This window comes from Mustela nigripes, chromosome 1, assembly GCF_022355385.1.
Source record: "Mustela nigripes isolate SB6536 chromosome 1, MUSNIG.SB6536, whole genome shotgun sequence".
Classification (NCBI taxonomy): Eukaryota; Metazoa; Chordata; class Mammalia; order Carnivora; family Mustelidae; genus Mustela; species Mustela nigripes.
In genome coordinates, this window is record NC_081557.1 from 200,307,987 (window position 1) to 200,380,075 (window position 72,089).

General features: G+C 38.4%; 1 protein-coding gene and 1 pseudogene across 3 annotated transcripts; one reads left to right on the forward strand and one right to left on the reverse strand.

The window, feature by feature from the left end:
• Positions 1–15,096: 15,096 nt before the first annotated feature.
• Positions 15,097–37,156, forward strand: ZNF330 (zinc finger protein 330). 3 transcript variants are annotated; one of them, XM_059395559.1, is made up of 10 exons: positions 15,097–15,161; positions 17,417–17,549; positions 19,492–19,511; positions 19,613–19,683; positions 22,305–22,384; positions 28,826–28,952; positions 29,237–29,341; positions 33,793–33,839; positions 34,910–35,027; positions 36,172–37,156. In XM_059395559.1, exons 2-10 carry the CDS (start codon positions 17,430–17,432, stop codon positions 36,444–36,446), a joined length of 963 nt encoding a protein of 320 aa, XP_059251542.1. In that variant the 5' UTR covers positions 15,097–15,161; positions 17,417–17,429; the 3' UTR covers positions 36,447–37,156. The 3 variants fall into 3 exon arrangements, with proteins under 3 accessions (XP_059251542.1, XP_059251534.1, XP_059251547.1); XM_059395551.1 differs by having other exon boundaries at positions 15,114–15,308; XM_059395564.1 differs by lacking the exons at positions 15,097–15,161; positions 19,492–19,511 and having other exon boundaries at positions 17,457–17,549.
• A 5,974-nt stretch (positions 37,157–43,130) lies between these two features.
• On the reverse strand, positions 43,131–44,669 carry LOC132014871 (lanosterol 14-alpha demethylase-like; annotated as a pseudogene).
• Positions 44,670–72,089: the final 27,420 nt, after the last annotated feature.

Consider the following 72,089-nt stretch of genomic DNA (forward strand, 5'->3'; position numbering starts at 1 on the left):
CACAGAGCAGATTTGCATTGTAGCCAAAAAGTACTGGGCTTGTAGAATTTATTCTACAAGGGATTTTCAAAGAATACTGTTTACCATGTAAATAAAGCCATCGCATGTGGAAGCAGGCCTGCTTTTTGTCCAGTGAAACGTGTTACTTCAGTCTTCAAGGTTGCTCACTGCAAACATAACCCCAGAGATGGCCCTGCTAAAGGGCCTTGCACTCTTGGCACACCAGCAAAAAATGCGCAGCTGAGGCTCCAAGGCCTCTCTCAATACCCACTCTCTAGGAAGTACTGACAGGATGCACAAGCAATTATTCACACTTATGATTTAAAGTACATAATATTTACAACATCCAAAAAATATATGCAAAATATATGTAAGCACTGTTTCTGAAATCAGGCATGATTCTGCACATTGTTGCAGTTTGTTCATTTTCACTACCGTTAAAACATTGCATTGGGTGAATATGTGACAATTTACAGACGTGTCCAACTGTTGATAAACATGTGAGCTGGTCTGCGATATTTTGCTCTTATGCCGCTATTAATATTTTTGCATATATTTTCTGGTGTTTATGTACAGAACTTTCTTTAGAGTATTTGATTAGGTGTGAAATGACCTGATTATTAATAAGGCTAGGAATAGCTGTGTATGTTTATTCACAGTTTGTGTTTTCCTGTCTGTGCATTCTCAGTTCATATCTTTTACCTACTTTTCTATTGGGTAGCTTGTCTTTTTAAGTTTATTTTTAAAAGTCTATGATTTCATCACTGATTCCTGGTTCCCACAAAATCTCTTAGCACTAGAAAGGAACATTCATACTCCTCTCTCTGCTGCCAAAAAATTCTTTTTAAAGGTTGTCTGTTAAAACCTGTAATTTCAAACATCATTTTAATGGCAATATTATAAAAGCATTCTCTTTAAAATCAGAAACCAGATAAGAATGCTTCTATCATGGCTTCCATTTAACATTGTATTGGACATTCTCCCCAGCTCACTAAGGCACGAAAAGGAACTAAAAGATATAAGGTGCTGGAGTGGTAGAAAGAAAAAGGTCACTTACCGTAAGTTATATAATTGTCTTATAAAAGCCAAAATTATTCACAAAAAGTTATTAGGCATGGACAGAGAACGTACAGGCTGTATGGGTATGTTAAGAATCACAAATGAATGAGGAGTGAAATGTTTTTCTACAAACACTGAGACGACAATGTACTTTTTTGTCTTTAAAGAGTTAATGGGTTGAATCCTTTGTAGATTTTGTGTATGCGTGGGTGGCCCTTCGGCCACTTCTGTGTGTATTTGTTTGTCTTCCCTTGATGTCATGTTTGGTTGATTTTGCTCTGTGGACAACCTGGAGGCCTAAATTGGCCATTCTTTCCTCCAACTAATGTGTACGTTGGTTTCTTGTTGAAGGTGGGGACACACTATTGACCTGGGGCCATTTCAGCGGCCTTCAAGGACCTGTGAGTAAGCTCCCAGAACTGGTTGCACACTGAGTTTCACACGTGCTGTGCTGATGCTGGCTTTGGCCTGGAGACAAACACCCCTTCCACATTAGTTTACTTTGTAACACCCTGGTTGCAGTTCCAGCTTTTGTTTTGTAGGGAAAGGGTGGTGTTTGTGTTAGAGAGTTCCCTTACTTCCCATGAGCTCAACGATACATTCAGAATTATGCTGCAAGAGGGATCTAGTTGTTTTCTGGGATTTTGAAGGGATTTCCAAAGAATACTGTTTACCATATTGAAAAGATTCTGTCCCACTTCCCCCCCTCCCCAATCCATCCTTAGAGTTTTCAAATTTCCTGTCTTGTGGAATATCAAATACCAAGTTGTGGCTAAAACTGCTAGTTTCCGACTTAATATTTATTATCCATTTTCCCCTTAATAGCAGAACCTCAATTTTATTTAAGGTTGTAATGTGTCCAGATGAGAAAATTGCCTGGCTTTCTGCCACCTGGGATGTTCGTGTGATTCACTTCTGGTCGATTATCCAAATCCAGAGTCATTTGGTTGGGCTTTCAGGAAAGCCACCGACAGGGGGTGGCTTAGCTGTTTGGGTCCTTTTGCCTTTTTCCCCTTCTTCGATTTTTCCTGCCTAACCCGTTCCTTGATGGTGATTACCCTTAAGAGTTTGGCCAAAAGAATCCCAAAGACTTTGGAAGTATAGTTCTTCAGACACTGTATCAGTTATGGACTTCCTGTAACAGGAGAGGAAAAAAAAAAAAACCTATCTTGTTGAATCTATTATTATTTGAGTTTTCTGTTACATGCAGCTGAATACAGTTCACAACTAATGTATTTCATATCTAGTTTTGATGTAATTTTTAATTGTTGACTTAACATCTTTAAGTAGCAGACTTTAAAAAAAAACACAGTAACAAATCGTATTTTTTAATGTATGTTTGGTAATTTAAAGTGTTTTGCTTTATCACGTTTAATTATGGAAGCAGCTGGGGATTAGATGTATCTATGCTTGTTATTTCAAGAAATCCTTATTGAAGTTATAATTTGATTTTAGTCAAAGAAAAATGAAACGATAATTTAAGTCAATACTATTTGATGTTAGACATCTATTATGATTAACATACTTTCTACTCCTAGTTAGGAAATTATCTGATTCTGTTATTATAATGCCTTGCTATTTCCTCCAGGTATTTAACTTACTGTACTTCAACTTTGATCATATTGAGCCTGTTTTATTATTTTTTTATACTGAGTCTGTTTTAAAGGCTTTGAAGTTGATCTACACATTGTTCTTTCACTAGTTCCCAAGTAGAGAAGTAATAGAATCACTAACTGTTTTCATTTATTTTATTTTATTTTATTTTTAAATTTCATTTATTTATTTGACAGGCAGGGATCACAAGTAGGCAGAGAGGGAAGCAGAGAGAGAGAGAGGAGGAAACAGGCCTCCCGCTGAGCAGAGAGCCCGATGCGGGGCTGGATCCCAGGATCCTGAGATCATGACCCTAGGCAAAGGCAGAGGCTTAACCCACTGAGCCACACAGGTGCCCCTGTTTTCGTTTATTTTAATATTTCAATATTTTTTCGGACATGTGGTAACTATTGTCATTCAGATGACTATACTGGATAAAAATCACATTGTATGCTCAAAATTAACAGTAATTGACATCTCTGGTTTGGAAGATAGGGCAGTTTCACTTGGCTGTATAATCTTCATTGCCAATACTTTAATCAATTTTTAAAAGGTTATTCCATCTGAAACTCCCTACTCAGGCAGAGTTGTAATAATGATCATTCCTAAAGTGAAGGGAAGTAATTAATAAGAGAGGAAACTAGAAAAAAAAATGCTTTTCCCATTTGAGTAGAGTCATTATAACCTGTAACTACCTTGTCAGATTTTTTGTTTTCTTTTCCCCTTTATTTGCTTATTTAATTTCAGTACAATTAGTGCACAGTATTATATTATTAGTTTCAGGTGTACAATATAGTGATTCCACAATTCTATACATTGCTCAGCGTTAATCATGATAAATGCACTCTTAATCCCCTTCAACTGTTTCACTGTCCCCCACCCATCTCTCTTGTCATAACTACCAGTTTGTTCTCTATAGTTAAGAGTCTGGTTTTTTTTTTTTTTTTAAAGATTTTATTTATTTATTTGACACACAGAGAGAGATCACAAGTAGGCTGAGAGGCAGGCTCCCCACTGAGCAGAGAGCCCGATGCGGGGCTCGATCCTGGGACCCTGAGATCATGACCTGAGCTGAAGGCAGAGGCTTTAACCCGCTGAGCCACCCAGGTGCCCCCAAGAGTCTGGTTTTTTAAATCTCTTCTTTTCTTTGCTCATTTGTTGTGTTACTTAAATTCCATATATGAGTGAAACCATATGGTATTTGTCTTTTTCTGAACTGACTTATTGCACTTAGTCTTATACTCTGTAGATATATTCATTTTGCAAATGATAAGATTTCATTCTTTTTTATGGTTGAGTAGTAGTCCAGTGTGTGCTCTGTGTGTGTGTGTGTGTTTGTGTGTGTGTGTTTACCACCTCTTCTTTGTCCAGTCACCTATCAGTGGACACAGGGCTGTTTCCATGTTTTGACTATTGTAAATCATGCTGCAGTAAACATAGGGGTGCATATACCTCTTTGGTATATATCTCTAGACTACCCTCTCTGATTTCTGTGTCTCACATCAGTGCTCCCAGAGTCCCAAGTGCTACAAAGACAGTATTTTACTGAATACTCCGGATGACCCTGTAGGGACCACAGGAGGCCTGCTGTCTAAAGCAGCATGGGACAGGACTAATAGGTGAGCTGTGGCTAAATGAAGTGGGGGTTGTGGGTCCCTTAGAGCCGAGTACCCAAGGAAGAAGGAGCTTCATACTATCTCCCACATGCTAGTCACTGAGCTGTGAGTTTCACACCGAGCATGTAGTTCATCCCTTCTAGTGTGCCTGTGTGGAAGGGCCTTTGTTACCGCAGACCAGAGATGTCTCAACTTGTGAATATTGTGGAGCCTCTAACTTCCTTGCATTTGCTATCTCTATTTCACTATAGAATACAGTGGGAAAAGCCTTAAGATCAAACTTCACAAATCCTCGAATGTGGGCTTGTCATTAGGAATTCTGTGGTGTTTTTTATGTTTATCTTTTCCTACCCTACTAACAGACAAAGTTGACACACAGAATAATCCTTATCACCTTCCTCCATGTGGCAAGAGGTTTTTGTTTTTATTTCTCTAAACATTGTTTTTGCACTGAAGGTGCTGTCCTTTGCAGGTCGCATCTTCATTTTCGAGTCTTCATACAACATCCTACTCTTTCAGGCCACAGGGCATTTTTTCAGTGCACGTGGTCCTCACCAGCATCCAAGTTCTAGGTCACTGGGTTGTCAGATGGTCTCAGCCAAATGTCAGCTCAGAAGCTTGCATACTGTTTGGACTCCTGCTTTCTTAGTCCCGTGAGTTTCCATGAACTTCTACTACTTTGCTGTCAGCTTAGCTACACTCTGGAAAAAGTGGTTTTTGTTTGTTTGTTTGTTTTTGTTTTGTTTTATTCATTTTGTGTTCTCTGTTCTTAGAGAGTTTCTCCAGACATCTTGCCAGAAATAGATATCTTGACCTTATTGAGAGAATGAGCTTGACAGATAATTTGGAGGTCATATTACTCAGGCTTAATTATAAGAGTAATGGGTAGGAGAGATGAGAGGGTTTGGGTTGACTCTCAGATTTCTGGCTTAAACAGTTGGATCAGTGCCTTGTGTTCACTGAGTTAAGACTCCAAGGAGCCATCAGTTTTTGTGGGAAGATGTGGAATTTGATTTTGAACAGTTATCATTCGTTATGATAGATACAACTAATTTACAGCTTTCTTATTTATAAAGTGGAGATAATAATAATGAATGTGAAAATCTTAATAAACTGTAAAGAGCTATACAGGCATTAGATACTTAGAAACCCTGCCTCTCTCCACAAAGCTAATTGGTCAGATAAAGGAGGTAATTAGAGCCTCCCTTACAAAAAAAAAAAAAAAAAAAAAGGGCCAGTGGGTAATAGGGTGTGATAACCAGTGAAAAAAGGAGAAATGAATCGCTTCTGAACACTATAAGTCATTCTGAACACTATAAGTCTTCTCTAAAACACACAAACCATTTATTAAGGATCCTTTATTAGCCTAACTAAAGAATGTGATGCTTTAAAAGAACTGAGGGGGAATTGGTCAGGCAATTATTCTGCAAACCACATTATTTCCCTTCTGATTCTTAATGATAGTGAAATACACAGAAGACAGACAACATTAGTTGTCTGGATTTGGAAAGTGATTTTCTGAGCTAGAAAATGTATTTTTGTTTGCATAATTAAAATTAAAGAAAGCCAAACTGAAAAACCCTTGAATGGGTAGGGTAAGAACTGCTGTGGTTCAGAGGTACCCAACACTATCTACCCCAGCACACTTGTGTGCTATAAATGAGTTGTAAGTGTCCTTAACCCGGGCCCTTGAGTTGGGGCCAGAAACAAAAAAAGTCCATCTCCTTCTAGAAACAATGAATTTAAAAGGTACTATTATGAAAATGCAAAGAATATTTCTTTCAGGAAGATAGATGAATAGAAATTTACCTTTGCACTAAAAAAGGTGGGGGGGGGTGAAGTAAAACACACACACACACACATGCACACGTACACGCACACACATACAAAAGTGAAGGGAAGGAAAAGGTCTCTACCCATCGAGGTCTACCAGCTGGACTAAGAATTAAATTTACATGAGACAGATTAATAGGAGAAAAAGCCAAAGGTTTATTACATGTCCATGAAAGCCCAATTATGAAATTGAGACCTAAAGAAATGACCAGGGCATTTATATTTTTTAAAGAAGACACCATAGATCTTCAAGGAATTGACACAACAGAGAAAACTTAACTTTGGGAGCTCCAATCAACAAGGAATTCTAAACAGAATTTGGACTCAGATAGTAAATTAGAAATTAGTAAATTAGTAAAAAGTAACAAGGGTTGTTTATAAAGCCTTCCCTGCACTAAATTTCCCAACTCTGGTCATAAGGATGGCTCTATACCCCCTGATACAGGGAGGTTATCTTTTATAGTGGAGTTTTTTTTTCTCCTGCTTCTGGGAGACAGAAGAGGGTCTGGATGTCCCTGGATAGGCAGTCTCCTAACTAACTCTTATTTAAAATAATCAATATGCCAAAGTGGCCCATCTTGGGGCTGCCTGCCCTTGACCCCTACGGGAGTTACCTCTGGCAACAAATAGACCTGTCCTGTTTACCCTTGTGTGCCCTGTAAGTTTTATTTTTTATTTATGCCACAGTAAGGAAGTATTGGAAGAACTGTTGTAGATGGCTTCTTTTAAAATTTTCATCCAGGTGCGTCTGGGTGGCTCAGTTGGTTAAAGTCTCTGCCTTCGGCTCAGGTCATGATCCCAGGGTCCTGGGATGGAGCCCCGAGTTGGGCTCTCTGCTCAGCAAGGAGCCTGCCTCCCTCTCTCTCTCTCTGCCTGCCTCTCTGTCTACTTGTGATCTCTGTCTGTCAAATAAATAAATAAAATCTTTAAAAAACATTTTTCATCCAGATTCTCTGCTGCTATTTTTAATTGGTATTCCTTTAAAACACTTGTAATAAAACACTGCATGTGTATGACATGAATCATAAATTTACAGATGACTGTTCACAGTTGGCACGTAGTTGTAAATAGAATATTTCCAGTACTCCCATTTATGACTCTTTCCAGTCACTACCTTTTCCTGCAAGTGTTAAAAAGAAACAACAGGCCCCAAATGAAGTCACATCTTAACATACATCCCACTGTGACTTAATACCTAACCTAACTGTAGTTTCAGCCACTCCCAGAAGTGTAGTTTTAAATCAATCAGTCTGGAAGCCCTGCTCCTCCCCCCAAGATGACCTTGCCTGAACCAATCCTCTCTCTCTCGCTCGCGCTCTCTCTCTCTCTCTCTCTTTTTTTTTTTTTCTTTTTTGCTAATAACTCCCTTATCCAGCCATTTCTGCCTATAGAAGCCTCCCATTTTGTATGGCTTCTCGGAGCTGGAAGCTGTCCTATTCATGAATCACTGAATAAAGCTGATCTGATCTCTAGCTTTACTCGGTTGAATTCTTGTTCTGTAAGAAAGATAATCACTATAGACTTCTAAACACATAGGTTTAGACAATTCATTAACTTTACATAAACAGAATTATCATGTAATTCTTTTTTCACTGATGACTTCTTTTCTTTGCTAGCTTCATTTGCTAGTACAACTAGTACTCCCTTCAGGATCTGCCCCTAGCCTCCCTCCCAAAATTATTTTTGTGAAATTTATCCATATTGTTATATGAAGTTGTAGTTTGCCCATTTTTAAAATTATGTTATGTTAGTCACCATACAGTACATTTATCTGATTTAAAAAAAAATACTTTATTTATTTGAGAGACAGAGTGCAGGAGCGGGGGGTGGGGTGGGGAAGGGCATGGAGGTTGGTAAGAAGAAGGAGAGCGAGAAGCAGACTCCCCCGCTGAACAGGGAGCCTCATGGGGGTAAGATCGCAGGATCCTAAGAGCAGGACTTAAGCCCAAGGCAGATGCTTAACTGACTGAGCCACCCAGGTTCCCCCAGGTCATCCATTCTTGTTAGCGTACAGCATTTTGTTGTATGAATAAATCATGATTCATTTACCTGTTAAAGGACAATTGGGTCTTTTCTAGTTTTAGGGTTAATTACAAATAGTGCTGCAATAAACATCTTTATTTTAATATTTAGTAAATCAGGTATAGACTTAATATATAATATTAAATAATTTACAAAGAGGTAGCCCAAATTCACACTCTCCCAAATAGAATGAAATTTCTGGATCCTCCACAGTGTTTTTTTTTTTTTTTTAGAATCTCCCCCTACCCTTTTTTAAACTAGGCCCCATGCCCAGTGTGGAGCCCAACATGGGTCTTGAACTCATGACCCTGAGATCAAGACCCGAGCTAGAATCAAGAGTCATATACTTAACCAACTGAGTACCCAGGCTCCCCCTGTTGCTCCACATTTTTATCTACACTTGGACTTGTCAGTCTTTTTAATTTAAGCCATTCTGGTAAATGTGGCATTGTTATCCAAAATTGGTCTTACCTGTTGGTGGATGTCGAACCAAAAGACACAACCAAGTCAAAGAATAGGAAAAGAAAGGGTTTTACTTGCAACAAGTAAAGGAGAACAGTGGGAATATTTCTCAAACTGTGAACAACAAACTGGGGAAGTTTCAAACTAAAGGTACATGTCTACTCACAATGGGGCTTGCAAATGGGGAATTTCACATAAAGTAGGGGCAAAAGTCATCTTAAGGTGACAGAATCCAGGTTGGAGTCACAATAGCCTCATCAGCAAGGGTCAGCAGAAAATTTCTGGCTTTAGTTGGTTGGGAACCTGAGTGCTCAAAGGGCTTTCGATGCTGGAAAGATAACTTAAGAATGTGCATCGGGTCAGTCTTCACTTTTGAACCAGCCCTGGGGGTTGTACTTATACAGTAGGCAGGTAACAGATATGAACAGGGAACAAGTGCTTTCAAATTGATAAAAAGGCTGAGGCCCAGGGTACCTGGCTGGCTTAGTTGGTAGAGCATGTGATTCTTGATCCTGGGGTAGTAGGTTCAAGCCCCATGTTGGGTGTAGAGATTGCTTAAAAATAAAGTAAAATTTTAAAAAGGGCTGAAGCCAAGTTCCAAAAAGTCTGTTCAGACCCCAGGGGATGCACCCTATGACCACTGCCCTACAGTAACCTATAGCTTTATTATACATTTATATTGTGATTTTAATGCCTCCCCTCCCCAGAGAGAATGGCTGCCATAACAGTTTCTGACAAGGGACATAGAAGGCCAAAAACTCCCCACCACAACCAGTAGGGGGAGTCCTTTAGATGACTGGCCACAGTCTTAGACACTGCCCTAGCTATCACCTATCCACACAGAACCCCTGGTTCATCTGCCACCTCTGGCCTGCCCACTCTCATATCTCAACAGTGTACTTTTGCTCAAACTGATATTAAACTTGAGAGTTTGGCCCTGAACTCTTTCTTAGACTAACTCAAGGACCAAGGCTGGGGAATGGGACTCACCATGGCCATGCCACTGATTTAATGTCCCTGGTGTGGTTAGGCTATTTCCTGACCTGATAGTGGCTGTTGGCTCTTACATTCTCTTGTTCCTTTAAAATTATTATCTATTGGGGACTTTCCTTCTGTAATTTCAATATATCCTAGGAAGTTCTGCAAGAAATGTGCTTTGGGCAGGTAGTGCCAGTCAGGGGCCTAAAATGACCTTTCCTATGTCTCATCTTTCTTTTTCCGGGGGCCCCTAACTGTTTCTGCTTACAGTATTACTTACGTTTTTTGACTAGTATAGTTCTGATGAAAGGATAGCTAATGCCTCACAACTATCTGTTCTCTTTTTCCTCACCAGAGATAATCACGATCTGAAATTAGTATCATTTCTGTGAATGTTTCGATACTTTTAGTAGGTATATATTCCTCCATAAATAATGTATACAATTGTTTCTTTTTTCGATTTTATTAAATAATATTTCAATTAGATTTTGCTTTAACATAATGCTTTGGGATTACCCATGTTGATGCTTATAGATTAAGTTCATGAATTTTAACTACTACATAAACAGCATATAATTTATTACTTTCCCTAATAAAATATAGGTAGTTTAAATTTTTTTGCTATTAAATTGCTATTAAAACATGCTATGGGTTTAAAATTTATGCTACCACCAGAATTGCTTAAAATATGCTTCTCCACCTTTCCTCAATTTTTAGACTTTCCAGGATCTTTAATTTTGGCCCATCTGATGAGTGTGAGATGATATTCTATTGTGGTATTGAATTGGATATTTTCAATGCTATTTAGATCTCTTTTTCTATAAAATCTCCTGTTTTTATCTTTTGCCTATTACTCTTTTGGGTTGTTTGTATCTTTTTTCACTGAATGGTGGTTCTTAATTTATTCTACATATAAATCTTTTGTCAGTTAGATGGGTGCCAAACTTATTTCTCAATTTTTGGTTTGCCTTTTCACTTTGGTGACTTCATTTATGCTGAAGTTTTAATCTTTAATTTAGTTACATCCATTATTTATTTTCTTTAATTTTTTACTTTTTTATATCTTATTTAAGAAATCATATATACCTCAATATCATAAAGGCTATCTCTTACACTTATAAGAGTTTTACATTTTTTGCTTTGTATGTTTAGGTCTTTAATCCACCTGGACTGTGTTTGTATATATACTGTTAAATGGGGATCTAATTTGGTTTCCTCCATATGGATAGCCAATAGTCTCCACACCATTTATTGAATAACATGCCTCTCACTGATACTAATGAAACAATACCACTTATCAAGTATCCAAATTTACGTGTCTCTATCTGCTATTTCTTTTCAGTAATATTTGTCTAGTTCTCAATATCTGACTCTATACAACACTGTTTCAATGACTAGAACTTTATAATAAAGGTATCCTTTTTTTGCTGGTGTTTAAAATGGGTTTGGATGTTCATGGTTCTTTACTCGCCCACACGAATTTTAGGATCAGTTAATCAAATTCCATGAAAAAGTCCCTGTCAGGATTTGTTTGAATTGCATTTAATATATTTTTATTTTTTTAGATTTATTTATTTTAGCAAGACAAGGTGTGTGCGGGGAGTGGCAGACAGAGAGGGAGAGAAAGAGGGAGAGAGGGAAAGAGAGAATCTTCAGGCAGACTCCTCACTGATCAGGGAGCCCAACATGGGGCTCCATCTCATGACCCTGATATGATGACCTGAGCCAAAATCAAGACTGGGATGTTTAACTGACTGAGCCACCCAGGCACTTCTGAATTGCATTGAATTTAGAGACAATTTCAGTTCCTTATAGTTTTCATATTCAAAATTGTTTATTACAGTTCTGTTGTTTTATACAGATGTTTTAGATTTACCCTATATGTTAAATGAATCGATTACACACTATTGCTTTGGGCATCACCCCCTCCTGAATTTTATTTTTGTTTTCCTGAAGTAGACTCTCTGGAATTCTTTCCATGAGGGTTTGCAAATGGTAAAGATTCTTTGTCTTTGTCAGAATATTTCTTTATTTTGTCATCACTTTTTATAGTGAATATTGGGAGGCATCACCCATATTTCTCTTCAGAAACATAGGAGTTATTCTCTGAGCTGCTGGGAGTTCAATGAGCTAACAAATTTGAGCTGTCAGCCTTCAGTAGTAATCTAGTCCAGGGTTATACTCATTTTCCTTGCCAACTCACATCTGATGACTGTCACAGGTATAGAAGGACCGAGTCCTCTTGCCTCAAGTCTGAAGGGACATCCCAGATTCAAAGTTGAGGTCTTTACTGAGACTAAAGTATAGGCCAGCTCTTTTCTCTGTCCAGTCCTACTACCATCCATTCCTCAGCTGTTGTTCCTAAAGCACCCCCCTAGGAACTCTCCATACTTCCCCCTGACTCGGAGTATGCTGCCAGAGAAACCAATCAAAGATAGTTAATGTTAGGGATGATTCAAGAAAGTTGAAGCTAATCTGAGATTTTTGATTTGAATCAGTGGCCACCTGACCATCAGTGAGGATCTTCTCCTTGGTGAGAAATAAAGGACAGACGTACCTCGGCACAAGGTAACAGAACAATAGGTAAACTTTCATCATTAGTGAACTGGGATGCGTTCTAATGAAAGATAATATACTAGTGGGTACATTTAAGTAATATGAAGGAAACTGTCATCTTAAGGACAGAGGAATTGGCTGTTGCTAAGCAAAATCGTTTCTTTGGAAAAACCCAAACACTGGGATGGTTAAGGGCTATTAAAAATCTAAGAGTAAAATTCACAAATCTTCTCTGGTTGCAAATAAAGAGGTTTTCATCTCCTGCAGTGGGAGGGCAGAAAAAGCTGAGGAACAGGCCCAGCACTAAATCATAAGTGTGGCAGAGTTCCAAAGGAGATTAACAACCATGCAGCTCCTCTAGGTCGGCTATGCCAAGGTCAGAATGCTGGATTGTAAAGAAAGAGGCTCTGATGCAGTGGGCTGGGTTGTGACAACCTGAAAATCTTGAATGCCCAGATTCTCCTGACCCCTCTGTTTCTAAACATGGTCCCATATTCCTGATTAGCGGGTGGCATCCCCGCCACCTATACCTTGTTTAAATACCATGCAGAGGCTTCTTCCTCATAGTACAACTAGTAATCCCTTCAGGAGCCATCCCCAGCCTCCCTCCTGGGGGAGAGAGAGAGAGGTGGGGGACATGGCAGAGGGAGTGAGAGAATCTCAAGCAAACTCCATACCCAGTCAGAGGCTGAGCTCCATCTCATGACCCTGAGATCACAACCTGAGTGATAATCAAGAGTCAGACGCTTAACTGAGCCATCCAGGTTCCTCCTGGCACAATTGTTATAATCACCAGCAAGGGCAGAGTGGCAGCAAGGGAGAGCACTCTGACCCTCAGCAGATCAGGGAGATGGTTAAAAGAATACAGTGCCCCAGGCAGCAGACAAGAATCCTGCCCAGTGCATATGATCAAAATAAATCAAGGGAGTGCACAAACAGGGAGTGTATGAGCAAGCCCAATAGGAACAGGCTCTCAGTATGAGCTTGAGAACAATACTCCAATAATGAGTCATGATTCTTTACTCAAATTTTAAGTCTGAGCCAGTTTTGGGATCTCAAAACCACTGACAGCAAAAAAGGCAGATCCCCAGGAGGAAAAACGCAAACTTCATAATGGTGCACACTGTAATGGTTCCCCCAGTCCTTTCCCAGAGGGTTCTTTACAATTTCTGTGGCTAATTGTATATTGGGAAAATGAGAACATAAAAAAAAATTTCTCAGTGGAATGGTCTTAAGTCGAAGATGAGAAAAAGAATTTACCTACCTTCTATCAAGCTTTGCACTAAAGACATTTGCAACACTATAAAGCAGTGCCATTTTTGTATATTTTTTGCTTGGGAAAATATAACTTTTTTTGAAAAAATATTTATACTAAGAGGTAAGAGATGTATTACTTTTAATGAATTAATAAATTTTTTCTCTTTAATTTTTTCACTGGTAAATACCAATAGATATAGCCCACCTAAACAAGTTGCTAGAGTCTTCAGTTTTTTAAGAGTTTTTTAGGGGTCTTGAGACCAAAAGTTTTAAGAATTGCTGCAACAGGCAATGCCCCAAGCCAAACCACCTGTGTAAACTTGGGGCAAGTTTCACAGTCTTTCTGCTTGTTTCCTCATGTGTAAACTTAGGAGTTAGTACTATGTATGTAAAGCAATTAGAACGTCAGGAGCATTCAATGAAATATAATGAAATATACAAAATATATGAAATATAATCAATAAAATTGATGGAAACAGTGATGGAAGGTGGAGGAAAGGGGAGAAGATTGAATAAAATAATTTAGACGATGGGAATGATAGATCTGATTAGGAAAATATACGAGGATTGAAAGGCAATTTTGAGAGCCTTGTGGAGGTTTGTAACTTCCGTATTTGGAGTAAAATCATGGTTGTGTAAATTTTGTGTAAAAATGTTTCCCCTTAACAACACTAAGTTATGTGTGAAAAGGAAAAGGCAAGCTGTTGAATTAACAGAACTGGGAATGTTCCAGTTGGTTTGCTAAGAAAGAAAATAAGGCAAATTGTGATTGGTAAGATGAACTGTGTTTGATAAACTGGGGGAAAAGAGGAGGGAAGAAAACAGATAATCACTAGAGAGCAAATAGAAGAGTTAAGAGATTTGAAATCTTCATCGGAAGGGAAAATTGAGAGAACTGGTAAAGTAGGACGTTAGATAGTTTGAATTTTGGATTTCAGTGGTTAAGTAGATGACAAAACCTGGCATGTGGTCATGAGAGAGAATGTCTGTAGTGTAGTGGAGGTGATGACTAGTGGAGTTGAAATCAAGAACCCAAAAGAATGAATGGGTTTGGATGTTAGTGTGATTCTGGGTGATAGCAGAAGTTGGAAGTCAGGTTCCAAAGTTTTCCACCAATAAGGAGAGGGTAAAAAATAGCAATAACGAAGGAAAAAAAGTGGTATGGCTATAAAGAAAGGAAGAATAATTATCTGAGTGAGGTACAGGGGAACAAGAGGACTGACCATACCTTCTAACCAAGAGATGAAGTGTGCAAAAATGAGCACCTTTCACTTCATAGAGGTTTAAAGCAAGTTGTCTTTGTAAGGGAGAGGATGTTAGGTTTCAGTTAAGGACAAGGCAGAACACACACTAGAGACCCTTAATGTGGGAAAATTTGTTCACAAAAGAATGGAGTTCACAGTTTGCACAGTAAATATGAAAAGTAGGTTATGAGGCACAAAAGATGTAGGTAACAGAAAGTTCCAAAGAATTAGGCAACAATTTTCTATTTCAGTCAATGCATGTGAATTCATTTCCCTCTTCCTTTAGATTTCTCCTTTTCTGAAAAAATAAAATTTCCTGGGCTTTCCCGTGCCCTGTCTTCCTCTTCCTTCTTTGCTGTTTATTCAGGTAGCCTCTTCCTGCTGGGTCAAATCCCCCATCCAGGAGTGGGAGCCCCGCCCCCCGCGGGAGTGGGCGGGACCAGGGCGGAGCAAATAGAAGTGGGCGGGTCCTTTCCTGTCGACGCGCCGGCGTAAAGACGCTACTGACGCAAGAGGACATCCGGTCCGGCTCCTAGTGTCGGTAATTGGCTCTGTCTACCCTCCTTCGGTTTTAGTAGCTTCTTCCTTGGAATCGCGGCCCGCAAGTTGGAGTTGCTGCTGCCGCGGGCTGGTCTCACGCTGTTCCCTGCCCCTCTGCCCCCGGAGTGAGCCCGGCCTCCCCGCAAGGGTGAGCGAGGTCGGCCCGGAGCGCGCGTGAGGGAGGGCGTCCCGCGGGCGGGTGGTGGTTGTCAGTTCGCCGAACCGCGTGGCACCTCCGCCGTCGCCTCTGGACGCCCCCATCACCCCGCTGGGTCCTCCAGAGCTGCGCTGACCCTGTGCCTTCTTCCTCATTAGGTGACACAGGTCACCTCTTAAATCGAAGCGTTATTAGGGAAGGGCTTAAACCTGTATCAGACGAGAAAAAGAATTACTCTTTTAACTTTCCAAAAACAAATTGGAGAAAAAAAAAAAATCGAGGCTCAGCCTGAGCCTTTTCACCCCTGGGGACGCAAAAATCCCCACGGGAATGATCACTCCGTGATTGTTTTCCAAGTTCCTTTGGCAGGGGACTACACAATATTTTTTTTTTCACCCTGTAGATTTTTGAAATTTTAAATACTGAAAGGGTGATCTCGTGGGCGTGGAGTTACTTGGCTGACCACCTGCTAAACTTCCTGGCCTGATTGGTCCATATTTTTAAGTCTCCTCTTCCCACCACTTGGCTTTTACTCGGACATTTTAACGTTGAGAGTAGACACCCAACTAGGAAAACTTAGATGAGCAAGCTGGTGCACGACTTTACCCTATTGTAATAGGGCCTTTTAAATGAGAAATGTGGGAAAAAAAAAAAAAAGAGAGAGAAATGTGTATTCAAAGTGTGATTTCTTAGAAATCTCTCCATGTATCATGGACTTGTTTTGGTTTCTTTGAAGAGAATGTTTGTGCCTTCAGGGAGATTGTGTCATAGTCACCAGTGAAACTTAATCCTGTCCTTGGAAGTTTAGAATTTGTAGATCTTGAACAAGGCCTAGATGTATAATTCTGTATTTTTTAGGAATTTCTACAGTTGATTTTTGAGAATCAATCTTAGAAAATACTTAAAAAACATGTATTTTGAAGACTATGAAGAAACTTGAGATTCATATTTTGAAGCAAGTACATAGACCCATCTATTCGTGTGTCTCTTCATTTACTGATCTCTTAATATGTGCCAGGCAGGGCGTGGAGATAAACATTGTCAAGAAAGACAGGGCTGAAATCCTCAGGGAACTTGTAGTGTGGATTGGATTGGATGAATGGTCAAATAAAAATGTGTTATTTAGTACAAAATCATATTTTTCTAAATGTGGTAGTAGTTCTTTCAACTAAGTAAGGAAATATGAAAGCCAGTTTGAAAGACCTTATTTATACAGGACTTTACATACATACTCATTTATAATACATACTCCTGAACATAAATAGAACTCTGTTAAAATTATATGCTCAGTTACATGTAGAGAGAGGGACAGCTTCCAGAGTCAAAGCAACTATAATACCTTTAATATCTTTTTAGAGAGGTTTGGCTTTGTATTTAATGTTGTCATTTAACTTGACTTGTTACATGATTTGTTGAGTTATTACACATGAGAAATAAGACTTGTTACACTTCTAATCTTATGAACTTGAATGTGTGATATAAACTGATATAAAAATGATACAAACTGAGTAAATAATACAGTTTTAAATATTTCTTATTAATGTTATATGCTTACGTTTTTAAAATGTAGTAATTTTTATTTATTTATTTATTTTAAAGATTTACTTATCCAGGAGCAAGCAAGTGTGGGAGTATGAGGAGGGGGAGGGGCAGAGGGAGAGAGAATCCTCAAGCTGACTCCCTGCTGATAGTAGCACCCTAGGGTGGAATGGGAGAGGTTGGGGACTTGATCTCAGTAGCCAGCCACCTCACCTAGGCAATATGCAGAGTAATTTTTAAAGAAAACTTAACATGAGAGAAACTTTTTCTTTTTTCTTGGTGGGAAAAGAAAAATTTGGCTTCTAGGATATAAATTTTCTTGATGTGTACATTCTTTAGAATTGTAGTGCAAATAAGTGCCTTATTTTAAAAATCATCTATTTTATTTGGGATAATGTATATTTGATATTTCATAAAGGCTTAAAATGTGCTTACCAGTCAAAGTGCTAGGTTTGAGTTTAAAATTTAATGAGTAAAAACACTTCATTCTGCTATTTCTTAGTTTATTTAAAATAGCAAATGCAACCTGGCAATTACATCTTCTCTGTTCTCTTGTGTAGAAAGAGGGGTAAAATGCCTAAGAAAAAGACTGGTGCGAGGAAGAAGGCAGAGAACCGCCGGGAACGGGAAAAACAGCTCAGAGCATCGAGAAGCACCATAGATTTAGCTAAACATCCATGCAATGCATCAATGGTAACAGCTTTTTTGGATACCTGTTGGTGGTTGAAAAACTCTATAATACTTATCTGAAAAATGCTTGAATAAAATTTTAGTGAATACAGTGTTGCCGCATATATCTTATTGAATTTTGAATCTGTGTTAGAGGCATGCCCGTTTTCAGTAATACTGAGTAGCAGTGATTTTGTTTGATTTTATGTTATTTATAAACCTAGCATATTACCTTGGCTGCTGTTAGTGACGAATAGATATGAAACAAGAATGCATACTAGGGATTGTGTGATGATTTCCAACTTCTCTAACCTCATATGCATATTTTGTCCTATTAGTTGGAGCCTTTTCATTAGTTCTTTTAGCAGTTCTTAACTCATTTGATTTCTTTTCTAAACTTTTCACTTTTCTTGACATCTCTTTTGGCTAACTGTTCTATTATCTTCTTTGCTATGCTCAGTGTGTTAGTCCTGATCATTTCTGGGCTTGTTTGGTCAAAGTATAAAAAAGTAAGATTATCATGTGATTATAACCCTTTCCTTTTCTTTTTTCTTTTTTCTTTTTTTTGGTCCATGTTTCTCTGACTTGTCCCATATTTCCCTATTTCCAGTCCTCTCTACTTTTTCCGTTCCTGCTACTCCTCTTTCGTCTCCTTTTGTTTCATCTAAGGATCATATGAAATGCTTAATAAGATTTTAATCCCTGAATGTTTCTTTTGCATCTACTTTGTGCCAGGTAGTATTTTAGGCACTGTGGGTTATACAGTCCTTGTTTTGACAAGTTCATAGATCACTCATTTTGTGTATTACTTATTATTTTTTTCTAAGTTACAAATCCAACTTAAGTAACGTTAGGAAGAAATAGAGTTTATCAACTAATATGTTGTTGGGCAGGGCAAGGATGTAACTGGGGCTCAGGGACGCCTGGAACATGAACAACCTTGTAGTTCCATCTTTTGCTTGTTGTTTCTTTTTCCTTATTAGTTCCATTTTCTCAGATTGTCTTACCCCATTGGTTTGGGTTTTAGGTAGTGGTAGCTTGTGTTTCTCACCTCCCAGAGTGTTGTCAGAGAGGGAAAGAACTGTTAGATTGGACTTGGTTAGGTGCCCATCCCAGGGCTAACGTTTATGACTGGCATTCGGGGTGGGAGGGACCAGGTTTACATAACACAGATAGGACAGGTGGTAGAGACTCCCTTCAGGGTCATTTCTAGAGATGACTAGAGAGGGATCTGAGACAGACAAAAGAATTGACTCACATGTGTAAATACACATGATGAAGCCTAGAGTTTGGTAAGTGTTGTAATAAATGTACAATTAAGACAGAGACATTTGGGTAAAACAAGGATAAACTTGAGTGCATGTGCATGGCTGGGGTACAGTTCATAGAGGAGGTAGGTTCATCATCAGAACTTTCAACAGGGAAAGAGGGTAAAGATAGACTTTTCAAGGAAAAGTATTAGAATAGTAAGGCCTGGAAAAAGTACAAGACCTATTTCATGAATGGCTGACAAATAGTGACTTGAATCTAAAGAGAATAGGCCACCAAGGTTTGAAAGTGGTTAGGGACCAGACTGTTGAAAACTTTTAGTACCATGTTTTAAGATTCTAGATTTTCTGCGAGCTTCATCATACTGTGTTCTCTACTATTTCTTGTGTTTATTCTGTAATATTTGTCTGATTAAAAAGCAACAGCAACAACAAAACACAACAAAAAACCAAACCATTGCTGTATTTATATAGCCTATTTGGAAATGCCACTCCTTTCTTTGGTGTTACTAAAGAAAGTATGTCCAGGAACATACCTTTGTTAGTAAAGTATGTATATATGCTTGTGTATGTGGATGAAGTTGGAGGCTTTGGCAAAATGTTACTCAAATTTTAACATGAAAAATGGTATTCTTTATAATGAAAGTAAATTTGCATTTTCAAGCAGTAGAAAATTGTTATGTTTTTATATTTTACAGGAGTGTGACAAGTGTCAGAGGTAAATATTTATTTCTTTTTCTATCTGTATGTAATAATATAGATCCTCTAACCTTTTATCTGATATTGACTATATTTTAAAATTTTATTTCATATGACAAGGCGGCAGAAGAATAGAGCGTTTTGCTATTTTTGCAATTCTGTACAGAAGTTACCAATTTGTGCACAGTGTGGTAAGTATATGATAACTGAGGACTTAAGCCTTTTCTTTTATCAACCATTAGTTTTGCAGTTGATCAGTTTGAACGTGTGGGTTTATCAGTTTTTATAATACTGTTAGACCTTATCATTAATGAAACAACAAATTGTTATTTGGTGAATCAAGCCTTGATTTTGTCTCTTTGATGTAAGGTTGAAAAATAATTATGGTACAGTTTGGATGTAGGTCCTACCGTGTTGTAAACATTAAAAGATCAGATTTCTGACTAATAACATTTGGTCACTTGAATTTTTAATTATACTAACTTTGTCTTGATAATCTGTTTGTATACTTTTCTAAGTTTTGATATTGCCCACAGTATCTTAGACCACTGAGAATAAATTTATTCCACATTTACTGGTGCCAGTTTTTTTCTGTTTGACTCTTACCATATTATTCTTGAGTTTCTTCATATGTTTTCCCAAGTGATTGCAGTCGAGTTCCTAAGCTACATATTCAGCTCCCAGGTATTCATTCGGAGTAAATGATTATTCAAAGTAAACTAAATGGTAAAATGAAATGGTAGTTCATAGAATAACAAGGTTGGCGTTTCCCAAATAGCCTTCCACAGAATACTTGAGCTTTTAATAGATAATTCTTTCTTGGCTTATCGTTTCTTGTCTTGTCTTTTCCCTTTTCTTTTCTTTTCCTATCCCTTTTCCTTTCCTTTCCTTTCCTTTCCTTTCCTTTCCTTTCCTTTCCTTTCTTTTCCTTTTTGAGAGAGAGAGAGAGAGAGACAGAGGGAGGGGCAAAGGGAGAAGGAGAGAGAGAATCCCAAGTATGCTGCACACCCAGTTCAGAGCCTGATGCAGGTCTCGATCTTGGAACTGTGAGATCAGGGCATGAGCTGAAATCAAGTCATACACTTAACCAACTGAGTCATGCAGGTGCCCTTAATAGGTTTTTCTTTAAAGAAGACATACATTTGAGAAATGCTGCTTAGCTCATCCCTGCCTTTCTATCTGGGAGATTTCTGTTGCATACTTGTATGTTAAAGGTTCTGAAGACCTCCAGTAAAGAAACCTAATTAGTTTTGTTCACACCAGATTTACTCCCCAAACTTTTATTTGAACAAATACTCCCTTTGGTTATAGGATGATAGTCTCAAGGGGAACACAATTTGGGATATACGCACATGTGTTTATGTATAATAACATCACAGAAAATTTAGTGGAGTTTAGGACTATATCCCTGAATATTTCTAGTGTAGCTCAAGTTTCCAAAGGGGCCATCTTTTGGGGTTTATCAGCTCAGGTCTTGCTCTCAGGGTCATGAGTTCAAGCCTGGCATTAAGCAGGCCCAGTGTGGAGCCTACTTAAAAAACAAAAAACTGGCCTAGAGAGACTACTTGACTGACAGTTTTTAAATCCTTATTTTATAAAAGACGAATATAGAATGAGAAAATAGAGGGGCACCTGGGTGGCTCAGTCAGTTAAGTGTCTGGTGACTTGCAGCTCAGGTCATGATCTAGGGTCCTGGGATCCAGCCCTACCTTGGGCTCCCTGCGGAGGGGGAAGGTGGTTTGCTTGTCCTTCTCCCTTTGCCCCTCCCTCAGCTTGTGTGCTCCCGTGCATGTGCTCTCTCTCTCTCAAATAAATAAGTGAAATCTTAGAAAAGAAAAAGAATGAGAAAATAGATTATGGAGATGAGTTCTTGCTAGGAGCATCCCATATTTTCATTGTTATCTGGGTTTATTTCCTACTTACTGATTCTTATACTTAGACGTGGAACAGTTGGGTAGCTGCTGTCTGTCATTTCCAGTCTCTCTTCCCATTTCCTGTTGTCCTAGCTTCGTTCCTCACATAGTCAAGATAATGGAAAATTGTGCATCTTCTGTGTGTTTCGTGTTCTACTTTGCAGAGTCTGAGATGGGTGATTAATATGTCACCATTAATTTTGACATAGTATATGATGAATGAATTTCCTGATAGTGTTTTGTGTTGGTAATTTGCTGCTAGCTCAGAGCTTTTGTGGCTGTAGTCTGATTTTTAGCTCTGTCACTGTATTCCTGATTTTTTCCTGCTCATTTGGGCGCTATTTCAAAATTTTTTTGGAAGAATGTTCATTTGGGGATTATATTTGTAAATTTTTACATATGGATAAACTTAAAAAATGAATTAGGTAAGTTGCATAATCATGGTTTGGTTTGGTTTGAGATGTTCTGTGGAAAGAAATAAACAATAATTTCAAACCAGGCTGTTTTTATTGTGAGTTACAAACTGTGAAATTCATTTTAAAGCATAGCTTTTTAAAATCTGTATTAATTCATCTGAAAATTCACAAGATTTTAAACTGCTTTAATGATTGTTAGGTTACAAACTATTAACTTGGGGTTTCTGATCTGAGTACAAATAATTAGCATATAATTTTATGTGTAATACATTTTTTTTAGATATACTTATAAATTTCTACTTTTAAAAGATTAGGGTAGATCTCAGTTACACTGATTTTTTTTTTTTAAAGTAACATGAGCAGTAAACTGATTTCTATCCATTTTCAAGTTACTTCTATAAGAATTGAGGCTAGAGTGGCATTAGTGAGTACTTACATGTACTACTCTGCAAGAGTGATAATGCAAATTTGTGTCTTTACTAGGGAAAACAAAATGCATGATGAAGTCTTCAGACTGTGTCATAAAGCATGCTGGTGTGTACAGTACTGGCCTTGCTATGGTGGTAAGTTTCTTGTCTTCATCTCTTAGACAAGCAGGTTTCTAAGGATAAGAAAAGCCGGTCTGAGCAATGATTATTTTTTCTAAATAGTACTATTTTGTCCTTGATTCAGTCAATCTGGAATTTTCTGGTTTATTTATGGCATATTCTTTGAATGATTTGCCTATATTATCCACTTAATTTTGATTGCTTCCTTTTCTTATTGGAAAATGGACAAGAAATGGAAACTTATTTAAAGTTGACTTAAACAAAGATTCATTTGTCAGTGGTACTTTTCGAAGTTATCTTAACCAGACCTCATAGACTGTCATTTACTGTACTAAAAGCCCTGCTTAAGCAAGGTTCAAGCCTTTTCTCCTTTTTTGTTTTTTAAGATTTTATTTATTTATTTATTTGATAGCTATATCAAGAGAGGGAACACAAGCAGGGGGTGTGGGAGAGGGAGAAGTAGGCTTCCTGCTGAGCAGGGAGCCCATTGTAGGGCTCCATCCAGGAACCCCTGGGATCATGACCTGAGTCAAAGGAAGACGCTTAACGACTGAGCCACGCAGGTGCCCCAAGGTTCAAGCTTTTGGTTTAAAAGCATCCTAGTTTCAAAAGAACCCTACTATTAGTGGGTTTTTTCTATAGCTTTACATTTCAAAAAAGAATACATATTTAATGTAGACTTAAACATAATTTCCTCATTACATGTAGAATTTTCTAAGGAAATTCATTGTTTTAAATACAGAAATACCTCAGAGATACTGTGTATTGGTTCCAGACAGTTGCAATAAAGCAGATATTGCAATAGAATAAGTCAAAATTAATTTTTCAGTTTCCCAGTGCATATAAAGGTTATGTTTACAGTATTTACTATACTGCAGTCTACTTAATGTATAATAGCATTAATCTAAAGAAACATTTTAAATGCCTTAATTAAAAAATATTGCAATAAAATGCTAACCATCATCTGATCTTTCAGTGAGTCGTAATCTTTTGCTGGTGGTGAGTCTTCCCTCGATGTTATTGGCCACTGATCAGGGTGATGGTTACTAAAGGTTGGGGTGGCTGTTGCAATTTCTTAAAAAATAACAATTTCTCCATAGCATGCAATGCTTTTTGGTAGCATTTTAGCCATAGGAAAACTTTTTTCAAAATTGGAAGTTAATCCTCTCAAACCCTGTTGGTGCTTTATAAACCAAGTTTATATAACAGACTCAATCCTAGATTGTCATTTCAGTAGTCTTCACAGTGTCTTTTCCAGGATTAGATTCCATCTCAAGAAATCACTTTCTTTGTTCATTTGTAAGAAGCAACTCCTCATCTGTTCTGTCATGAAATTGCAGCAATCCAGTCCTGTCTTCAGGCTCCACTTTTTATTCTCTTGGTATTTCCACCACATCTGCAGTTACTTTCTCTACTGAAATCTCGAACCCCTTAAAGTTATCCATGACAGTTGGAATCAGTTCTTCCTAACTGCTGTTAATGTTGATATTTTGATCTGTTACCTGAATCAGTAATGTTCTTAAAGGCATCTAGGATCCTGAATCCTTTCCAGGTTTTCAGTTTACTTTGCCCAGGTCCATTAGATGAATCACTATCTCTGGCAGCTGTAACCTTATGAAATATATTTCTAAATAAAAAGACTTGAAAGTCAGAAGGACTTTTGATCCAGGGATTGCAGAATGGATGTTGTGTTAGCAGACATGAAAACAACATCGATTTCATTGTACCTCCCCATCAGAGCTCTTGAGTACCAGCTGCATTGCCAGTGAAATATTTTGAAAGGAATACTTTTTCTGAGCAGTAAGTCTCACCAGTGGGCTTAAAACGCATTCAGGAACTGTGTTGTAAATAGATGTGTCGTCACCCAGGCTTTCTTGTTCCATTTATTGAGCACAGAGAGAGTAGATTTAGCATAATTCTTAGGGGCCCCAGCATTTTTCAGAGTAAGTTAGCATTAGCTTCAACAATGACCAGCTCTGTTAGCTCCTAACAGGAGAGTCAGCCTGTCCTTTGAAGCTTTGAAGCCAGGCACTGACTTCTCCTCTCTAGATATGAAAGTCCTAGATAGCATCTTCAAATTTCAGGCTATTTTGTCAACATTTAAAATCTGTGGCTTAGTGTAAGCACCTGCGTTAGTGATCTTAGCTGGGTCTTCTGGATTATTTGCTGTAGCTTCTGTGGTAGCACTTGTTGCTTCACTTTGCATTTTGATGTTATAGAGATGGCTTCTTTCCGCAAGCCTCATGAACTAACCTCCTAGCTCAAACTTTTCTTCTGGAGCTACTTCACCTCCCACAGTCCTCCTAGAATTGAAGAGAGTTAGGGCTTTGCTCTGGATTAGGCTTTTGCTTATTAGAGTGTTGTGGCTGATTGATCTTCTATCCAGATCACTCAGACTTTCTCATATCAGCAATAAGTCTGTTTTGTCTTTTTATCATTCATGTGTTCATTGGAGTAGCACTGTTAGTTTTCTTCAAGAGCTTTTTTTTTTACATTCACAGCTTCACTGAGTATGACATGAGAGGCTTACTTTTGGCCTGTCTCAGCTTTCAACCTGCCTTCCTCATGAAGCTTAATCATTTCTAGCTTTAGATTTTTTTTCTTTTTGTTTTTTAAATTTCATTTATTTATTTGACAGAGAGAGAGAGATCCCAAGTAGGCAGAGAGAGAGGGGGAAAGAAAGCAGGCTCCCCGCTGAGCAGAGTCCGATGCCAGGCTTGATCTCAGGACTCCGAGATCATGACCTGATCTGAAGGCAGAGGCTCAACCCACTGAGCCACCCAGGTGCCCCTTAGCTTTAGATTTAAAAGTGAGAAACAGTGCCTGGGTGGCTCAGTTGGTTAAAGCCTCTGCCTTCAGCTCAGGTCATGATCCTAGGGTCCTGGGATTGAGTCCCACATCAGGCTCTCTGCTCAGCAGGGAGCCTGCTTCCCTCTCTCCCTCTCTCTGCCTACTCGTGATCTCTGTCTGTCAAATGAAGAATCTTTAAAAAAAATAAATAAATAAAAGTGAGAAACATATGACTCTTTCACTTGAACACTTAGAGGCTATTGTAGGGTTTTAATTGGCTTAATGTCAGTGTTGTTGTGTCTCAGGGAATAGGAAGGCCCAAGTAGAGGAAGAGAGGTGGGTGAACAGCTGGTCAGTGGAACAGTCACAATACATATAACATTTACCGATTAAGTTTGCTATCTTACATGGGCACAGTTTGTGGTGTTCCAAAGCAATTACAATACTAATATCAAAGATCACTGATCACCATAACAAATATAATAATAATAAAAAAGTTCCAAATATTGTGAGAATTACTGAAATGTGATACAGAGACATGAAGTGAGCAAATGCTATTGGAAAAATGTCCCTGATGGTGCAGGGTAGCCACATACCTTCAATGTATAAAAAATACACTAGCAGGGCGCCTGGGTGGCTCAGTGGGTTAAGCTGCTACCTTCGACTCAGGTCATGATCTCAGGGTCCTGGGATCGAGTCCTGTATCGGGCTCTCTGCTCAGCAGGGAGCCTGCTTCCTCCTCTCTCTCTCTGCCTGCCTCTCTGCCTACTTATGATCTCTCTCTGTCAAATAAATAAATAAAATCTTAAAAAAAAAAATACACTAGCTGTGAAGAGCAGTAAAATGGAGGGCAAGAAAATGAGGTATGCTGTAATAAAAAAAAATGCGTGATGGGCATTTTGATCTCTTTTTCACTAACAAATAGCTCTTAAACCAATTTTACTGTATTCTGTTGTGTGGCTTGTTTATTTAAAAAAAAACATACTTATTTGAGAGAGGAGGGGGTGCAGAGGGAGAGAGAAACCCAAGTGGACTTCACACTGAGTAAGGAGTCCAATGCAGGGCCATTTCTCATGACCCCAAGATCACAACCGGAGCCAAAACCAAGAGTCGGATGCTTAAATGACTGCGACACCCTGGCGCCACCCTGTTGTGTGATTTTTATGCTTGGGTCCAAATTTCATTCCATGAGAAAAGTAGTAGTACTTCTATGTCAAGCAGATATTTTATTTATAGCAACTTCCCAAGAACATTATTTTCCATCATGAAGCACACCTTTATATGATCTATTTCACATGTGGATATCTTACAGAAGCAAGAAACTAGACTTACTCATCAGTATCTTGTGAATTTCTCTTCATTTTTAAATATAGGATTGTCAGTATTATCTTTATTCATAAATCAATGTAATCTTCCTTGGTAGCTTGCTTATGTCCAGATTTATCAAATGCTTTTTAAAAAATTCACTAAGTTGTGAATTGAATTGAATGTGAATGATGTCTCATATAAAACATTTCAGTAGACTCAGATATCATTAGCTGTAAATTCTAGAAAAGTGATTTTCTGGAAATCTTCTCTTTGTCTGTCAAAATTCCCTCTCTCTTCCCTCTTTTATACCCTGCTTTTCCCTGGGAACCTGACCTGTGTGTAAGGACTGGTCAGTGTCTTTCTTACCTTCTGGCTTCCCTTTGGGTTCAGCCAGTGGAGGCCCTGGTAGGACACCTGTAGTTGGGAGGACAGTACAGTCTGGGTGTTATTCTTCAAGCTCTCTCGACACCGTTATCCTTGTTTGGCCATGGATTGGCCATGGTTTCTCTCTATATGGCCAGGTAATCTTCTCCACTCTGCTCTCTTTCAAGGTTCTGGTAACTCCCTCCTCTCCCCTTGTTTCAGGCTCAGGGGTTGTCTGGATCATCCCTTATGTTTTTTCTAAGCCCTTCTCTTGTCCTTTGTAAATCATCTCTTGTAAACTCTCCTGGATTACTCAGTTTAGTGTGTCATCTTTTTGTGTCTTGGAATCTGGATGTTCCAAGAGATGTATTTGAGGATTTACTCTCCACAGTGATAATCCATTTTTATAGTTCAAAAAGCATCCTCCTATTTGTTCTTTACTACTGTTACAGAGAATCTTGAATACTAGAACATTGAGTTGAAATTCAGAACACTGGTTTAAATCCCAGCTCCGCTGAAATGTAGCTCTGGGATTTGGACTTAAGACTTGGGCCCCTATTTGTCACCTATAAAGGAAAGACCATCTAGTCCTATTTTCTTGTTTTCTTTTTCCTTTTTTTTTTTTAAGATTTTATTTATTTGTCAGAGAGAGAGGGAGAGCGAGCGAGCGCACACAAGTAGGGGGAATGGCAGGCAGAGGGAGAAGCAGGCTGCCTGATGCGGGACTCCATCCCAGGACCCTGGGATCATGATCTGAGCCGAAGGCAGATAGATGCTTAACCGTCTGAGCCACCCAGGCATCCCTAGTCCCATTTTCTTAATATTCTTTCTAGCAGTTAATATTCTATAGATGCCATTGTGTTATCTTGATGTAGAATTGGAGTTTTATCCTATTTAATTCTCTTTCTCTCTCTCTCTTTTTAAAGGTTTTATTTATTTGAAAGAGAGAATGAGAGAGATCATGAGAGGGAGGAAGGTCAGAGGGAGAAGCAGACTCTCTCCCTGCTGATCCTGGACTCCAGGATCATGACCTTAGCTGAAGATACTTGCTTAACCAACTGAGCCATCCAAATTCCCTAATTCTGTCTAATTAATTTTTTTCCACAAAGAAATGTAATGATTCAAAGCATAAGTAGCCTTAACAGAAAAAAGGTGTTGACAGAAGTTTAATATTTTTTCTCAGTTATTCTAAAAAAGCTATGTGAATTATTTTATAAATTGATTCAGGAAGGAATTTTCTTAAATGAAAAATACTTATTTTTTTAGAAAATGGAATATATATTTATTATAAATCACAGTATCACACAGGTGCACAACATAATGATTTGATGTTTGTTTATATTGCAAAATGATCGCCACAGTAAGTCTAGTTAACATCTATCAGCTCACATGGTTATAATTTTTTTCTGGTGATGAGAACTTTTAAGATCAACTGTCTTAGCAACTTTCAAAGAAATAAAGTATTATTGACTGCAGTCACTATGCTGTACACTACATCCCCATAACTTATTTAATATGTGACTGCAAGTTTGTATCTTTTTTTTATTATTATGTTCAGTTAGAAGTTAAGAAATATTTCTAATTGAAAAAATTCAGTTTATTTACTATAATTGTGATAGATAAGAATGCTTAAATGTGGACTGTGGACACCATTCGAATTAGAATTCAGTTAGAAGGCAACACTTTTAGCTCTGTGACTTACTTTAATGATTAGTGTTAGGGCTAAATGTATAGTTCCCCCTCCTTGCTTCTTATTCTTTTGATTTATAGCCAAGTTTTTTATATTGTAAATAGCTGTTGGTGAAGTAGTTTGATTTTCAGAGAACCCTCTTTAATTTTGGTTTAAGCAAAATTTTTTCTTTAATGAAGCCACCCACTATCACTAAGGGTTGATAAATTGCTAAATGCATACAATTTTGATGGTTGCCATTGGCTAAACAATGGTTGCAGCCAGGCATGTGACAAAGATTAATTTTTTGTGTTCCTTGGTTACAGGGTGCAATATGTGACTTCTGTGAAGCTTGGGTTTGCCATGGTAGGAAATGTCTCAGCACACATGCCTGTGCCTGTCCTCTTACTGATGCTGAGTGTGTGGAGTGTGAGCGAGGTGTCTGGGACCACGGTGAGTGATTACATACAAGCAATGAACTTTACTGTAAGTAAAGGTTGACTTTGAAACATTCTGGATGCTCTTTTTATATGAGTAGCCAGGGGATTGTGGGAGTCCACTTTTTTATGGTTCAATTTGGCAGTTTTCATTGTAGCCTTTACCAGAGCAAAAACTACTGTGTCATTTTGGTGTAATTCTGAAGTAAATTGCTTGACTTCTTTAAATTGGTATTTATGGCTTCTTTAAATTGAAATTTATCATGTTTCACTTGTGGTTTTTTTTTTTTAATCCAACAGGAGGCAGAATATTCAGTTGTTCTTTTTGTCATAACTTTCTCTGTGAAGATGATCAGTTTGAACATCAAGCCAGCTGCCAGGTTTTAGAGGCGGAAACATTCAAATGTAAGTTTTTATAAATTAGATGTCCTTTATACCCAGGATTCTTAATAGTATTAAGTGTTAGACTCAAAAAAGAATCTAGTTTTTCATGCAGCCTCTTGTGGACTATAATTCAACTTAATATCTATTTTCTGTTTCTAAAAAAAATTCAGAACCAATAAATAAATAAATAAAATTCAGAACCACATACTTTTATTTTTTTCAATAGGGATGCCACTGGCATTTTGGTTGGGTCAGTTCTTTGTTACATGGGATTGATCAGGCACTATAGAGCTTGTAGCCTTCCTGGTCCTGAGTACTAAATACCATTTTCACTTCCCAAGTTATTATAACCCCTCCCACCTCTACCTGCCTCCACCAGCACCCCCCCCCCACCCCCTGCCATTTCCAAATGTCTTGAAGTAAGTGGTATGTGATACTACCCCTAGTTTGTTCCTGCCAGTTGGTTCCAGTGGTTTTTAGACAAGAGTATGCATCAGAAATGTCTGTGGAGGTTTTTTTTTTTTTAAATTTAGGCACCCCTGCCTCATCCCTGGTGATTCTCTGTTTGAAGTCTATGATAGGTACAGGCATATGTATTTTACCCACACACATAATTGTCATGTATCTTCCAGTTTGAGAACCAGTGTTACTGATTGGATATCATCAATGGGATTATCTTTACAGATAGATTACATTTTATTTCTGCATTATTTTTGATTCTCAAAGCTCAAGATTCAGAATCAAAACATTACTTAAATTCTGCTTCCTGGTTATGTGATTTTGGGCAAACCACCAAATCTTTCTAAAGCTGAGTTTCCTTATATATTAAAGGAAGATGCTAATTTCTTTTTCAAAGAGTTAATTAAAATGCAAATCCACATAAAGTGTTATTATGGTACTTTTACTTAGAAAGCCCTTATTAAACAGTAGATATTATTATAGGAAAGGCTGAAGTTTCCCAGACACTCACTTCCTTGAATTTGGTTTTTGTTTTGATATGAAATGCTAATCTCTATATTCTCCTATAAAGTTGATAGTTTATCAGTTTATACATGTATATATAAATGCGTATGTATGTAATTCTTACAGTATTCCTATTGAAACTCTTAAAGGTTAAAGAACATCTCAAATAGCATTTTTGAGCCATTCTTAGGCTTCTGCAAAATGTGTAATATAAAAATTGAATTACTTTATTTGGGACTTGAAGAGCTTTGAGTATTTTGTATCATGTGGCCCCAAAGACAGGCAGCTGTGAGTGATAAGGCTATAATTTTATCAGGAAGTTTTAGTGATTCAGTAAAAGACAAAGGAAAAATAAACAGTTGGCAAGATTAAGATACATCTGTCATTATGTCTTTGATATCTGATATTAAGGTCATGCTCATTGCAGGTTCCCAGGTGTCTTTGGTTTACTGTAACTTATCTTTACCTTTTTTCTTCATTGCTTTATTTTTTTCTTGCCATTCTTTCTTTGCCAGTTGCCATTCACTGCTTGTTTTTTTCTGAAATATTTTCCTAACCATATCCATAGGCCCCAAAGATATAGCTTATTTCCACCCCCTTACTTGGTCATATCTCATTTATAGGATTGACCTTACTTAGGAATTGGGTGATATAGAAATTCTTTGAAATCCTTATTTACCTGCAATATCAGTGGGAAGGATGTTTTAAGAAAAAAACAGAACAATGGTGTTGACTCTGCCTGTATTGTTTTTTTAAAATAATTAAAATGGCTCCAGGACTTCTGATATAAAATGGCTTGTCATCAGCAGGCTTTGATGCATCCCAGCCTGCTCTCTTTTAAAATAATCTGAAGACATAGAAATAGATTTAAAATGGAAACCATTTCCCAGTTTAAAACTAGGAAACTCAAACCATTTTAGAATCTGAGTGAAATGCATGTCCAGGATTGTAACTCCTGGGGAGAGAAAGAACTGGGCAGTGAACTGGAGTGCCTGTGTGTTGGCTTGAGGTAATTAGGGAAAGAAGAATGGCAGGGCCATGTTCTATCTTTGTTTGAGTTCCCAGAAGTAGAGATGAGGTAAGATAGACAACAACAAATTTCTTGGGCTCATGTCCTTGTGGCATGTCAAAAGCCTTAAGTAGTGGGGTTAGGAAAAGTTTCAGTATCAGAAATGCCTGGGGCTCCTTGGTGGCTCAGTTGGTTAAGTGCCTTTGGCTCAGGTCATATCCCAGGGTCCAGGGTTGAGCCTCAGGTCAGGCCTCTGCTCACTGGGGAGCCTGCTTCTCCCTCTTCCTCTTCCTGCTGCTCTGCTTACTTGTATGCTTGCTTTCTCTCTCTCTCTCTGTGTCAAATAAATCTTAAAAGAAAAAAAAAATGCCTGGTGTACGGTGGGAGATTGGGTTGGGAGCTTTGTTTAGTATGTGTTCTAGCTATGTATTTGGAAGAGATATATAACATTTTGGTTAAATATATCCTTTTTTTAAAAATTTTTTTTAACTGAATGAAGAAGGAACCCAAAATTCCCTATCTTCAGGTGGAAATGATTGAGATTTCAGATTTTCGTCCCTACAGACTGAATGAACTAATACGGTTATTATTGGAGTAATTTGTTATATATATGTAATATAGTTAGCCCTCGAACAGTATGAAGGTTAGGAGCACCAACTGTCTGTACAATTGACAACCTGCATATTAACTTCTGACCCTCCAAAAACTTAAGTCCTAATAGCCTACTGTTGGCCAGAAGCCTTACTGATAACATAAATAGTTGATTAACATATATTTTGTATGTATTATGTAATATATTCTTAGGCTAAAGTAACTAGAGAAAGTAAAATGTTACTAAAGAAATAATAAGGTAGAGAAGATACATTTAAAGCACTGCACTGTCTTTATTGAAAAACATCTACATATAAGCAGATGTGCACAGTTCAAACCCATGTTCAAGGGTCAACTATAGTAAGCACTCAGTTTTTTATTTTTAATTTTTTTGTTATTTTAACTTCTATTTTATTAACTTTTTATTTTTAACTTTTTCTTTTAAACTTTTAAACTTTTTCTAACTTTTTAAATTTTTAACTTTTATTATTAACACATAGGACAAATAATACATATCCAACTGAATTATTGGCATTACTGTGGAAGAAAGCGGGATACTTGGGGAGAAGCAATGATAATACACAAAATTGAGAGCATCATTCCTGAGTTTAAAAAAAATACTTGCCTGTGCACATTAAAAAGGCTACCCATGAACCAGGGAAAATTAAGTAAGAGAATTCCCAAATTAGGAACATCTGGTCAGATATTTACATTACAAAGACAGGCTTCCTTTTATTTGTTTTCCTCTTTAGTTTTTCAAGACCTCTAAGTGAATTTTATATTTGGACTTTATTAGGTAAGGCTTAGTTTATCGTCTCCTTCTGTATCTCTGGTACTTATTTTTTCTTCCATTTCTGACACAGTCAATATGAGCCAGACATTCTGGCTTTTCTAATATATTTGCACTTAAGTTTAGGTTTTTCCTCAGTAATTATAGGTAATGACCAAAATTAACATGGTTTACTGACTAAAATAGAAATAAAATATTTTGGGATTTTTCCCATCTTTTCCTGCCCACTTGAACATTATTTTCTCTTCATAGCCACCCTTTCTATCTGAAGTATTCTATTCCCTTATCAGAAGTTATGCAGAAAATGGTAATGTGTCATCAGGAGATTATATATTAATAGAGAAAATTATTTTTTTTTAAGATTTGTTTATTTTTTAAAGATTTTTACTTACTTAGAGCAGGATCAAGGGGTGGGGCAAAGGGAGAAGCAGCTTCCTGCTGAGCAGGGAGCTTGATGTGAGGCTTCCATCCCAAGACCCCCAGATCATGACCTGAGCCAAAGGCAGAGGCTTAACCGACTGAATTACTCAGATGCCCCTCTTTTTAAGATTTAAGCATTATTTGATAAAGGGAAGAATTTCAGCCAGTGTCCGGGAAAAAAGGATGTCTCACCGTTTCATTCTTTTTTTTTTTTTTTTTTAAATTTTATTTATTTATTTGACAGAGAGAAATCACAAGTAGATGGAGAGGCAGGCAGAGAGAGAGGGAAGCAGGCTCCCTGCTGAGCAGAGAGCCCGATGCGGGACTCGATCCCAGGACCCTGAGATCATGACCTGAGCCGAAGGCAGCGGCTTAACCCACTGAGCCACCCAGGCGCCCCACACCGTTTCATTCTTTTAAATATAATTAATGAAGTTTGCCATCTCCTAGATTGGAGAAATGGAAGGAGGTTGGAGAATAATTAGTGCCATACTAGTGAAATAATGCTGTGTGTGTGCACTTTGTTTCTTTCCTTCTGGCTGGGGATTCCATCTCATTTTGTATGTCCTCTGGGTTATATTATGAGGCAAAAAAAAAAAAAATGTTAATAATTGAGCTAAGTACATCAAGTATAAATCTGTGGAAAATAGTGTTTTCGTTCCAAGGTTGAATCTGGACATTATGTATTTTTGCCCATAGGTGTTTCATGCAATCGACTTGGTCAGCATTCCTGTCTTCGTTGTAAGGTATACTTGTCTGTTATTTTTAGATTTTTGTTTTTAATCCCAGTACTCTTCCACCTTGGATTATTTATAGCTATAATTAATCTAACAAGGGTCTTTCAACATTATGTAGTTTACTTCTTTTATTTTGAAGATTGTGAAATTGAATTGAGAAAGCTGAGTGACTTTCCTAAGGTCATCCAGTTGGCTTATCTTAGAGTAGACACTAATGCACATGTCTCCTGAATCTTGGCTCAGTGTTTTTACACCTTATGTTTATGGAGAATGTTTTGACCAAAGTGTTGAGAATGTATTTTAACTAACATCAAAATTCACTTGCTTATAGGAGAGTTTGAGTGAAAAGAAGATTTCCATAATGGTCTATTTCCTTAGATTTTGTCTCCAGCATTTCTGTTTGTCAAGGATCACTAAACGGGCAGCCCATTCACTTCCTGTCAGAAACATTTCTCTGGTTCTTCTGGTCCTAACCCTATCTTTCCTTTCTCTCTCAAATCTACCCCAGTTTCACCAAATGACTTTCAGGTGTTATCTATGCTATTTCTTCTGCCTTAGATCCATCCCTCTTCCAGTTTTGCTTACCTTACCCCATTGTACCCTGTTCTCCTTCAGCTCTCAGCCAACACATCATGTTTTCCAGGAAGCCCTTCCTGAATCCCATATCCGGTTTAGTGCCCCTCCACTGCACTTCCCTTGCAGTGAGCAGTGTCTTGCAATTACCTTTCCACTTGTCTGTGTCCGCAGTTAGGTTATATATCTGTGAGGGTGGATAGGCTATTCACCATTATGTCATCAGGGGCTTTGTGAATGCACATGTATTTATGAATGGATCAATGTGTCTACGCTGTCATTCCCCTGTGTATAATTTCTGCTTTATGTTAGGTCATAGTGCAGAGAGTTCTGGCAAAGACCATTTCCCTTAAGAAATTTAAATCAGGAGTGTGACCAGTCCCAACAAAAGTCTTAATCTCTACCCTCACAAAACTGCCTTTAAGTTTTCTGGAAATATTGAATGATAATTTTGTATATTTTTTGAATTATTTATTTACTTGCTTATTTTTACTTATCTTTTATAGGCTTGTTTCTGTGATGATCATACAAGGAGCAAAGTGTTTAAGCAAGAAAAAGGTAAACAGCCTCCCTGCCCCAAATGTGGACACGAAACTCAGGAAACTAAGGATCTCAGCATGTCAAGTAAGGCTCTTCTTAAAATACCAGTGGAGTGATTTTGCTTTCTTGCTTAGACAAGATTTATCTCTTTTTTTTCTCTTTCTATTTTTGTTTTTGCCTCTTCTTCATATTTGAAAAGATGAATGTGTTCTCTTAAGCAAATGGAATTTTATAGCCTTGGAAAATTTGTGGGTGAAGTTTCTCAATTTAACTTAAGAAATACACCATCATTCACTTTGATGTTTGGCATTTGACTCAGTTAATGACATAGTGAATACTGAAATTTAAGACCAAAAAGTGATTTTTTTTGCCTTTGCTGAGGTTTCCTTGTTGAATAATTGAGTAGCTATAAATCTTTAATATTCGAGTGCTGGTAATCTTCAGTGCTTGGAAGTTGAAATTCATTCTAAAGCTTTTTGTAGGTGTGTAGTATTTGAGCAGCGGTGCTTATTATGTAATATATCACTACTATAGGAAATTGTTTTGTGGTTTTTATATAACTTTTCTATGAAGGAGTAAGACTACTACAAACATGTTTGTAGTCATACAATTTATAGTTTTGTTAAAGAGAATTTGACTCTTTACCAAACATAGCAGAGTGGAACCATAATCTGAAAATACTTTTGTTTAATTAAAGTTGTAGTACATTTTAGTACAATGAGGTGAGACTGATGATTTTGCTGATTTTTTGAACTGAACTATATTGCCACTTAGGCAGAAGAAATGAAGGGCTTTGTCTTGTTGGATGCCAGAATTATAGAGTGGTTCTCTTAAGAAAAGTGTAATGATATGAGATCAACAGTTCTGTGATTTGAAAATAAAATTTTAATCCATCAAATGAAGAGCATTTTAGCTTTTAACGTGCCTTATTTGAATTGTTTGGAGAGTGCTGCTGTTTTGTTTTCCAGCTTTTTCTAGATTTAGTGAAATGATGCTGTTGTCTTTATTATATGTTATATATGGTATGTATATAGGCTCTGAGTAGGCTAGAACTGATGGTTTTACTAAGGTCTCCTTTTTTTCCGGTTAAGTATTAAGTGAGGAAATTAGGAAAATGGGAGTAAGAAGCAGCCAGTCAATTTCATATAATTTTGTATATTGTAGAAGAAAGTGAAGATGTAAAGAATCAAAACAAAGTGCCATCCATGTACATGTCTGTCTCTTACAGCACGGTCCCTGAAATTTGGCAGGCAGACTGGGGGCGAAGAGGGAGATGGAGCTTCTGGTTATGATGCCTATTGGAAGAATCTTTCTTCTGATAAGTATGCTGATAGCAGCTACCATGATGAAGACGAAGATGAAGAGGAAGCAGAGGATGATGAAGAGGAAGAAGATGAAGTCGGAAAGGATTCAGATGCTGAGTCATCAGATTTATTTACTAATTTGAATTTAGGAAGGACCTATGCCAGTGGCTATGCTCACTACGAGGAACAGGACAACTAGGAGAGCTGCTTGCCCATGGGTGACTGTGTCCGAGACGAGCCAGAATCTGTGTGCTTAATGAATTGGGTGTGGATGTTCAGAAGTACTGTCACTTAGCCTTGTGCAAAAGACTAGTTATGCACTCCCTGGGGCAAGGAGTGGGGCATAGCGTTTTTATAGGAGCTGATAATCAGGCTTATAGTATAAGAAAAAACGAGTTCCAAGGGTAAGATGTTTATTGATTCCAAGCAATTGAAGCATCATGAATTGGAGTTTTACTGATTTCAGTAATCAGTAGGTTATGCCAATTAGATACATACCCAGGATAAAAGAATAGAATGGTAATATATTTGATTGAGATTAGATTGCTGTTTTTATTAAAAAAAACACCGCTTATATTCTTTCTTTGTGATTTTGTAAGATGGTAATGGGTAAAATGAATTATTGTATTTTTCCTTGTAGGTCCACAGGATGAGAATCAGATGTTAAATGCTGAATTTTCATTAAATATCCATGTTATCTTAAGTAGTCATGATATGTATGTTTTAGCAATTACTCATTCATTTTTTTCTTCACAGTGTGTGTCCTGAGCAGTACCTGTTATTAATGCCTAAATGTATAGACAAAGGTGACTGAATAGTTAGTTTGCAGAGACGTAGAGACAGAGACAGTATTATTACACAGATGCATTTATGCATTTGTCTTTGAATAAATCTAGTATTTCACTTCTATACTTTGGATATTTAATTTCTTATTTTCAAGTTTTAAACTTATTTTGGAAATTTCCAATATTTTTGTATAAACTGCTTCATTTCTCCTCTACTGTGCAAAATAGGTAGCAGAGATTAATGATGCAGTAGATGCAGAGTTATGTGGCCAGACCCCATCACTAGTGGTAGGTAGAGAACAGGCAGTTGCGGCACAAGTTTCAGTTGTACACCTTGTGCTGGTGGTGGTTTGGGGTGCTGTGCTGGAGAGATATGTGTTAGTGCACTGGATGGCTTTTGAGAAGGATGGAGAAAATTGTAGCTGTGAGGATAAAAGGGGTGGGTGGCTATTGCTAGGCCATTCTTACTCTATAGAAGCATAATGAACAGCTGAACTGCTGAGGGCAATAACAGGCTGTGGGAAACCAGGTGTGGCCTCTGGATGCACGGGAACTAGTTTTCATGACTTGCAGCAGAATGGCTGAGAAAGCTGAGGCCCAAGCACAGGACTTAGTAGTCTGGATGGTAGATGTCAAAGACATTTGCCAATCAAGGCAGGTCTGTTACGCAGGAGTCAAGGCACTTTTTGGGAAAACCCAGGACCCTGACAAGTGAGGTAGAGGCATCTGAATGGATACTGCTTACTCTGCAAACTCCTGAACTTTCTGAACCTGCAGTTGTAGCCCATCCCTCTCTGGTAAGGGCAAATACCCCTGCCCTGCCTCCAAGATGGGTGACAGTACATAATCTCTCCAGGCAACAGGTGCCTCCTTTAGGACTTGTCCTACCTCCAGGCTACTAGGTCTTGAATTAGGATTAAAAAACTGTAATTCGGGTTAAGGAAAACTAAGCTGGAGAGGTGCTGGGCCTGCAGAGAAGAACAGAGTCTACCCCAAAGGAGCTGCAATAATTGGCCAGCAAGGACTGGGAGGAGCTAGAGGAGTACATGAGACAGGAATTAGGGTGAAGATCAAGAGTCAGATCATAAACTAGGGGAGAATTTAATAGCACCCACATTGGGTCCTTAGGTTGGTGGATAAGAGCTATCTTAATAGGATTTAACACCCTGGTTGGGCTCCTGGGAGATGGTATGTACTTGCTACCAGGATGGCTTCTAGAAGCATGGAAAAAGCAATGGTTAATTCTGAGCAGGGTTGAAGTGTGACCATATTATTATGACAGAGTGTGGAAGAAAGGATTAAAAGTTGAAGGAAGTGGATATGCTGGAATGGATTATCTTTGGTTGGACAATCTACAGACGATTATGTTTCATAGGAGTAGGCCCACCAGACAAACCATCTAACAAAGCCATAAAGACATGTAATGATGAGAGAGGCACAAGGGCCGCTAAGTAATTGAGTAGTAACTGTAGGCTTCTGGTGACAATAGAAACAAACTATTACAAAGTTTAGCTTGCTGATGGTTATGGGTGGTAAGAACCTCAACACAGTGTCTGAGTGGCAGTGCCTAATTGCCAAAAGTCAGGGGATCATAATTACCATTATGACTATGAAGGTGAGAATGGCTAGCTATTAGGGGAGGGGGATCTGACCTGCAGAGAGTTAGGGAGAAGGTTAATAAAAGAGACCATCTTAGGGGCAAAATTAACTGGGTAGTAAGTAAGAGGACTACTCAGTTTATACCATTAGACAACATGAAGGATGGATAACACAGAGGCTAAAGGATAGTCATCCAATAAAAATCTGTCATCCATGGCTCAGTTGGTCAGCACAATGCCTGGTGAGCCTTCTGGGTTCTGGAGGCAGCAGATATTTCACATCTAAGGATAGTGTTCTGATCGATTTACCAGATGATGCAACAGGCTGCCTGTTTTGAGTAGGGTCCACTGCAGGGAAGAGCTCTGTACCAAGTCTAGATCACTGTGGCAACAGCCCTGCTTTCTGGGTCTAGGGTAGATGCTACTATATTGGAGATCACCATGGGGAAAAGGTGTCTTGTGGCATATGTGGCAAGCTGCAGTAGGAGAATCAAAATACTGCTTCCCTGGGGTTCTAAAGGAAGTTCATGTCATCTGTATTTACAGACTTAGACACCTCCTGGGCTTCAACTTAGCAAAGTGGGTGTAGTTACACCACAGCAAAATGTCACTGTCAGCAATAGATGAATACATTCTTGCTTTATGAGGCAGGTCAGACCAGCCATTCTAGAAAGACCTGCATGGCCTTGTCCAACATCATCAGTACCGAGGGCTGATGGAGTGTTCAGTTTATTGAGATGAGACACCACCTAACATTATGTCGGGTCGGGGTATCATCTTTAAAGAAAAGGAGGGGCAGGAATAGGCCTTGTAACCATGGGATCCAAGGGTATCACATATCCTGCTCCCCAGAAACTTCTTCCCTGAAGATATGTTGTCATGGTGTGCTGAAGACACTGAGGCAGCAGCTCTCAGGCAATACTCTGCAAGGATTTTATATCATCCTTCAAGTCGCAGATTCTCACTGAATCAAAGACACTTCTATTCCATTATGTTCCCAATAGATGATCCATGTGTGATGGGTTGGATAGAGTACCCTTTTTGGCTTTTTATATAAAGAAACCAGGAGGTGTGAGAAGAGATCAGCTTGCGCAGAGATGAGTGACTCTTCATCAGGAGGGAGTAGGGCTGTCCTTATGTGATGGTGAAATGAATATGTGTGGAATCCAGATGATTCACATGGGTTTTCTAGGTGTTCCTTTGCCCACTTGTGATCATAAATGGACATGGTTAACCACCCCAGCCTATGAAGGGCATGCTGACTAGATCTCTGGGGGATGATGGTCTGGATTAAGCCACTGAAATGAGCAGAGATAGTAGTAGGCAGCCCCTAGGGTCGGCACCACTGTACAGCTGCCTTGGCGGGATCCAGCTCCCGCCCCCACCCCCGAGCAAAGCATGCATCTGATGCCGGAGCAACTGGTTTGGCTATTTGGGCTTAGTCTGACCCAATTGTGACAAATGGCTATGAGGCTAATATCTCTGTACAGAACCTAGGATTGACACTTAATATGGGGCAAATATATTTTTCTCCTCTTCATTTGGTCATGGTTAGGCAAACTCTTCACTGGGATATTGTAATGATGTGTGCAAGGGTGACCTTTCTGAGCCACCTACAAGCTTCTGCTCATGCAGTATGTATTACTTCATTTCAGAACTTCATTTCAGAACATGAATAGACCATAGAGCTTCCACACTTGTGCTTTTTTTTTTTTTTTTTTTTAAAGATTTTATTTATTTGTCAGAGACAGAGGGAGAGAGAGCGAGCGAGCACAGGCAGACAGAGAGGCAGGCAGAGGCAGAGGGAGAAGCAGGCTCTCTGCCGAGCAAGGAGCCTGATGTGGGACTCCATCCCAGGACCCTGGGATCATGACCTGAGCCGAAGGCAGCTGCTTAACCAACTGAGCCACCCAGGCGTCCCACACACTTGTGCTTTAACCAGGATGATCCTGGTTACTTTTCCTAATGGGAACAATTCAGAGGATGTAAGTTGATACATTAAATCCTTAATCATATTTTGTGGAGTCAGTACAATGGTAAATTAGACACACTGAAGCATTTTTAAATAAGGGATCAGAGTTAAAACAGTGTTTCTGATAAAGAATCTTTGTGGGAAGGTAAGATAATATGCTTACTGCAATATGTTAATTTTCCTGTAGTGCATTGAGAAGCCTAGCCACAAGTCTCTCCAGACTCAGTTCTTTCTCCTCCACTCCAGACATCTACAGGCTCCTTCTGGGTCTCCTCTCTGCAGTTACTTGTAAATTCACTCAAGGCAGTAGGTTGGGGCAATTGGAAGGCTCATCTTGTTTCTTATCTTAGGGATCACCATCCCCTTCATTAGTGTCCTGTGTCTTAAAAACTATGTGTGTCCTGTGTCCTGTGTCTTAAAAACTGTAATTTCATGTATTTTGTCCTCCCTGCTCCCCCCCCCCCCCCCACGCTTTTATTTTTCCAGGTGGGAGAGTAAATCTGGTTTCCACTACTCCAGTCAGGCTGATGTGAAGTAACAAATTCTGTAGAGCTCTCTCTTCTCTGTCATATTATTTTCCATCCATGTTTGGAAGGATTCTTAATGTCCGTATTCTTAGTAATTTTTTTTAAAGGTTATAAGGATTTGTTTTTCTTTTTAGTGTTCCAGAATTTATTGCTTATGCACCACACCCAGTGCTCCATGTAATACTTGCCCTCCAAAAAATCCCCACCACCAGGATCACCCAACCCCCCAACCCCTTCCCCTCCAAAACCCTCAGTTTGTTTCTCAGAATCCTCAGTCTCTAATGGTTCATCTCCCCCTCCAATTTCCCCCAACTCACTCCTCTCCATCTCCCCATGTCCTCCATGTTATTTGTTATGCTCCACAAATAAGCGAAACCATATGATAATTGACTCTCCCTTCTTGACTTATTTCACTTAGCATAATCTTTTCCAGTCCTGTCCATGTTGATACAAAAGTTGGGTACTCAGTATTTTTAATCTGCCAAGGAAAGAAGGGATGACCAAAATCTAGTTGTAGTATCGTATCTATTCGTAACTCTGTTGACTTAGTTATATTAGTAATCTTGCCTTTAAACAAATCTTGTCAGTGGTCTTCCATCTGCAAAATAAGAATAATTCTTACCACTAACTTTGTATTTGGTGATATCAGTCGTAAAAATTACATTCATTGCAGGTTTGACATAAGTCCATGTTTTATTTGTCAGGAGAAATCATGACAATGAGTAATTGTTTTTTTTTCCTCAGAGATCATTTTGTTGGTTTTTGTTTGTTTGTTTGTTTGTTTTGTTTTCCTCAGAGATCATTTTACAGTGAAAAACTGGCAGCATAGTTTTTGCCTTCACAAATACTTTAACATAAGGCTGCCAGCATCTTTCCCTTATACATAAGGGAAAATATTTTGATGACCTCTGGTAAAAACAGACTGTGTGGTTAAATGATAGGTATGTAGTCAGGTCCCCAGTTATAGTTTGAGTTGCTTCTTGAACACAGGCTTCACACAATGTGACCAGTGATCCTACTCCCAAGGACCCTGCTTCATACTACCCTTGTCTTAAAGCCAGAGTTCCGATTTCTGATTTTGAGTTAAAAGGAAAAAAAGATTGTTAACTTAAATTAAGTTTTAATAAACAAAACTAATAACAGAAACATCCCTAATTAGATTCTGGAGTGGAAGCAAGAAACCACCCAGAGACAAAGAACAAAAATGATCCCTTCAGGACTTTATTTTGGGCTTTTGTACACATGTGACCACATGGAACTAGACACAAATTTAAAAGGTAGATAAATATATAATATTTAGCAATTTAGATCAAGTTACATGTACAGTCTTCAGTATTAATAATTATACTGTTTTTTAGGAAATACAATTACTAATCATTGTCAGGTCTCTCAGTTTCCTGGTAACAGTGCTTCCGGTTAAAACGTCAAAGAACATTTTTCTACAACACAGCTCCATCTTTGCTGAGTATCATCATACCAAAACAATTAATGGGATTCTCTTTTATTCAGGGCTTTAAATGTGAGTTTATTTCCTATCCACCTGTACTCACTCACACACACATTAATGTAATGTTTACCTAAGGTTTCCAAGTATCTCAGTGGGCATTTATACTTGCAGATCCAGTCCAAGATCTGCATACCCTGAACTTAACTTGCCAAGAGCTGTGTATGTTGTTAAGGCTAACACCTGGAAACTGTGTTTAGAATCTGTCAATTACCAAGATTCCCCTAAATAATTTCTTACTACGAGCCTGATTTCCTTAAATAAAACATATAAAGTAAATTCCATAAAACTATTAGGGAATATCTGAAATGCCATTAGATTTGTTGGGGCCATTTAGTCAAGAAAATATAAAAACCATGAAGTTAAGCTAGCTGTCTTAAAATTATACTTAAAAAAAAAAAAAGACTACACTAGAAATTGTTTCATAAATTTCATCAACTTCAAATGCTTTTGCAGTTTACAGTGGTGTGTCACATATTAGTTCCTTGCAGCCTTTTTCATTTTGACCTTCATTTGTATCGGGTAACAGGGTTTTCAGGGGTGTGGATCATGGCTATATAATTCACAGTGGGAAAATATCCATCAATAAGATCAAATTCATACAACAAAGCCTAGTGAACACAATTGTCTTGATTTGAACATGAGCAAAATTCTCCCCAATACAACCATGATGCCCAGCTTCCAGAGGCACGTAGGCAAACTTCTTTCCTGATGCTGGATTGTCCTGTAAGGAGCAATCAAGATTAAAATCCAGATGTTCTACCCAGGAGTGTTTCAGTCTTTGGTTGACAGACGGAGTAACACACGCCTGATGTCCTGGGGGAATGGCATACCCTGCCACAGTTTGAGGAGTTTTGGCCATTCTCATCATGGTCATTATAGGATGTCAAAGTCTTAATGTTTCCTTTATACAGAGTCCAAGGAAATTTAAATCCCTCAGCTCATCATAAATTAAAGGAGGCAGATCGTTACAGACTGTTTTCTGTTCTAAATAAGTGTTTTTTTTGTTTGTTTGTTTTTCCTTAAAGCGCTTGTCTCTGACCAAAATGAAGCACATCCAGGCATTAGTGGTTGAGGCTGTATGTTGCCCTGCCAGGAACAGTTCAGTCAGCAAGCCTGCTACCTCATCATTTGTCAAAGGACACCCATCTTTGTAAGTAGAATCTAGTAAAGTTTCGAGAGTGTCATCAATTTCTTTTACTGACTATCTGCATTTCCAGATTGCTTTACAGAAAATATTCTTGATCTTTCAATGACCTTTGTCCCCGTATGTGAAATAAGACAAAGGGAGCCAACCTGGCACCAGCCAAGCCACGTGGGTAACACCTGCATTCAAATCTGCATATAGCGGTGCCACTCTCTCACTGAGTTGACTTCTGCTTTCCTTTCCATTTAACAATGGCTGGCTGTTAAAATGATGAGCTCGGAGCTTCAAACAAATTTTTTTCTCCACTTTATCCCCAACTTGGAAAGGATTCTTTTGTTTCCTTTTCAGTTATGTAAATGTGTTGTCTAATGTGGGCCATATTAAGGCCACTTTTTTTAAACATTTTCTTCTGCTCCAAAAAATAAATAAATAAATAAAAATAAAGAAAGAAAGGGGAAAAAAAAAAAAAACTGGATTAGGCCCATCCTATGCAGCTCCCTTCCCAAATACAGGTGTTGTCAGATGACTGTGGACATTGTTGGCATTCAGGTCTTCATATTTACCAGTAAGAAATAGTGCAGCAGCAGCGCCCAGAAGGTAAGTAAATGTCTTGCCCTCCAGGGTAAAACTACAGGTTCATACTTCTCATGCATTTCCTAGAGATTCATTTGGACTTTTCCCAAATCCTATGGCATATCCAAGGAATGGAACTGGAGAGAAAATGTATGGTGGACACTTCTTCATGGCTGGCAGGGGAGCCAGGAGGCTGAAGGCGAGGCAGAGCAGTCGACTAGGCCACGTGTCAAGATGCTGGCGATTGCTGCTGGTCACCTACCCCACAGACTGCCCTAGCACCGGCTGCCTGCAGGAAACCCAGCACTACCATCATGACCCTGCAGCAGGTAATAATGGTTTATGTGAGGACGCTGGAGCCTGAGGTGCCCCCATCCTCCCAATTAATGCAGCCAGAGAAAATAGCAGATGGGGGTCTAGAGACAGCCTGGACCCCTGGGTCTCCTGATCTTTGATTTAAAAAAAAAAAAAAAAAGACTTTTAAAAGTTACACTTCCATATTCAGAGAAGAAAATTCCTAAGGCTAATTTGGTGAGATTCCTGTAGTTTTGATGGATCTTTCGGGGAGCATTTTTTTCTTATTTCTGTACCTTAAAAAAGTTAAGCTCTATGGCTCTGCGGTGTCTGAGAGGAAGGGATAAATAGAAGACGAACTCTCTCTAGATCCTCAGTGGGTTTCAATGTTAGAAAGAACCCTAAGTCGCTCTGGTTCTTTACCCTATTCAGGAGTCTTCATAGATCCCTGGCTAAGTTTATCCAGACTATTTAAGTTCTGTGCTCTTCTCCTTCTCCTTCTGCCTCTCTTCTTCCTCTTCTCCCTCCCCTTCCTCCTCCTCCTCCTCTTAGAACTGCATATAGGTTTGTCTGTATCTTAACAGGAAATGAATATGATCATATACAATAAAGTTTGTTAACTTAATCATATGTACCTGACTCATGGCTGAATCTTTAGATTTTTGGCAGCATTAAAAATCTTAGTGTGGGGGTGCCTGGGTGGCTCAGTGGGTTAAAGCCTCTGCCTTTGGCTCAGGTCATGATCCCTGGGTCCTGGGATCAAGCCCTATATCGGACTTTCTGCTCAGCAGAGAGCCTGCTTCCTCCTCTCTCTCTCTGCCTGCCTCTCTGTCTACTTATGATCTCTCTCTCTGTCAACTAAATAAATAAAATATTAAAAAAAAAATCTTAGTGTGGTAGGCAGGATAATGGCTTTCCAGAGATGTCAATGTCTTAGTCCCAGGAATTTGAATATGTTATGCTACATTGCAAGGGTGACTTGAAGTAGCAAAGGGAATTAAGCATGCTAACCAGCTGATTTTAAAATTGAGTATTTTGGATTATCTGGATGGGTCTAATGCGATCAGAAATGCTCTTAACATTGGAAGGGAGAGGCAGAGGAAGAGGTCACAGTGCTTTGGTGGGAAAAGGACTCCAGTCTCCCTTGCCGGCTTTGAGTAACAGGAAGGGGACCCCGAGCCAGGGAATGCAGGCAGCCTCCTGAAGCCAGACATGGCAAGGGGACGGATTCTCCCCTGGAGCCTTTGGAAAGGAAGGTTACCCCCCCCGCCCAATGCCTCAATCTTTGCGCAGGGAGATCTGCATCAGACTCCTAACCTACAGAACTGCAAGATAATAAATTTGCATTGCTTTAAGCCACTAAATTTGTGATTTGTTATAGCAGCAGCAGAAAACTCACTGACTGAGTTCTCTCTGAAACCTCACTTTCGCCTGTTTCATGTGATCACAGGATCAAATGTGTTCACATAGAAGAGTTATTATTGCCAAACAAAATGTAAATGCTCCCAGAGTTGACTGTGAAGTAGTAATTAGCTAATTTATGAGTTAAGTGTGGACATTTATAGCAATACAACACCTCAAAAAAAAAATTAGAGGGTTGCCTGGATGGCTCAGCTGGTTAAGCATCTGCCTTTGGCTCAGGTCATGATCTGGGAATCCTGGGATTGAGTCCTGCATCCGGCTCTCTGCTCAGCGGAGAGCCTGCTTCTCCCTCTGCCTCTGCCTGCTGTTCCCCCTGCTTGTGCTCTCTTCTCTCAAATAAATAAAATCTAAAAAAAAAAAAATAAAAAGAAAAGAAAAAGGAAAAGTAGAGTTGGAAATCAGGAAGTCCTCCACAACATTAGCACATTTTCTGCAAGTGTTTATGTTCATGAAACTTAAAACTGACTCATGGAACACTCTACTCTTTGGAATGCTGTACAAGGCCGCAACGAAAAAAAAGAAGAAAAACCAAAAAAAGTTAAATTGTTGATACTGGCAGTCACCATGGCTGTTATATTTGGTTTCTAGAGTTTTTTATTCAGTACTGCCAAGAGCTTTTTGTAGACGAAGGACTGTCATTAATGAAATCTCAAAATGAACTCAATCTAAACATTGGAGAAGAAAGATTTCCTTACTTAAGAATTTCCCTGGGCTGGTATGTGTGAGAATCACACTTGAGTGAATACAGACAGTGTGCAGAGAGAAGAAATGCTCTGGGACTACTTTTCATATTTGAGAATATGAGAGGTCCTGAGAATATAATTGTGGCCTCCCACGAGTCCATGGGATCTACCAGTTGGAGGGCAGACCTCTTTTTGTGCAAAACCTATGAGCTAAGCACAGATATAAAAGACAGTAAAAATAGCCACAGACTCTAAATAGCTCATGCAACTGTACAGAGAAAAATAGTTTTACATTATTGATGCCAGAAATGACAAACTAGAGTGGAATCAAAATTATAAATATTCTGGTACACACACACATAATGCTGTTTTAAAAAGTGAGATTTACATGTTACCCATGTAATAAATTTGTGAGTTGGTATCTTGTGTATTATACAAAGTTAGTATAGAGGGTTCTTTGTTTACTTGATTCTAATCTTTGATATCCAGTTTTTCTCCAGCTCTGAGAGAAGAAAGCGTTTTAGAAACACAAGGCAAGTAGGGCTCTCATAGTCTGTAGGGTTCTGACTGTTAAGGGTGTGGTGCAACTGCCCTTAGAGGGCCATGAGGTACTGGATGAGCTCATTGAATTATCTTACTTGGCTCATGGAATCTCCATGTTTAAAAGGAAATGTTTTATTTAATGCCTCTAGACAATTACTAAAAAATAGTGTTATTGAAGCTTTATTGTCCTGGAGACTTTTTGTTGGATAAAAGAAAAGTTTAAAGAAAATATTTTTTTTTTCCTCTAGAATTTCAGTCTAGTATGCGGCCCAGGCCTCTGAACCCAGCTTTGAACTTGAGTCTAAAGAAAACGTTTGATCTTCTTTGTCTTTCAACTTGACAAAATGTCTGTCTTCTTTGAAATCCACGTTTTGTTTTATGTGTGCTTGTCAATGTGTTTTAGAAATGAAAAGCTCTTGGAGGTAAGGTATGAGTCTTTTTGTTTAACCTTTGAACGTCCTCCTAAGTGCCACTCTACTAGGTCGACATTCCAAAAATATTGCTCATTAAAATGCTCATTCTCCCTGTAGTGGTTTGGAATGGTAGTAGGTGTTGGATTTAGCTTTTAAATACAAAAACATTTCATTTCTTCAACAAATATTCTTGAGGCCCTTCTGCATGGCAATAATTAAAGTGCTTTGAAGGATGAACTCACATAGGCTATAATATGATCAAGTTGTGTGGTTGATACATAAGAAACTTAAAAAGTGATTCATGGGTTAGAAAAAATATATATTCTCTTACCGGGACAAGAAAACCTAACTTGTTGCCACATGATATTACTCAGTGAAATGACCAAGCCATACCAGATTCTAGCCCTATAATAGCTACCCTTCTCTGAATGAAATAAAGATGCAGAGAAAAAAGCAAAGTTATATCTTATTAAGCAGGTGGGGGTTTTGCTTTAATTCTGTGCAGAACCCTAGTGACCTAGACTGAACCCTGTGAGAAATTCTTTCCTACACACTCCTGGCCTGAAATGCCATTCAGTGTCTCTCTTCCATAAAGTAGGGTGTGTGGACAGGCAGGGCGGGTGAAGAAAAGACGAAATAGAAACCAAATGGTCATAATAGAGAAAAATATAGGGAAGAAATATCTTTTATTAAAATGTGTCCCATGAGTCTACATAGAGTAACAAGGATAGCCCAGGCCTTGTTCTAAATGATCTTCTCCAACTCAAAGATTAACTTTTATTAGGAGGCCTCTGATGTTGCCTTCATATTTTGGAAATAAATTAGAAGTATGACTGTTTTTATTTTAGATCAAAAAACTTGTTCATCGGCTTTCTGCCTTGGCAGGAAACCTATTTCAGCTGAAGACTCACCATTAGAGGGAATATATTAGCTGCTAAGATAGCCATTAATAAGTAAGGATATAATCATGTGTAGTTCAAGTAAATGCACTTGCATAAGACTTTGGACTACCTCTTGAATAATAAGGCATCACTGATAAAATCAGAGACTTTTTTTTTTCCTCCCTGGCATTTGTCATTTACTCAATTTTCATTTAAAAAAAGGCACTTATTTTGGCTGGCCTTCAGAGAATTTCTGATTCCCCAGCTTGCCGATGTCTTTTAATGCCAGAGTGCAACACTGCCTGTGACCTTCATCTATATTTCAACCGTAGGCTAAGTCTAGAAATAGACATCAGAGCATACTGCTATGTTAGCAAACTCCATCACAGAGACACCATTTTTTTTTTTTTAAGATTTTATTTATTTGACAGATAGAGATCACAAGTAGGAGAGATGCAGGCAGAGAGAGAGAGAGGAGGAAGCAGGCTCCCTGCTGATGCGGCACTCGATCCTAGGACCCTGGGATCATGACCTGAGCTGAAAGCAGAGGCTTTAACCCACTGAGCCACCCAGGCGTCCCTGGAGACACCATTTTTAAGGATAACTGAAAAGTTTTGTTCTTAACGCTATGGGAAAATAAAGAAAGCCAACATGACTGCGTCAGACGGTGAGAAAGACGCATTACCCATGAGAAGAGGAACTGGATCCCCAGGGCTCTCTGGTCCAATACTGGGGTGGTCCTGGGGGAACCTTAAAGTCTAAGGCAGAAATGATTGGTGGAGTGGCAACCACACATGCAGCTTTTCACGGTGGGAGCAGATACTCCAAAGTATCTAAGAGAATATTAGAGTATGTGATGTCACCCCCCTCATCCCTTCTTTACTGCCAGTCTGGCTTTTACCCTTCCATTGTGCCCATTTCTCAGAGACTACTTTGAATGAGTAGTGATCACCAGTGACCACCAACACTGTCCCCAATGCTGTCAGCTCCTTTGTATTCTTAGCCTATCTTCAGTATTTTACACTGATGGCTACTGGTCATTTTCCTCAAATGTTTATCCTTTGGTTTCCATCATATCCCACTCTTCCAGTTTTCCTCTTGCCTCCCTGACCATCCCTTCTCCTTTCCCCCTTCCCGACCATTGCTTCCCAGTGAGAAGATCAAAAGAAAAAGTATTTAAAATTTGTTTTGGCCACTGAAAAATACACACTTTGAGGGATATAGATAAACTAGCTAAATATAAGCTTACTTGTTAATTTGATTGTCCATAGTAACATTCACACATTCATAGAATAATATGCAATGGAGAGATATTAATTTTTCCATTCTCACATTTCATGAAATAACTCTATGCAAAATCTTATATGTGTCCTTCAGTGTCAGTCTCTGTATTCAGTAGAGCCATTTCCCAGTCCTTAAATATAGTTTCCCTGAATACATCCATTTAAGATGAAGCCTTTTGGAATTTTGAATGATAATGTCACCGGAAGTGTTATTATCCTGTTAGGGACATTGGTACAAAATTATTTGCACAGCATCAGGACAGCAGTTTTTTCATTTGTCTTGTAGATGCCTATTTATGATCTCTGCAATGTAATCACTCTCTTTCTTTAAATAATTGCAATAGGTTTGCTTATAAGGATATCTAATACTTATAATTGTGAGGTCCTGCCTTCTGGAATAATTAAATAGGTATTTTATTTCTAAGGCCTGTGTTTTATGAAAGGTGGCTTCCATCAACATATACAGCTAGCATTAATTGAAGCCCTTTGTGTCTGGACAAAACATCAATTTTCCTAAATATTACTTTGGTTTTCAAATAGAGTTATCTGCTAACCTGAGTTTTTGGTTTCCTTAAGATTTGTTTGTTGTCACTTTGCACAGAAATTGTGTTGATTTATGGCTTAAAAATACAATTAATTTAATATGTTGTGTTACATTATAATGCCTTTTGTCCCTTAAAGTTCGGCTTTTAAATCTCTTCATTCTATTTATAAATATAACAAATGTTAGCAATCTCTTTTAAGGAGTTTTTGAAATTTTTTTTTCTGTTTTTAAGCTTAATAGTTAATAAAATATCTTCAAATATTTTAAACAGCCTTTATAGATTTAATCTTTGGGGTGCCTGAGTGACTCAGTTGTTAAGTGTTTGCCTTCAGCTCAGATCATGATCCCAGAGTCCTGGGATCGAGGCCCGCTTTGGGATCCCTGCTGAGCAGGAAGCCTGCTTCTCACTCTCCCACTTCCCCTGATTGTGTTCCCTCTCTCTCTCTGTTTCTCTCTGTCAAATAAATAAATAAAATCTTTAAAAAAAAAAGAAATAAATTTAATTTATTTAATTTCATTTTGTACTACTTTCATTATGCGGCTTTAAAAGACAAACATTCCCAGGTACTAAAAATGTTGTATAAATCTAACAAAACAAACTTATACATATGATGAAATACTAGTTTCAAATATTCCAATACTGTAATGTAGTAAAATGCAAACTCCAAATCCCAAAATATAAATTAGCTCTGGATTTTAAATTGTCAACTCAAATAGGTCAAATTTTTATAATCATTACAACCACAGCATATCACATATGCAGAAACTTTATTTTTTTTTAAGAATTATTTATTCGTCCTACAGAGAGAAAGAGAGAGAGGAAGGAGAGAAGCAGAGGGAGGGGGGAGAGAGCATCTCAAGCAGACTCATGTGCACACAGAGCCCAGCACATGCTCCATCCACAGCTTCAAGACGGAGCTGAAATCAAGAGTTGGTGACTTAACTGCCCTGCAGATTCCTTCTTTTTATATATATATACAAATTTAAAAAAATGTGTGTATATATATATGTATATATACTTATATACATATTTTATATATATGTATATATACACATTTTTAAATTTGTTTATTTGATATATGTGTATATATATACATTTGAAATATATATATATATTATATATACGTATATATATACGTACATATACGTATATATGTATATATATACGTATATAAACATATATACGTATATATACACACACATATATATATTTTTTAAAAATTTGTTTATTTGACAGAGATCACAAGTAGGCGGAGAGGCAGGCAGAGAGAGAGGGGGAAGCAGGCTCCCTGCTGAGCAGAGAGCCCGATGTGGGACTCGATCCCAGGACCCTGAGATCATGACCTGAGCTGAAGGCAGAGGCTTAACCCACTGAACCACCCAGGCGCCCCCACAGATTCCTTCTTAAAAAGAAAAACAGCAATACTCCAGTCTTGGTTCTCTAATCTTCTTAAACTTAGTCTTATATCTTATTGGAATTGAAAAGTAAGTGTTTATTTAGGAAGATAGTTAACTGAGGTCATTTACTGTAAACCCATTTAATATGTCTGGGTTTTATGAGATGACTAAAGTCAATTTATTATTTTTTGTAAATGTTTATTGTCACTTACTGTCATCAGGATATAATGCAAACAAGTGTCAGGCTAGATTCTACCCACTCCAATGTCTTTAGTGAAAAATCACATCACAGTAATGTTACCTGTTCTGTAAGTCTCTTGAAGTCATAGCCCTATTCTCTGTGACATTCAACAGCCTTTTACAGCAAGGCTGACCTAAGGCAAATTCAGCAATATGCTTGTATCAGGATTTGGCTTATCATAGATTCTAACAACCATGAATCTTCAGAATCAGCAACTGGACAGATGATTCTGGGATTGAGTCTAGGGTGCTATACCTAAATATATAGGTTACAGGACTCTGGATTTTCATTCAACCAAATGTTGGGAAAATGTCTTTATAAAATTCTGAACAATCTAAAGAATATTCTAAACAGCTCTATACTTTTCCTGCATATCACCAATTTTTGCCAATGAAAGGCTTATTTCTTACATGCATCAGCCCAGCTTATCAAAGCCCAGCTATTGCTAAGAGCTAAACAAAGTTGAAGTACAGTTATTAGCCACCCCAAGAATGTGAACTTTCCAATTAAATGATGGATAACCTCATTTGAAATGTAAATTCCTGATATAGGCCTCTCCTAGATAGAGACTGGACCTAACATAAATTTATATTACACTGGTTATATTCAACAATTTAAAATAAATTATAGGGGCACCTGGGTGGCTCAGTTGGTTAAGTAAGCATCTGCCTTTGGCTCAGGTCACAATCCTAGGGTCCTGGGATCAAGCCCTGTAATGGGTTCCCTGCTCAGCGGGGAAACTGCTTCTCCCTCTTTGTCTGCCACTACCCTCTTCTTGTGCTCTCTTCCTCTCAAATAAATAAATAAATAAATGAATCTTAAAGAAATTATAAATACTCATTAAGGAAGTCAGTTACCATCCTAATTAATTGAGTTTATGTGCATTCCAGCCATGCAGCTGACTGTCAGTCACTAAATGGGATATACTGACCTTCATTTATAGCTGCTATCTCAATGACTCTCTTAGTCGAAGCAGATACATAGCTTTGTTCTTTTGATTCATGTTTTATATGCTGCACAACTCTTTTTTGTTCTCATGGATGTTAGCATGCCCTTTTTGGCCGGATCACTTGACTGGATTTTCCATTTTAGCACTCTTTGGGATCATAAGGAATGCAAGTACCTTTCTGTTTAACTTTAAAGATCTTTCAATTTGATACAATCCTTTGTTCTTACATGCATCTCAGGATTCTCGAACTCTTATGGATATTTCTATTAATTCTACACATTCCTCATGGCTTTCTCTGACTTTTGATAATAACTTATAAGGTCAGATATAACTGTTATTATACCCCATCCTGTGAGACATTCAATATAGGAATGCCTTCTCTTCTGAATGATCATTTTTAGAAAAAGAAAAAAAAACCAGGTGGTATTTATGTGCATGTGGTATATAGCAAAATCCCCAAATTTATATGTCCAACCCTGACACCTTCCTGAATTCTAGAGTTGTATTTCCAGCCACCCAACCATTGAATTTTGGACCCGCCTGTTCAGTCACTGTCCCCTGTGTCTTTCTCATGTCAGCACAAAAGCGCCACATTCATCCAGTATCCTTAGGCCAAATACTTATGCGTTGTTCTTCATTCCTGTCTTTTTCCTTTTCATCCCTCTCACCCTGCCCATCACCAAGTTCTGTTGCCTCTGCCTGTAGAACAGATCCTAAATCAACCTTGTCCAAGTCACCATCATCCCCCAGCGGTACTATTTCAAATCCCGTAACTGGCCTTGCTGTTCCCCTCTTGCCCCGTTAGCGTCCTTTCTTGATGCAATGTTTGTTAACATTGAAAATAGATCTTTCCCCTCTGCCCAAAACTCTCTAACATTTTCTTACCACACATGAAATGAAATCCAAACTGCTTACCTTGTCTGCAAATGAGACCTTTGCCGATTTCCTGACCTATCTTCTAGCCCTTTCCTTACCCACTAGACACCAGTCAGAGAGCTTTTTATTTTATTTTCCTCAAATTCACTAAGCTGTTTTCTGCCACAGGGCATTTGCCCTAGCCCTTCTCTCTGAATAGAGCACCATTTTCTCTTATTATAGGAAGAGTCATTCATTTTGGATAATTAGAATTTCAGTGTAAATTTACCTCCTTAGATAAATATCTCCTGCCCATCTAATCTAAAGTAACCCCTATCACTGTCTTTCATTTCACTCTATTTTAATTCTGTCCATTATACTTCGCAATATTTATCTTTCTCATGTTCACCATTTCTCTTCTCCAATAATACATGCAGATAATGTTTATTTCATTCACTACCATAATGCCAGGGCATGTGGGGGTATGACAGGCATTCAGTGCATATGTTTTTGTGTGTTTAAAGATTTTATTTATTTATTTGTTGGAGAGAGAGAGCAAGAGCGTGTGCATGAGCAGAGGGGGAGCGGAAGAGGAAGAGGAAGAAGTAGATTCCCCCGCTGAACAGGGAGTCCTAAAGCAAGACTTGATCCCAGGACCCCTGATCATGACCTGAGCTGAAGGCAGACACTTAATGACTAAGCCACCGTGGTGCCCTTTAGTGCATATTTTTAAAAGAATAAGCATTTGGAATATAATCCAGGTCTCAAGGTATCTAGGGACAGCCTCTGTTGCATATCCCATAGGTACCTCATTATTTAAACCATAATTGTTTTCTCCTATGGCCCCTGTGATAAATACCATCAATCACCTGTCAATGTAATTGTCTTTTGATGCCCTCATGGATTAGGGGGCCCAGAAAAGATTACTCAGAGGCTAATCTTCTTAATATTTTATTTTTGATCTAGTCTACACATTTAATTATTATTATATTTATTAATATGACAATTTTAACCACTTATGTTTATTTTAACCATTTATTTAAATTTCTTTAGATATTCCAAACTACATTTAAATATCTATATTAAATTTTTTTAAACATACTTCATCTGACTCACTAACAAATAAAACCTTAAACTCTTATAAGTCTAGAAAATAAAACTTACACATAAGCTGAACTAAGATTCCACATTCTTGGAAACATTCCAGTATTGCTTATGAAACTAGTAAAATTGTAATGTAAAAACCCCAAATCTAAGTCAACTACCATTTACACATTTTTTATTAGAATTACAAAATTAATCAAAGAAGAAAAATTCCCTTAAACCTAAAATATCTAATATGCACAGATTTTTCCCCTTCACCACAAAATGTTCATATTACATGTAGATTTTATTTACTTCATAATTTTGATACTTAAGTCAACTCTTCCTGGGGTTGAGAATATAATTATGTAATGTCATACAGTTTTGAGGTTACCACCCCAAGTGATTTTGAGGGTTTACTACTCAGCCGGCTGAGGTTGCATACAAATAAACAGTCTGGGCTGGAAGTGAGCTCTTACACTGCAAATGTGCAGGTGAACTTTTGTTTTTTTATGCCACCACCTGACAGTCCAACCCTTCGAGGAGTGAAGCGAATGTCCTCCAGATGGGGCAGGCTTGATGTTTCTTCCTTGGACTCCACTTACACATTACGTAGTTCCCACATGTGATGAATTTGCAACCCCCTCACAACATTTGCAGCTCATTTTCCTCTCTGAATAAATTGGATTGTTTCTTTCTTTGTCTTGTAAAGTATTTAATTGTCATCTGATTGGATCCTGCATCTATTTTAAATATTTTTTCTCACTCTCCTTCTACAATTTCAAGGTCATGTTAATATCACCTCAAGGCAGAAACATGAAAATAAACCTGTCTTTTCATCTACCTTCCCCATATCACCTCTCTTGGTTTTATCATTGGTCTCAAATTTATTCCCTCCTCCTCATTCTCACTGCCCTTGCCTTAGTTCGGGTTGTGATTTTTTTTTCTCCTCACTTGCACTCTTGTTCTTCTCCACAACTATTCAGCTCTACTTAACATTCCATGCGTTTGTCAAAGTGATTTTTCTTAAATGCAAATCTGCTCATATCATTATGCTTAAAATCTTTTCAGAGTTGTAGGTAACCTTCAGGATGAAGTTTAAACTTCTTAACATGGCATTTTCATCCATCCATTTATTTTCCATCCATCTTCTATCCATCAAACAGAGTTCCTACTCACTATTGGGTGTTCCATTTTGTCTCTCTTTCTATTTGTAAAACCTTGTTTATTCTTACATTTTCTCATTCCCCTACTCTCCCTACCACCCTGTCTTCAGGTAGATTGACCTATGTCCAGTTTCTCAAATATGCTACCATCTCTCATGTCTTGGTTTCCTTCCAGAAGTTCCTTCTGTCCAGAATTCTTTTCCTTCCTCAGCCACTGGACTACATTGGACTCATTTTTCAAAGTTTAACTCAAGCAACAATTTCTCTAAGTATCTTCCATCACTCGATTCCTTATTTGGGATTAGTTACAACTTTTTGAAGCTTCCATATAACCTTATGCATATATATATGCATATAACCTTATGTATATATGTATGTATAATATATATATAAACATTATTATATATATGCATATATATAAGCATCATTATATATATATATGCATTAATTACAGTGTTGTAATTCATGATTTTGTTGTCCATCTCTTCAAATTCACTGAGTTTTTACCTCTACATCTCTAGTGTATAGAGCAAATTAGACATTCTAAAAACTTCTAAAATAGGTAAATAAATAAATAAGTGAATGAATGAATAAAAGATGCTCATCTCTCAGGTTGATTATGTTTGGTCACCAAGCCATTGCTAGGGATTATCTTTAACTGTTGCTTGACAGTTTAAAAAGTTCACCTTCAGCTAAGGTCTCAGATTGGGTCTCAGTCTCTCATTGGAACAAACAATATATTGTCTGCAAAATCCTGAGGGAAAACTTGTATTTCTTTTCCGTTTTTGTTTTTTTTTAAGATTTTATTTTTAAGTAATTTCTACACCCAATGTGGGGCTTGAACTCAGAACCCTGAGATCAAGAGTCACACTCTCCACTGACTGAAGCAACCAGGCACCTGAAAACTAGTATTTCTTGAGAGCACTTAGCACAAAGACCAAAGGTAGGAGACTGTTTTCTTCTTTAGCATTCATATGCATTCAAAAGGCCGTAAAAAAAAAAAAAAAAAAAAACCTTAAGAAAATACAACACAAATGCAGGAAACCACACATATCAAATATGTGGATTGATAGATTATTGTAAACCAAACAACCATGTCACAAAATAGAATTTTTCTAGTTGCCCCAGAAAACCCTTCCATGTATTCCATCCTAATCACAATTTGCTCCCACCCCCCAAAGTAGGTAATCATTTATGTTTTAGAAAGTTATTTTATTATCCCAACATGCATACTTACGTACTATATTTTTGCTTTGCCCATTTTTTTTTTTAACGTTGACATATCTTTTAAGTGTCTTTTCATCTCTAGGCTCCTCTTCTACTCCTTTTATTTGTTGGTAACTTATCTGTTGAAGAAATAAGGCCAAATGACACGTAGAGTTTCAGACCATCTGGGTTTTTCTGATTTCAAATTCTTGGTGAGGCTCTGTATATTTTTGTGTCTTTGATGTTTCCTAAAATTGGCAGCTGGATCCGAAGTCTTAATCAGACCGATATTTGATCTCTTTGGCAAGACTGTAGGTGGCTTTATGTTCTCTCACCAAGAAACATATTTTTGCTAGTCTTTCTTTTGGACATGTCAGTAGTGATTGATACACATGGCCTAGATTTAATTCATTAGATGTTGCAATTCTTTTTTTAATTTGCTGGAATAGTTTCATAAAGAGATATTTTCCTCCTTTACAATAGGCTAACCAGTGGTACAGTTCATGTCAGAAATACATAATAAATGCTTGATTCTTTCTCTTCATTTTCTAGTTTCCAAAACAAATAGTTGATTCCCTGTTAGCCTTTGAAACTGACAAATTAATTTTAAAAAATATATCATTGTGAACTTTTGGATTTAAAGATTTTACAGGTTTTAATCTATGCATTACTTACTCTTACTGAAACTCAAAGTAACCGATCTCTGGCAAGCGGGACCACTTCAGTTTGGCCCCCAAGTTGTTTGGGTATGACTCTTATTTTCTCTGATAGCTTTCTTGCTATGTGGAGTGATAGAATGTTCTAGGCTTCTCTAGCACATTTCCTGCCTTGCATCTACGAAACCTCCCTCTAGGAAGAAATGATATTTAGAAACCACCATTAGAGATGTTATTAGATGTGTTAGAGATGCTTATTACTACCAGAATGGTCATGTTTCTGGCCAAAGTGACTATTTTTTAAAGAGCCAAATTCTAAGAGTACTCAGTTTGTTATTCCAAGTGGATAGGGTTAGAAGGATTGTGATAAACTGCTTTCCTCTACCCTAAATTACTTTAGCTAACTGCAAATTTGTTGGAAATTTGCACCTCATTTTGTCTACTTTTGAAATATGAGTGCATTTAGTAACACCGTGTCCCAGACAGCTATCTTCATGGTCATTACCAACCTGTGCAGGTCAGAGGCTATCGAGTTGAGAGTGAATTTAATGAAAACCTAGCCCAGGGTTATCTCAGAGGCTGTCTTAAAACTTGCAGAGCTGTGCTCCTGAGCAAATTTTTTTCTGGAAGCCTCAGGGCAATGCTTCCTCAACAAGAACCCTAATATAAATTGGAATTAAGCAAACATATACAGTGCAAGGGGAACAAGTGTTTAGCTTATCACTTCACGAATACAAACAAATCTGACAGAATGAACAATTCTTGCCACAATCATTTCACCATTTGTATGGTTTTTAATAAATAAATATGTTTTAAAGAAATCAAATTTCTCATTTGGAAGAAACTTAACTTCTCATTTCTTACACAACTGTTATGTCCTTGAGGCAAATATAAATATCCAAATGAGAATCCTTTTTTTTTCTTTTTCTTTTTTTTTTTTTAGTAATAGTCTGTACATTGACTTGAGTCATACTGTTTCTTTCTTTTTTTTTTTTTTAAAGATTTTCTTTATTTATTTGTCAGAGAGAGAGCGAGCGAGAGCGAGCACAGGCAGAGTCAGAGGGAGAAGCAGGCTCCCTGCGGAGCAAGGAGCCCGATGTGGGACTCGATCCCAGGACGCTGGGATCATGACCTGAGCTGAAGGCAGCTGCTTAACCAACTGAGCCACCCAGGCGTCCCGAGTCATACTGTTTCTTAATTAATGTTGAGATTAGTTGTTGAACAAATACTAACAGCTATGATTCATTAAGCCCCTATAAAATGCTGGCTATTTTATGTATTTTTTAAAAGATTTTAATTATTCATTTGACAGAGAGAGAGAGTGCACAAGTAGGGGAGCAGGACAAGGAAAAGCACCCTCCCGCTGAGCAGGAAGCCTGGTGCAGGGCTTGATCCCAGGACCCCAGGAACAGGACCGCAGCCGAAGGCAGTCACTTAACCAACTGAGCCACCCAGGTGCTCCATACATGTTTTGTTTTGTATCACTTTGTTTCTGTTATTCTCACAGTAACTCTGAAATATATGTAGTCATTTCTCCCTTTTATGGATTAGAAAATGGAGGGATGCATGGGTGGCTCAGTTGGTTAACATCTGACTCTTGATCTCTGTGTGGGGCTTGATCTCAGGGTCATGAGATCAAGGTCTGCACTGGGTTCCACGATGTGTGTGGAGCCTACTTAAAAAAAAAAAAAAAAAAAAAAAAAGGAGGATGGTGTATTTGAAGAAACATAGCCAGCAATTTTGGATCTGAGAATTCATTTTAGGACTCTTTGTTTTCAGAGTCCCATTTTTATCTACTTTACCACACAGGCTTTGACCTCACAAACAGAAGAAATTGCATCTTCTTTCATGAGTAAAACAGAATTGTCTTTGTAGGCAATTCGTTATTGATGTCTCTTCTACCTCCTTGTTACCACTGATAAGAATAAAAATATAATTGTAACATTTCCACAAATTATGAGAGGAATAGATCTTAATATTCTAAGTGGCTAAGAACTTTGAGTTAAAAACAGTTCACCAACATTATCAAGTAGACAGTTGTGCACCCGCTAAACACCAGGTGCTGTGGGAGATACCAAGAAAAAGGCATGACACCTGCTCTTTAAAGACCCCATAACCTAATGAAGAAATAGATGGGTCATAAATAACACAAGGTGTTTCCTGGCTGTCAGAAATTCAGGCGACAATTGCTGTGCAAAGGCTGTCTGCCTGGATTAAAAAGATGTCTACACTGAAGTTGATGGGAGGGGGAGTGGACCATGAAGTATTTTGACAGGACAGATGTGGGTGATTTGAGGCTGGGAGAGGAGTGTGAGTGAAGGAGCAAGGTCTCTCACTGTGGGGAATGAGCCATTCAGAGAGTTGAGAGAGGCCCTGGTTTGAGAGTCACACTGGGGAGGAACGGTCACCATCACAGGTACCTGAGCCTACACCACCACGCCCCTTATTGCTGCCACTTCTCAAACTTCGGACCCTTGCTCTGTCTCACTCTCCGCAGATAAGCTTGATCAACTTTAAAGAGAAAAAAGCAGTCTTAGATTTTAGTATGGAATGAACAAATCCACCAATATATGTACTTCTCGGCTCCTCCTTTTTCTTAGGGAAACAGAAAAAATGACTCTTCTAAGACTAATTTGTCTGCCTGCTTTAAATCCAATTTCCTCCGTTCCCCACCCCCAATCCTTGCCCCCACTTTTTTCTCTCTTTCTTTCAACTTCCCTCTCTCAGCTGGGTTTTTCTGAGCCAAATTCTTCCCTATTTACACATTCCCAATATAAATGAAAACTTCACTAGATTCTTGATCCCTGTCCAACTCCTCCTTATCCCTCCTGCTCTGTCCTTCATAACCAAATTACTGGAAATGGTTGTCTATAAATCTGCCTTGATGTCCTCATACTCAGTCCTCTCAACTCTGGCTTCCTGAAGCGTCTCTCCACTGAAGTAACTCTCCCTCAGTTCACTGATGACTTCATCGTGGCTAAGCCCTGTTGAGGATTTTCATTCCCATCTGTACCAGTCAAGGTAGCTAATGCAAACTTGCACAATGGGCAGACCCCTCAGTATCAGTGGCATAACAGAATAAATGTTCCTTTCTCCACCACGTACTCTGATGCTGGTCAGATGGCCCCCTCCATCCCGCAGCTGTGCCATATGGAATATATACCTGATCGAACTATTCACTGCTGCTTGACAAACTACTCAAAATGTAGTGGCTTAAAACAAGGTCAATATTCATTTTGTTCATGGGCTTGCAATTTGGGCAGGGATTTATATATATAGTTTTTCTCTGTCCCACTCAGCATCTACTGGAGTAGCTCCAAGGCCAAGGACTAGGGTCATCCAGAGATATACTCCCCCATGTGTCTGGAGGTTGGTGCTGGCTGTAGCTGGGACCTCAGGGGCACTGTTGCGGGAACACCTACACGTGGTCTTCCCACATGGCTGCCGGGTTTCCTCACTGTGTGATGTCGGCAGGTATGACAAGAAAGTATAAGGCGGAGCCGAATGCTCTTTCTTGACCCTGCTAGAACTCATGGTGCGTCACTGGGGCTGGCTACTGCACTACTGAGTGGAGTCCTTAGCAGCACTGATGTGTTAACTCAATTTCCTTATGAAACCTTTCTCTTTCCTTCTTTATGACCTATATTCTCCTGGGCGTGCAGGGTGTATATGGGAAAACTGTGCCTTTCTTTCACTTTTGATGTAAATCACTTTGATGTAGCTCACTTTTATATTTTTGTTCTTAGGGCAAAACCCCAAATCTAGGATATGGTCTGACCCCATATACTTTTTCAATCTCCTCTTGAACCATGTTTCTCTCTCTCTCTCTCTTTTGAAGTTTTATTTATTTATTTTAGGAAGGGAAAGGGAGAGAGAGGAAGGAAGAAAGAATCCTGAGCAGTCTGAGCTGAGCATGGAGCCCCAAACAGGGCTCCATGGCAGGACCCTGAGATCATGACCTGAGCTGAAATCAAGAGTTGGATTCTTAACTGACTGAGTCACCCAGGTGATGCTCTTTTGATTTTTCTGTTCCAGCCATATGAGCTGTATTAATCTTTTATCTAGGCTACATCCCTTGCACACTGGGACCTCTTACCTAGCTGTTTTCTCTTCTTGAAATGCTTTCCTTAGCTCTTGTGTGTCTTTTATAGGTAACTACTCTTGCCTTTTAAGATTAGTTCAAATCTATCTATTATATACCCTCTAATACAAGCATCTATATCTGCCTTCAAAGCAATAAGTTTCCTTATTTATGTTGGTTTTCATCTCTACAATATACGCTCATTGAAAGGGACCTACCTGGGTGCCTGAGTGGCTCAGTGGGTTAAACCTCTGCCTTCGGCTCAGGTCATGATCCCAGGGTTCTGGGTTCTCTGCTCAGTGGGGAGCCTGCTTCCCCCCCCTCCTCTGCCTGCCTCTCTGCCTACTTGTGATCTCTCTCTCTCTGTCCAAAAAAAAAAAAAAAAAAAACTTAAAAAAAAAAAAAAAAGGAACCTATCTGTTAGAATAAGCAGGGATTAAAATCCGGCAGAGATAAAGGAACGTGCTGTGGCACTGAGGTTCTTCACCCCATCTTCTCTATTCCACAGAATGCCAATTTCCTGGGGCCCCACTTAGAGTATGAATATGGTAGGAAGTTGTGGCCGCTTAGTGTTGCAGACTGTGGAGACCTGTGTGCCTCCAGCAAGTAAGCCCACCAGGACTCTGAAATTCAATTGAGTTGCCTTTATGTGCTGGCAAGGGGACACTTTCACTGGCTCCAAGGGTCAATGCTCTATCTCTGAGTGTAGCAAAAAGTGAGCAACTGACATACATCAGATTACTCTCTTCAATTTGGTTATTGTGACTGCAATGGCAGAACAGCAGGATGAAAACTTATCGTGAACAAAATCTTTATGGAAGAACTTGAATGCATATGACTAAGTGAGGGAAGCTAATCCGAATAGGCTACATACTGTTTGACTCCAATTATATGACATTCAGCAAAAGGCAAAACTATGGAAACAGTAAAAAGATGAGTGGTTTCTAGGGGTGCAGAGAGGAATGACTAGGCAGATCACAGAGGATTTTTAGGGCAGTGGGAATACTTTGTATGATCTGTATGATAATGATGGATATAGATCATTTTATATTTATCCAAACCCACTGAGTGTGTGACATCAAGGGTGAACCCTTGGGTAAACTATGGACTTTGGGTGGTTATAATGGATCAGTGAAGAGTCCTCCTTGGTAACAAACATAACAATCTGGTGAGTGATGTTGACAATGGGGGAGACTATGTATGTGTGGGGGGCAAGGTGTCTATGGGAAACCTCTGCCTTTCTTTCAATTTTGATGTAAATCTAAAACTGCTCTGAAAAAAGTGAGTCTTTTAAAGAAATTCTAATGACATCCTTAACTGTGACGGGATGACAGTAAGTACTGGCTGAGCATTTTTCCTATTCCTAGGCGTTAATTCTGAGGATTACTATGGAGATTGTGACTGTATTCATGATCTCTTGTGGCAGAACAAATTGCCCAAAACTAGTGGCTTAAAACTATAAATATTTACTATCTCTCAGTTACTGTAGGTCAGGGATTCCAGATTGGCTCACTTGAATTTTTTTTTTTTTTTAGGATTTTATTTATTTATTCGACAGAGAGAGAGCATAAGTAGGCAGAGCAGCAGGCAGAGGGAGAGAGAGAGAAGCAGTTTCCCTGCTGAGCAAGGAGCCCAATGTGGGACTGGTTCCCAGAACCCTGGGATCATCACCTGAGCCGAAGGCAGCCGCTTAACTGACTGAGCCACCCATGTGCCCTCACTTGGATGTTTTTAACTGAATGTTTCTCATGGGCTTGCAATCAGGTATCATTTGGGGTTGCAGTCATCTGATAGCTTGCCTGGGCTGGGGGATCCATAGTAAAGATGTCTCACTCATGTGGCTAGCAAGTTGGTGGTGACTATTGGTGAGAGACCTCACTTTCCTCCCACGTGGGCCTCTCATAGAACTCCTTGAGTGTCTTCTGGATTTCCTCTAAGCTAACATTCCAAGAGAGCAAAGGAGAAGTGATTTTTTTTTTTTTTAATTCAGTGGTCACACAGCTTCCTTGATTCAGTATAGGAGAAGCCTTCACACAAAAGTAAAAATAACAAGAGATAAGGGTCATCAAGGATATCTCTAAGGTTGGCTATCCTAGTGACTTACCCAGTTCTCCAAGGCCGAGTTTGAGAGCTCTGATTATTGGCATAGGAATCCCAATTGCCTGAGGTTCTTTCTGTATCACAGTCCATAATGGTCTGATGACTTTATAAATAAGAGGGAAATGGGAGGGGGGATAGACAGAATTATGCCCCCCCAACTCCCAGAACTTGTGACTATATTATCAAGGTAAGTTTTTTTGCAGATATAATTAACTTAAGGATCTTGAGATGGGGAGAGTGTCCTGGATTATCCAGGTGGGCTCAAATGTATTCACAAAGGTCACGCACAACAGAGTCAGGAGAGGCAGAGGGGATAGGGCAATAGCAACTTAGGCTTGAGGGATTCATGGCCATGAGGTAAAGAAAACAGATAGTCTCCAAGACCCTGAAAAACCTGGATTCATCCCTAGAGCCTTCAGAAAGAGCATAGCCTGGCTGACACTTTGATTTTAACTCCGTAAGATTTTAGCTTCCAACTTTTGACCTCTAGAACTGTAAGATAACACATTTGTTTTGCTGTAAGCCTCTGTTCGTGGTATTTATTTATTTATTTATTTATTTATTTATTTATTTATTTATTACAGCAACAGTAGGAAATAATGCAGGGAGTGAGAAGGAGGAGACCTATTTGGGGAGAAAGTGGGGTGTGCTTTTCAACTTGTTCATCCTCTGAATGTTACAAGGCTGTCATTGGTAAACTCTGTGTGAAGAGGAGTAATAAACATTTCCCCCCGTTGATCTGTTGTTTGCTGAGCTCCCAGGCTTGTAGTCTTGCTCTGCTACTCCCAAAGCCTGATTGCAACTTCAAAATGGAGAGGATGACATCTTTGTAACCAAATTGAGACTGCCTTTATTATTCAAAATGACTAAAAAATTATGGAACCACACTGAGCTCAGAAGGTAACCCACTAAGAATGGGTTTCCACAGAACTGACTCGGTGCACATTCCTGGCACGTTGAAATATATCTGGCACCCACCTCAGTAGGTACAGAAGCTTCATCCAAGCTCATTCTAGAACCATTCTTCTTATACTGAATAACATTATGGCGGGACCGGAAATGATAACCATCCAATTAAAGATACACTGTTGGTGTCGGAGGCTGAATTTTTCGCATTAATAACTGATCTTAAGTCTCAGTTGTGCTGTGTCTCTCTTGACCAGAGCTGTGAGCCGTAGGTAAATTATAGGGCTGTGGGTGCAGCCCCATGGAACATGGGAATGATTGCAAAGCATGGAGCACCATAGTGAGTTTTTAATGACTGTTATCATCCTGGGTAAATCAGGAAGGAAGTGGAGGAAAATGAGCATCCAAATGTTGCTTGTTGGAAAAATAATTGTGTGTTGTCGCAGAAGATGTACAAAAGGCAAATGACAAGTTCAAGAGTAGGAGGATGTGAGGTTTGATTTGAATGTCTCTTTGGGATACTTATTTTAAAATATTCAGACGTTTATGTAAGCAAAATTGAGAGATATTTCTCAGAGTTTAGCAATCAACCCATTTCCCTGTTATTCTTTTAAGACTGCAAAAAAGTGTGAGATTTAAATTTTTTGTATGATGCCTCCTGGAAAACAGTCTTTAAAATTATATATAATGTTTGATTTTTAGCAACAAATTGCAAACACTAGATTAACCAGAGTTTTCATGTTTTATGCATCGTAATTTTTTAAAAAAGTGGGTAATTTTCTGATGATATTTAGAATTTGATAAGCCTTCTACATTTCCGTCAGCCTATGAATATTTATTCAAGCATTAAACATACATAAAAAGAGACAAAGGGGCTGTAAACTCCCTTTTTTTAGTGTCTTAACTTGTACAAATTTCCAGGAGAATGGCTGGAGTCCTGACTCCATGAGAGGTGTGGGGCAGAGGGGACATGGCCTGGGTTTTGTAATCAGAGGGACCTTAGTTCAGGCTTAAATATTTGATTTTGTCTCCTTTTGGCTGTATGAACTTGGAAAGTTACGACCTCTCTTTGAAGATGCAGTTTTCCATCTATATAGTGAGAGCAACCCTACACACTTTTGTGGGATGCAATGTTATACATGAGGTCTCTATTTTGTCTCTTCTCATTAAGCACTTTAAAGGTTTGTATAAATATGTAGAGACAAAAGAATGAAAATATCAAAACCTAAATGCTTTAAACCCCTACAATATTTTATATATTAAACTCTGTATGAAAGGGTATTCTTGTTCTCATTTTTTTAAATGTAAGTTCTTACAAATTAATATTCTATTCTTTTTTATTGAGGTATAATTAACATACAACATTAAATAAGTTCTGGGTATACAACATAATGATTCAATTTCTTTAAAGATATTATTTGTTTAGGGGTGCCTGAGTGGCTGGGTGGGTTAGAGCCTCTGCCTTTGGCTCAGGTCAGGGTCTCAGGGTTCTGGGATCGAGCCCCGCATTGGGTTCTCTGCTCAGTGGGGAGCCTGCTTCCTCCTTTCTCTCTCTGCCTGCCTCTCTGACTACTTGTGATCTGTCTGTCAAATAAATAAATAAAAATCTTTAAATTAAAAAAAAGATATTATCTATTTGACAGAGAGAGAGCACAAGCAGAGGGAGCAGCAGAGGCAGAGGGAGAAACAGACTCCCCGCTGAGCAGTGACCAATATACACTGATCTTCTCTAGAGAATTTCATAGTCTGGTGTAGGGGTAAGATAGTTATTGAAGACAATGTATGATATGGGTTATATTCCCTAAAAGAGGGATAAACAAACTAATAATAAAACAACAGCAGAACAACAAACCAGATGGATATTTAAAAGAAGGGAGAGATTCAGTTTTCTTTAGTTAGGAAGGACTTGCTGGAGAGGGGTGGTAAATATGAGAGACCTTGAAGGATGGGTAGGGTTTATGCGTGTAGAGATGGTGGTGAGGGTATTCTAACAGAAAAGGGGCCTTCTATGTAGGAATCTGGGGTCCAGTTAGAGAACAGAAAGAGCTTCACTGAGTTTGTCACTGAATTGGGGAGCATATATATAAAAAATGTTCTCTTATTAAAGATTTATTTATTTATTTTAGAGAGAGAGGAGGGAAGAGAAGCAGAGAACTCAAGCATGAGAAGGGGCAAAGGGAGAAGGAGAAGCAGACTCCCTGCTGAGCACAGAGCCCTGGGCTTTCTCAGGGCTCCATCCCAGGACCCTGAGATCATGACCTGAGCTGAAATCAAGAGTGGGCCGCTTATCCGACTGAACACCCCAGGTGCCCCATATATATAAAATGTTCTGATCAGCTTGACTGTTCACTTTAGTCACCAAAATATTTGCGACTCACTATTTTACAAAGAATACGGGTGAAATAGAAGCTATTACAAGGATGATGAGGGAGCCCGAGATGCCATTTGAGGAAGGATTGGCACAGTCGTAAACTCACCCAGAAAGAAGAAGCCTAAAGGACATAATGGGAACAGAATTTAAATATGCTGGGGTATCTCGTGGAACTGGGCAGAACTAGAGTCTAAAGGTGGATGGAATTTATAGGTGTCAAATCTTAACTGTCTTTGGAGATGTTTAGACAAATCAGAATGATCAGAATGATCTTTAGCTGAGAATTGTTCCTCACTGGATTGGCAGGTGAATTAGATAAAGCCCAAGGCTCTTTCAAAATCAATATTCTATAATCCTATTTGCAGTTGTGATTCTATTACTTAGAAATGTGTTTGAGTTATTTCCAGAAAGATGAATATAGTATTGTTATATTTAAGCATGGGGAAAATCTTTTTGAGTGGGTAAATGAAGAGTCATTTACTTCCAGCAGACATTCACCCTCTGTGTACCTGGTGCTTCTGAATCTTTGTGGACTTTTGATGGTGACCCCACATCAGCTCTGGAGGTGATACACGTGATCCAGACTTAGATAATGAGGCCATCCAATTGCCCTGGCCACCACGATTCCTTCAGGGAGGAGAACATGACCCATTCAAACCAAAGCCATTTAGCAAGACTTTCAGTAGAATTCCTGGGAAGGATCATCTCTCTTCCATGCTGGATATAATGCTGAGAAAACATATGGTATGGAGCTGCCACCATTATCTACCATGTGAAGCCCATGACAGAAGCCACTCACAGGAGGTAAGAAGCAAATAATGGAAACTCAATCCCAGGGATGTCCTTTGAATCAAATTCACCATGTTTGACGACAAACAGCGGTAACTCTGGACTTTCCAGGGTATGTAAATTAAGAGATTTCATTTCTGCGAACCCGTTGGCTAAAAGTGGTCTATCATTTGCAACACTGGGATACTAACTGATGCAGAGCAAATGGTACAACAGTTTAAAAATGGATAAATAGGCGCGCCTGGGTTGCTCAGTTCGCTAAGCCTCTGGCTTTGGCTCAGATTATGATCTCATGGTCCTGGGATCAAGCCCTGCATTGGGCTGTCTGCTCAACAGGGAGCCTGCTTCCCTCCCTAACCCTCTGCCTGCTGCTCTGCCTACTTGTGACCTCTATCTCTCTCTCTCTGTCAAATAAATAAATAAGTAAAATCCTTAAATAAAATGGATACACAAATCTTGCCATATCTACTTGATAGCTTGTAGGGAGTCACTAAAAGTCATTCTTATGCAGACTGTATAACAACATGGAAAGAGACAGGATATGCAAAATGAAGTCAACCCTCATTACTGGGGGATTCCATATTTACAAAGCTGCTGACCTACAAAAATTTCTTTGTAATACCTCCGTGAATACCTGCAGATCTTTTGTGGTCCTCCATGGTCATGTTTAGAGTGGAGAACCCCTGGAGTCCCCTAATGCACACATTCCCAGCTGAGCTGGAGGGAGATGTGCTCTGCCATCTTGGTTCAGTGCTCCTGATCTCATCACGTGCTCTTTCAAGGGTCTGTTTAGTGACATGGTTTCCACATTTGGGTGCTTTTTGCTGGTACTTTTACTGTTTCAAGTAAAAGTACTTGAAAGTACTGAGTGTGTTGGGAAAGTGCTGCCCAGTATTCATCAGCACAAGAAAGCTGTGTTGTGCCTTAGGGAGAAAATATGTGTGTTAGATAAACTTAGTTCATGCATGAGTTCTAGTGCTTTTGTCTATGAGTCCAATATTAATGAATCAACAATATATATTAACTAAAGTATCTTTAACCAGAAACACACATAAAACAAAGTTATGTATGTTTGGCTGGTGAAAATGTGGTGACCAGAGGCTCACAGGAACTTAGGTTCCTGTATTTCCCTGAGGACTGTGGTTTGGTATTTGTTAATTCAGTGTTTGCTATAACTTAATAGAGCATCATTACCATCAATAACTGAATATATGCAAAAAGTACATTCAAAAGGAAAAGATTGGAAAAAGAGTGATAGGAATGTAAATTTTTACATCTTTTCCTTGATTTTTCAAATGTTTAAATAAAAGATAATAACACTATGGTGAAAGACAAATTGCACATTTACAAAACCACATACAAATAAAGAAAACTAATGAAACAACATAAAAAACACCTTTGGCATTCTATTCAGAGCCAGTTTAAAGCAGTATATTAAAATTTGTTCATTAATTTAAGGTCTTGCTTGAGTTAAACATACAACCCCTCCATACCCACACATACTAAAATTGTTGTTATAACTCAGTTTGATATCCACTTAAATCACCCAATTTGGCTCTCAGTGATTTTTTTTTCTCCCAAATCAAATTTACATCTAAGAAATGTGTCAAAGCTCTAAATGTATAGATTGTAAAAATCAGAGCATTAGAATGGATGCTGGGATTTTTCTCATATAACTTTCCATTCAATATAAATGTTCTCTTTACAGCATCTCCAAAAGAAAAGCATCCAATTTTTAAAATGTTTTCTATAAAAAAGATTTTACTATCAGATAATTTTTCCGGTTAGTTAAACTGTTATGAATATTTCTTGTATTTTTCCATGTTCCCATCACAATCTATCCTTCCTAACTGCAGAGGCTATATCAAATCCTTTTTATAGAATACAGCTCTTGAAATATTTTAAGAGAGCCATCATGTTATTCCTTTGGCTTTTTTCCCCCTCTAGGTTAAATATCCCCAGGAACTTTACTCTTTTTTCCTAAAAATGTTTCTCTTAATCCTTTGTTGTCCTGCTCATCCACCCTCTCTTTGAGCTCCAGCTTATTAATGCCTTTTTTGATTGGAAATCAGGACTGAGGAAAAGGCAGAATTTGCAGGTCCAGGAATACCACTGCTTTCACTGCTCTTGGCATTTTTAGCAGAGGAAATCCAAAGTGGGGCTGAGAGAGTGTGGTTTCTGGAACGAGGACCCTGCCTCACAGTGTGACCACTGCAAACGGATAACACTCATTATAGAGAATAACTGTTTATCTACTAAAATAAGAATCAATTTATAGGCACAGTTTGTAGTTCTTGTGTTTTAAGCTTTTCATCTCTATTTATTCATTCTTTCTCTAATTTTCATTAATAATAGATTCAAACAAATTATTCCATTTTGATCCCACTGGACTTTTTTATTTTTAGGTTCTGCTCTGTCCATGTTTATGGAAGTTGTAGATTTCTTTAACAGTGGTGTTTACATAAGCTGTAATTAAAATTTTTCAAATTCTCAGAAGTACTTTTGTCTTAGTACGTAGTAAAAAAAAATTTTTTAAAGATGTATTTATTTATTTATTTGAGAGAGAGCAAGAGCAGAAGTTGGGGGGAAGGAACAGACAGGAAAGGAGAAACAGGCTCCCCACTGAGCAGGTTGCTGACGTGGGACTCGATCCCAGGACCCTGGGATCATGACCTGAGTCGAAGGCAGACAGTTAACCAACTGAGCCACCCAGGCTCCCTGTACATAGTGAAAATTTTTTATTCTGGGTTTCTTACCCTTTGTTTTCATACCATATTTTTATTTCACACACATAGTGCCAGTGTTTTCTTCTGTTAAAGCTCCTGATGATGTAACATAATTTTTAATTCCTCTAAGACTACTCACTGAATAATAAAATAATCAATTATAGGGTACTGGATGATACAGAGGAATATGCAAAGCTTATTGTTTTTAATTATGCTCTAAAATATCTTTGTCATCCAGCTAGCCTTAGTGGTAAAATTATATATTTCACATTTTTCTTACAAGTAATCTTATTGTTGAATAAAACATCTGTCTTAATAAATGTCTAAAATTGAGTTATATATTTTATCAAAATCATAATAATTTTGGATTTAGGAATAGAAGCATGAACATTGCTTTTCATTTTTATTTCTATACACTTTTCAACTCAATTATTTCTTAGTTCACTCTAATAAAAGAGGATAATTTACCCATCAAAATTCATTGAAAATAAGTATCTCTCAATTTCTTTCTTCTTTTCTGCCTTTATAGTAGATAGGAAATAATCCTAACTATCTTTTATGTAAATATTCACCCCACCATTATTCGTTTACCTATCTCATCCATTCATATTTCCATGATGATTTATATCCCCTAATTCCAGATATATTTATTGTTTAAGAACAGATTAGGACAGAGTATATAGGCTGGGGATTGTATATCTTGATATCTAGTAGGGAAATTTGATTTCCATATTGTGGAACATATTTGGGTTGTTCCCTAGTGTTTCTGGTTGTACTCTTTCTAGGCACATGAGTTTGGTGCATAGGATGTGGGGAAAGGAATGTATTTCTATGTACTCTCAAGATTTGGTGTGATCTTGTGACTACGTTAGCCAGTAAAATGTGAGTAGAGGTACTCTGTGATACTTTGGGGCAGAAGTACTTAGTTACTCTTATTGTTATGAGACTGCCCAGCCAGTGCACTCCTTTCCAGCTTTGTGAACTTGGGTGCTATGAGTGTTGGTCTGCAAAGTGGCTCCCATACACCGAGAGCGAAGACAGTATGAGAGAGAAGACCACTCCCGATGGGTAGATGGCAGGTTTAATAAACAAGGGAACTTACTGCAAGATGAGCGGATCTCTGCCCAGGCCCACCAGAACCTTAAA

Coding starts and splice junctions, on each gene's coding strand:
- ZNF330 (XM_059395559.1), top strand. CDS start 17,430: ATGCCTAAGAAAAAGACTGGTGCGAGGAAGAAGGCAGAGAACCGCCGG. Junction 33,840..34,909: donor ATTCCTGTCTTCGTTGTAAG/GTATACTTGTCT, acceptor TATCTTTTATAG/GCTTGTTTCTGTGATGATCA. Junction 35,028..36,171: donor TAAGGATCTCAGCATGTCAA/GTAAGGCTCTTC, acceptor TGTCTCTTACAG/CACGGTCCCTGAAATTTGGC.